Raw genomic sequence first — 55,177 nt, forward strand, 5'->3', positions numbered from 1 at the left:
TATTGAATTGTAGTAACATTGAGGCCCATTTATGTGACTCTTAGATCGAAATTCAAACTCATGTTTATAATATAACTTATATTATGTTTTCTATGATGCAAACAACTCAAATGTTGTCAAAATTACCTCTAAATTATCTAATATTGAATCTTGTCATTCAAGAAAAGATAAAAATCCCAATAGTATTGAACCTAAAAGAAGTATACCAATAAATCTAACTTGTGATCTTGGACTTGGATAGCTTTGAAGTTGAATTTCAATCACAAGTTGTACTTGATTGATAAATCTTCAAAATTTGAATCTTATACCATCAAATTTCTTGGACAAAGTAACTTTTAGTTCTCTAACACTTGAAAGATGTTCCACCATGGATAGAGGGATATGATTTGGTGCAGATGTTGAAGCAGCTTTAATCATCTCTATATCTTCACTTTCTGCCATTCTTATTGATCCTTGTAGTGGTAAGCTAAGTTGATGCATCGCAAGTATCAACTCCTTCAATTGCTCTTCTATTTGTACCATTGCACTCTTCATTTCAACAAGCTCTGCTATAATAACACTCAAAAAAATATCTAATACTACTCAAGATAAATAGAAGAAACGAGTTGAGGACAAAAAAAATATTCAAAACAATATCAATTTAGAAGAGAGTAATCCACAAATTCTAATATGCTTATGTCTTATGATGAAAAATAGATAATTCACTCTTAATTAAGATAAGACAAAGCTCTGATACTGTAAGTATACTCTTCTCAATTTGTTAAGGACATGAACTAAAAGATGATGTATAAATCAATGAAATTTGTAACAAAAAAAGAGTAAAGAAATAGAAATAAGAAAGTAAATATATTAAAAAGAAACTAAAATGGCTTATTGCCAAAAGACAAGAAAACTTGAGATTCTTGAAAGTAGATTAAAAGCAAGAAAAGAGTTGATATGAGTGAAGAGGGCTTCACTCTTGTCTCTATATATATTATATAATTAACCGCTACGTGGTAATATTCTATAGGACTTTCAATATGTGTTGACTTTATAGGACACATGCCTTGACTTTCAAGGTGAGTTTTTCTACGTGTGGGCTACATAGTTAGCTTGGTCTTCAAGCTAACAATATGTGTGGCACATGGTCAACTTGTTGACCACTTTTTTAATCCAAAAATTCAATTATAGACACCTATAAAATCAAAGCGACGACTATGAAGCTTTTAAGAAGCTTTTATAGAAGATATTATAGAATTAATTTACTTTTACATACTTCTATTTACTTCTATCTATTAATACAAGTAATTACTAGCTTACATGTGTATGTTCGTAACATAAATAAATATCACATGATTGAATAAATCTTTTTACAACCTTCGTCATTTGCAGCCACCAAATTTTTTTAGATATTACTTCTAAAATCTTCTTGTATCCAAAATGTCATGTTATTGGAAAGGCATGACATGCTTGAAAAATACATAAACTTGATTCTCTTTTTGAAATATATAGATATCCTTTGAAATAAAGTAGGTTATTTTTGAACTTGAACTTAGAAGAATCATAAGATTTAAAAAAAATATTCTTAATATCATGAATAAAAAGTTCAAAGGACATACTTAATTGAATTTGCTTGAGAAAAGTTGAAATGATAGTCCATGTTGATTTCAGTGCTTGGAGATGAAATTATTTTGGCTTCAATAAAATTATCCTTTATTGATCAAAAATTGCAACTCTTTCTTTTGATACAAGATAAGAATATCTAAAAAGAGCATGAAATATACCTTGTTGATTTTTAGCTGATAAGTGATATTGAACTTGAATCTTCATAAAGACATGCTCCAATAAGCCTAGCAATAATTCAAAACACGTGCTCATATGAAATACTCAAGCTTCTTATGATTTGTATATAGGACAATTGAACTGGAAGCACCTTCTAGATAATGATGTCATTCTTGAAAAGAATCCACAATTACAAAAAGTCCTTTGTTGTAGATCTCATAGTTAATCTTGGTTGAAAATTTTTTTTGCAATAGAAAGCTATTGGATGGAACTTGTCATTTTTTTTTTATTTTTGACAAAACAACATCTATAAAAAAATTTGATGCATCTGTTCCTATAAAAAATGCTTTGAAAATATAAATGTGATACAAGATTGGTAGAGAAATAAATGCTGACTTTAAGGCTTCAAAAGATGCTTTAGCTTCTTTGTTCCAATCAAGTTTGTCTTTACATGTAAGATATATAAAAAAAATTACAACTTAAAAAAATTATTGATGAAAATTTGATAGTAATTGGCAAAGCCCAAAAAGTATTGTAAATCTCTTATTATTCTTAGAATCTTTGAATCTATAATAGTTTAAACCTTCTTTGGATCTATCATAAGTCCTTTGTTGAAAATGATATATCCTAAGAAGTCAACTTGAATAGTATAGAAAATACACTTTTCTAACTTGGTGTACAATCTTACATCTCTAAATTTTTATAACACACAACAAATATGAAATTCATACTCTTTTGTATTTTTAGAATAAATTAATATATTGTCTAAGTAATAGATAATAAAATCATCTAAAAACTTATAAAAAAACATCATTCATAAGATGTTGAAAAGCAATTAGTGCATTTTTGAGTCTAAAAGACATGACATTATATTCAAAGTGTCCATATTTTGTTCAAAATGTAATCTTCTATTTATCTCTTTCTTTAATATAGATCAAGTTGTATGCTCTTTATAAATCTATTTTTATATAAATCTTAGTTTGATTTAATTGATTAAAAAGTCTAGATATGAAAGATAAAGGGAACCTATTTTTGATGGTAATCTTGTTGAGTCTTCAATAATCTATGTTTATTTACAATGATCTATCTTTTTTCTTCACAAATAAGATAGAAACTTCTATAAAAGTTTTCAAATGGCATATGAAATTCTTGATCAAATTCTTGTCAATGTATTTCTTCAATTTAGCTAATTCATTTTATGATAAACTATAGATTAGACCAAATGGTATTTGACTTCCTTCTTTAAGGTCAATTGAACAATCATATGGATAATACTTTGAGAAAATATTTATATTTTTTTTTTCTCAAAAACATCTTTAAATCTTGATATTCACTTGAAATACCATATGAAGTCTTTCTATCATTAAAAATGGTATGTAGTATGAATAAAAAAAGGCGATCCTTCTTTTGCAGCATGAAAGAAAGCTTTTGCATTAATAAGTATGGATTTGGCTACACTAGATTTATGGCTTTCCACAAAACTCTTAATAATGCTTTGAAAAAAGTCAAGTTTATAAGAAATTAAATCTATTAGAGAATTATACTTTTCTAACCATAATAAATCTAAAATAATGGAATTAAAAAGAGACCAAATTATATTAAAAATTAAGCAACTATTATGACTATTTATTGTTACATCTATAGGAAGTATTTCATGAATAATATCTCTAGAAGATAACGGACAATTATCTACAACTTTTACATGTATGAATTTAGTTTTTTTTGTATTAATGGTATTCTATAGTATTTAATAAATTCTTCATCTAAAAAACAAGTTGAAGCTATTGAATCTATCAAGGCAAAGGCTTTGTATTTATTAGGTCTTAAATGTACATCTATTATAAAACAAAGAGAAGGTTCTAAGAAGAAGATAGGACCTTCATTTGTATAAGATTCTAGCCACATGGTTCTTATTGTAGCTAGACAAATTTATTTTTCAATATTTGTCTTTGACAGTTCTACTCTTTATTTTATAGTTGCATCATTTCTTTGGAAAATGTTGAATACTATGCTTAGCTTCTCTACAATATAAACATAATCCTTTTTAATAACAACAAGTCTTTTCTTGTTTAGTAAGAGGTTTAAAACATATCGCATAAATTTCCATATCTTTTATTTTCAAATATTTAAATTGAAAGGTGGTCAATATTATCATTGAATTATAATAATGTAGAGGTTCTCTTACGTGATTCCCAAATTAAAATTCAAAAAGTTAATTGTCACATTTCATAGCAAAAACAATTTCTTAATTTAATGTCTAAAGATCAGGTAAGTTGAGCATCAATTTCTTTTTCTTATATTGTAATTCATAAAGAAATTGGTTGATAAGAGCAATATCATGTTATTTAAAATTAATCACTAATTGTTGAAATTGTGAAGTGTATAATATCACCAATTGATTGCCTTACTGCAAGATACAAATCTTATTAGTTGTAACACAAATTGCATCATATTTTTAATACATAGATTGAAACTCCACCAAAAAAGCCTCCAAATTATCCAACATTGGATCTTGTTATTAAAAAAAAAAATGAAAATTATGATAATGCCCGATCTGAAAGAAATATACTAATGAATCTAACTTATGATCTTAGTGTTGAATAGCTTTGGAATTGAAGTTCAATCACAAATTATACTTCATTGATAAATCCTCAGAACTTAGATCTTGTGCCATTAATTTTTTTGGGTAAGGTAATTTTAGATTTTGTAATATTAAAAGAATATTCTATTATAGGAAAAGAGATGTGATTTAGTATAGATGTTGAAGTGGCTCCAATCATATCTATATCTTCACTTTTTGTAATTTTTATTGTTCTTGATCACAATAAATTGAGTTGATGTATTGTAAGCATTAATTCCCTCAATTACTCTTGTATTTGTGCCATTGTGCTCTTCATTTTAAGAAGCTTTGCCATGATAATACTTAAAAAAATATCTAATATTACTCAAGACATGCAAAAAAGAAGACTTGAAAATAAAGAAAATACTAAGAATAATATTAGTTTAGAAGAAGATAATCCTTAATTTCTAATATGCTTATGTCTTATTAATAGAAAAGAATAATCTAATTTTAATTAAGAAAAGATAAAGCTCTAATATTGTAAGTATACTCTTGTCAATATGTTAAAGATATGAACTTAAAGAAGTTGCATAAACTTATAAAATCCCTGTCAAAAAAAAATTAACAACATAGAAATAAACAAGTAAGTATATTAAAAAGAAATTAGAATAGCTATTGCCAAAAGACTAGGAAACTAGAGACTCTTGAATCTAAATTAGAAGTAAGAAAGGACTTGACAAGAGTGAAGAAAGCTTCATTCTTGCCTCTATATATACTATCTACCTAGGATCTATGTAGTGACCTTCTATAGGACCTCCAAAAACATGTTGACTTTGTATGATACATATCTTGACTTATAAGGTAAGTTTTCTATACGAGTGCTATATAATTAGCTTGTTTTGCAAGCTACCACTACATGTGGCACATGGTTAGCTTGTTGACTAAATTTCTAATCTACTAATCAACTATAAACACATATAAAGTCAAAATAGCATCTACAAAGCTTTTAAGAAGCTTCTCTAGAAGGTATTATGAATTTAAACTATTTTTACCTACTTCTACTAATTCATATTAATTAAATAATAATTATAGTAGATATACATCCATGACACTTCATCATTTGTTATGATACAAAAAGATCTTGTGAATTTAGCTCAAAACTTACCTCATTTTTTGCATTGCTTCTTCTTGTAATATGAAATTATGTTGTCAATTACAAATTCTTTTTTATATGTTATTTATTTATTTATTTATATTTTAGTCTTCATTTTTTAGTCAATGGACCTTGTTGATATTCTTGTGGACATGAATTTAAATGTACTCATGATGTTGGAGAAGTCCATTCTGCCATACATATAAATTAATAAATTTGACTATTATTGACATTAGATTTATAGGTATGATGGACAGTCTAGATTTGCAACTATACAACATTTTGAAGGAAAAAAATCATGTGCTCAAGTATACACTCATGCAATAAGCAAAGTCAATTGTAGATGAAATTATATACCAATGTGCATCATAATTATAATTTCTCTTAATGGAAGAGCAAAGTGTTTGATTGAACGTCTTTGTCAAGTTATTCTATTGTAGATGGTATAACAACATAGTAATGTATTTGGTTTAAAGATAAATGGCCTATAAATCTATCATTGCATTACAAAATTTTCTTCTATTGACAATCAATATTTTAAGAAGAATATTGTGTTGCATCATTATAGAATTGGATCTTCTCCATGCTCAAAATCTTAATGTTGAGCAGCCAACCTTATTGAGGGTGGAATTGAAGAGGCTTGCCTTTGTATTTTCTTCTTTTGAGTATGCTAACAAATTGTCATAATAATAGAGCTTGTCACAATGTGATTAGTATCTCACAATCTTTCTATACATGAAATCTATGGATCATGCTACTAATATTATTACAATTAATTTATGTACACTCCAAATGTCGTTAAAGCACAAATCAAAATCATATATAGAATCAATAAGATGTATATATGAGTGAAGAGGTGTACATCACCTCCTTGATATTCTTCAATGGAAGGATCTTACTTTTTAAGTATTGATAGAAAGGTACTAGGATCCATTGGATTCTCTTGAGATGGAAAAATTGTTGAATTATAGAATAAAATTCAGATTTCATAAGTTTTGTTTGAGAGAGTAAATTTTTTAAACATTGGCTAAATGCATAGAAAGATTTTAGTGATATACATCAAATATATTTGCAAGAAAAATGAGTTACATATAATTCATCATGAAAGCACATGTCCGAGTTTTAGATCCTAAAACTATTGCTTGAATGTAGGAGCAAAATATGCTTGCCTGAGTTTATTGAACTATATTTTTAACTATAGAAAGAGAGGTTCATATTCATGTGAAGATCAACTGAATCAAATATATTTGTCTAATCTTAACACTCTCTCTATAAACACATATATAGTATATATGTTTATTTTGAGTCTTTTTGCTCTAAATTGCATAAACCTAAAGATTTTTGATAATAGTTGAAACAAGGAACAATAAGAGACTTTGTAAAGAAATCAATAATTATATCTCTATCTAGTAAGTATTTCACTTCTATCACCTCAAATAATTATACATGTTGAGCATAGTAAAAAAGAATAAATATATGCTTAGAATTTGAAAGAAAAATTGGATTGTGAACCAATTTAATGGCACTCTACTTATTGACATAAAATATAGTAGATGGTTGAGCAAAATCAATTTTTGATAGAAGCATGCAAAACCATATCATATTCTTGGTTCTAATTGAGAGAATACTATATTTAGTTTCTACTGAAGAATGCATGACAATAGATTGTTTCTTCGACAATCATGTTACAACTCCATCTGTAAGAAGATAATACAATCTAATAACTGATTTTACATTCTTGCAATTATTCCAACTAGCATTTATATAAGTTGTCAATACCAAAGGATCATTTGATGTAGTACTGTACATGATTCTAAGATTTTTAATATTACTCGAACATCAAAGAATCTATTTAGCTTTCAATCAATATTTTCTTGTATAAGAATAGTTGAATTGAGTTAAATACACTGTGACAAAATAAATATCAAGACAAGTGCACATAACTAAATACATTAGCACACTGACAAACTAAAGATATCAATAATCTTTACTTTTTTTTTCTCTTATTAATTCTACTATGCCACTTGTAAGAAAATCTATACTCCTTTTCAAAACTTCTATCAATGTAAGTAAAATTTTACACTCTATCAATCTAATTTTTTTTTAGCTTTTGTGTAATATATTTTCTTTGAGAGATGTCAAGAATTTTCTACTTTTTATTTCTAAAAATCTAAAATCTCAAGAAAAAATAAGCTTCTCTAAGATCTTTTATTTTAAACTATGATGCCAACTATTTCTTGACTATAATGATACCCTCCAATGAATTTCCCATTATCAACATATTGTCTATGTAAATAATAAAAATAACAATTTTGTTAAGATTTTTCTTGATATACATGCTTGTATTAGCCATAGAAGTAAAAAATTCTTCTTCCTTCATAGTTGTATCAAATTTTGTATTCTAGATTTGATTTGTCTACTTCAAATTATAAATTACATGATATAATTTACATATCAAATGTTCTATACCTGAAGTCATGTATCTCTTAGGTTGAGCCATAAAAATATCTTATTGCAATTTTCCATGAAAGAATGTTGTTTGAACATCCATTTAATGGATTTATCAATCTTTTATTATAGCTACAACAAGCAATGTCCAAATACTTTCCATCCAAATAATAAGCAAAAAAGTTTCATCATTATTGATACCAACCACTCGAGTGAATCCACAGGTAATAAGACGAGCTTTATAAAAATCCAAACTTCCATTTTATTGGTATATCTTGTGCAATATCCATTTACATTGAACCAATGAAGCTCCAAAGGATAATTTGATGAAGGACCTAATATAGGTGTCAGACATGGATTTTATTTCTACATCTACAGCTTCTTGCCAAAAATTTTCTTTTAATACAAAAAATATATTAGATAATATCAATAAATCAAGAAAAAATGCCATACTATAGAAATTAGATTATGTATTTTTAATGACTTCTTGAGATAGACTTTTTATTTGAGTTGATCATCATGATTCCAACTATTGAATCAACATTAAATTTTTAGAATCTTCTATAATTGCTTGCTCAAAATTGTCAAGCTCTTTTGAAAGAACAAGATTAGTGATGACTTCTATAGTTGGTCCTACATGTGTCTTTTATGAGGATGAACTTGACTCTCTTAGATGTGTTGTCTTTTTGGAATGAAGATAAAAAAGTTCCAGAAACCGATCATTGGATATATCAAGATTTTTAGTAAATAAATTCTTTTCAAAAATAAAATCTATATCAATATATTTTCAATTAGAAAAATTATCCACATGGAAAATGACATCCTCATAAGAGAGATGCAAATTTCTCGAGTATTAGGTAGATACACCTTGTTAGCTTGGTGTCTTGCATCATAGCCTACAAATCTATCCAAAATGCTTTTTGCATCAAACTTCATATGAAGTTTCTTTAGAACGTGTGCAAATGCCAAACAGCCAAAAATCCAAAGATGTTCAATATTTGATTTCTTATGCTTCCACAATTCTTTTAGTATAGTTCCTTCCTTAGCAGTACTTGATAGATGATTTTTTATATAAGCAACTATTACAAATGTTTTTTTTCTCAAATTTACATTTATAATTTGCTCTATTAAGAGTAAATCTTTATACAAATTTGATACTAACAAAGCTCTGAATATATTCTTAATTTTACCAGAGAGTAAGAAAAATTGAAATTTTTTAATTTCTATAATTGGAACCTCTATTGCAAAACCAGCCAAAGTGACTTTTTTGGAAGCGTGTTTTATATTAAGCAATGATTTGGAATTTTTCACAATCACAAACGTGCATCTAGAATCAATTATAAATATATAAGTAACTTTAGTCAAATGACAACCATCTATGCTCTCAAGAATTTGGATGGTTCTCGCCTTAATAACATTACTTTTTTCTACAAAATAGACTTCTCAAACTTCAACAAACTTCTTCTTACTCATGTTATATTTATTTTACAACAATCAACCACATAATGATCATATTTTTTATAGTAATAATACTTGTTCTTGACAATTCTCTTGCCATGCTTGACAAAAGATGAAGTACTAAATCTTGATGTTATAGAACCTTCTTCCTGACAGTACTTGTATGATATATACAACCCTTGCTCTACCTCAGTAAAACTTCTTTCTACTTCCATGAGATGTATCTAAAGGATGTTTTTTATCAAAAAATCTCAAGTGACATTACTACTATTTTCTATGAAATTATAGATAGTTGGAATCTAAGATTCAAGGAAACTCTTGAACAGTTTCAACTTCTTCATGTTATCTATTAATATATATTTTTTTTGCACATGCTACTAGATTGTTAAAATAATCTTACAGCTTATAAATATGCTATTGGAAATTTTTACCATTTCAATATCATAGAAGGTCAATTTGCATAAGTATGATTTTAGACAGGTACATACAAATACATGCTACTCCATCATTATCCTTCTCCATTCTTTCATCGTCTTCTTCTTGCTTTAGATGGAATAGTAGACAATATAAGAAAAGGTTCATTATTAGTAACAACCTCATAATAATCCTTTGCTTGTAGTTAAATTATTATTAACTTTCTCCATATTTTGTAACTCATACCCTCAAATACAAACAACCTCAGTGATGTACTAGTAGTGTTTATTATGATAAATTAATACAGCAACAGAGATAGCAATAATGAAAAAATTTAGAATTCCAACTTTGATATCATGTTAAATAGCAATTAAATATAGACAAAGGTTTCAATGTCATAAATAAAATATATTTGGAAAAAGAATAAATTATATATAATTCATCTTAAAGGCACAAGTCCAAAATCTAAGTCCTAAATGTGTTACATGAATGTAGGAGCAAAATAGGCTAGTCTGAGTTTACTAAACTATGTTTCTAACTAAGAAAAGTTTGTATGTGATAAGTTCATATTCACATGAAGATCACATGAAGCAAATGTGAATCTCTAATCTTAATAGTATCTACATTGGTATGAGGTTGCTCCAACTTATAAATAATTGTGTAGTCATAGGAATATATAAGCAAGGCTCAATACAAGAGGTGCCAAATGAATTTACAAGATGTCATTAGTGAGCAAAGTCATATGTGATTAGTCTCTATTATGAATTTTGAACTATATAAGTACAATCAAAAGTATTTCATTAAAAAATATCAAGGAAATGAATCTTGAAGAAAAAAAATCTTCACTACAATCTTATGTCACTAAAAAAAATTAGAAAGTCACTCAAAGATGATATAATATGATAGAAGAAGACAAGAACAAGAAGACTAAAAAGTCTTGAAATAAGACTAAAGTCTAGAAAGGCCTTGAAAAAAGTAAAGAAGGCTTCACTCTTGTCTCCGTATATACTCTTAACTAAGAACTATGTGGTGATATCCTATAAGACCTCCAAAATGTGTTGACTTTGGAAGACACATATCTTAACTTGCAAGACAATTTTTCTATATGTGCGCCACATAGTTAACTTATTCTGCAAGCTACCAATAAGTGGTTAAATTATTGACCAAGTTTTTAACCTATGAATCAATTACAAACACATATAAAGTTAGAGTAGCATCTATATAGCTTCTAAGAAGCTTTTCTAAAAGATATTATGAAATTAACCTATTTTTATTTATTTTTACTTATTTCTATCTAATCATATAGGTATTTATTACAATACATATGTATATCCATGATATTATTTTCCATTCTAGGGATAAATTCTACAAGGAGTAGCTATCATGTGTTGATGAAATTCAAGATGCGGCAAATTGTATTTGCCACATACTATGATGTTTATTTTCTTTAAAGATGGTTGATAGGTCCTCTCAGCCATCGATAGTATCCTATATTAGAGCAAAAAGACCACCCTACTACTTAATTATCATTGAGGCCTTTATAACTTCTTTCAAATAAAATATTTGGAATACTATCAAGAATTGTTCCTACTTCTAATAAAATTACCAAACATCAAGAGTCTCTTTGAAGGTTGTAATATCAAATATGTTGTATCTCGCCATTTATTCAAATTCTTGAGGAACTTCATCTTGATTACATAATTTTGAAGGTTGTAACAATTGTAATATTTCATTTGATAATTTAGCAAATGAAAGCTCTTGAGTTGAATCTATTGATTGTTGATTTCCATCTTTTAGCATAAAAAATACACAAAAGCTACAAAGAAGAATAGAAGATATAGTTTTATCTTCCTTTGATCTTATTTCTTTTATAGAAAAGATTTACTATTCTTTATCTTGGTTTTGATAGATGTCATTAAAGAAAAGCTTCAATATTCTTTGTTGTATTTGTAAGATTTTTTGCTGGCTTTAATGTATATTTACTAATATCATAACTATGCTAATGAACAAGTTATGTCAATCTATTTTGATGCCACTTTAAATCTAAGACTTCTTCTATCTCAAACTCTTCATTATTATCCACTTTTATAGGAAAAAATAACATTTGTCTTCTTCTCGAGATATTCACTATCTTATATGGCTCAAGAAGAGATACATGAAATATAAGATGGATCTTCATAGACTTTGATAGATATAATCAATAAGAAATAGAATTGACTTATTCATAAATAAAAAAAGGTAGAAGCCTATAATAGTCCAACTTGTCAAAAGGATAAGTAGTCTTGATATTGCAACAAAGTAACCATAGCTTGTCACCTACAATGAATTGTGGTTGTTCCTTGTTATAGGCATCTACATTAAACTTTTGTTGTTTTTGACCTTCCTTTAACTGTGCCTTTATTGTTGCATGTAGCTTTGATAATCAATTTGCCAAATCTTTTGTCATAAGATTATCAACTTTTGAAAAGTCAAAAGTATCTAGTTATAGATGATAATCATAATTGATAAAAAAAAGGTGTTTGTTGAAAAGAAAAATATACCAAATTATTGTACAAAAACTTTGCCAATTGTAAAAGAGTTGTTCAATCATCTTAATGATAGTTGATGGTATATCTCAAGTATTATTCTAAAACTTAATTCATTTATTCTATTTTTCCATCAATTTGAGGATGAAAAGTTGAAAAAAGTTTTATAGTGATTTTTAAAATCTTAAAAAAGGTTCTCCAAAATCTTCATATAAATTGAGTCTTCTTATCCAATATAATATCTTTATGCAATCCATGATAGCAATAGATATTGTTAAAAAAAAATTAGTCATTTCTTCACATGTGATAGATTTTATATATGGTATAATATATGCCATCTTGATAAAATATTCTACTACTAAAAATATAGAATCATATAAATCTAAAATTGAAAGATCTATGATAAAATCTATAGAAACAGAAGACCATAGTTGTACTAGAATAGACAATGGCTCAAGAAGTCCATAAGATCAATGGTGAGGAATTTTTGAACTTAAATAAATATCACATGATTGTACAAAGTCTTTCATTGCCTTCTACATTTGAAACCACTAAAAATATCTTCATATTACCTATAAAGACTTATTGTATCTAAAATGTCCAATTGTTCAAAAGTTATGATAAGTTTGAAGAAAACATAATTGTACCCTATCTTTTGGAATATATAATTATTTCTTGAAATAGAATAGATTGTTCTTAAACTTGAACTTGAAAGTATCATGAGATTTAGAAGAATTATTCTTTATATCATAGACAAGATGATTAAAAGTTATATTTGATTGAATTTTCTTGACAAAGGTTGAATCAACAATCAATATTGATTTTATTACTTAAAAGCTAAAATGCTTTGGCTTTAAGAGAATTTTTCTTTGTTAATTAAAAGATGCATCTCCTTCTTAAGGTGCAAGATAAGAAGGTCTAAAAAGAGTACTCTATAAATCTTATTTTTTTCCAGATCAATAAGTAATCTTAAAATCAAATCTTAATAAAGACATACTCTAATGACTTAGGCAATAATTCAAAATACATGTTAACATAAAATATTCAAGGTTCTTGTGATCTATATATATAGTGTCTAGACTCAAAGTGCCTTCCAAATAATGACACCATTCTTAAAATGAATCCATAATTGCAAAGAGTTCTTTTTTGTAAATCTCATAATTAATCTCGGTTGCTGAAATTTTTTTGAAATAGAAAGCTATTGCATGAAGTTTGTCATTTACTTCTATTTGTGACAATACTACACTCAAGATAAAGTCTGATACATTTGTTTCTATAAAAAATGCATTGAAGCAGTCAACATGATATAAGATTGGTGTAGAAATAAACTCTTTTTCTAAAGCATCAAATGATGCTTTGGCTTCTTTATTCCATTTGAATTTGTCTTTATAAGTCAAACGTATAAATGGAATTGAAATTTGAAAAAAATTCTTGATGAAGATCTGATAGTAATTGACAAACTCCAAAAAGCATTGTATATCGCTTACAATTCTTAGAATCTTCAAATCCATGATAGTTTAGACTTTCTTCAAATCCATCATTAGTCCTTTGTTAAAAATGATGTATCTTAGGAAGCCAACTTGAGTAGTGTGGAATATACACTTTTCTAACTTGGTATATAATCTTACATTTCTAAATTTTTGTAATACATGACGAACATGAATTTTATACTCTTTTGTGTTCTTAGAATAAATTAAGATGTTTTTCAAATAACAAATGACAAAATCATTAAGAAACTCATGAAAGACATCATTCATTAGATTTGAGAAGTAGTTGGTGTATTTGTCAGTCTAAAAGATATGACATTATATTCAAAATGCCCATACTTGGTTCAAACCGTAGTTTTCCATTCATCTCTTTTTTTAATGCATACAAGATTATATACTCTTTGAAGATCTATTTTTGTATAGATCTTTACTTGATTAAATTGATCAAAAAGTCTTGAAATTAAAGATAGAAGATAGTTATTTTTTGATGGTGATCTTATTGATAATTCACATACATCCATAGATCTCAATATTTTTTTTTCATAAATAAGATAAGAGTCTCAACTAGAAATTTAGAAAGATGTATGATATTTTTAGTCAAATTCTCATCAATATATTCTTTGAGTGCATCTAACTTGTTTTGTGATAGGTTATAGATTGGTCCAAATGGTGGTTGAGTTATTTTTTAAAGATCAATAGAACAATCATTAGGACAATGTTCTAGTAGAATATTTTTATTTTTCTTTTCAAAAACGTCTTAAAAATCTTGATACTCGCTAGAAATATTATTTGATGTCTTTTTATCATCAAAAATAGAAGAAATATATAAAGAAAAAAAAGATAACCCTTATTTTGTAGCATACATAAAAGCTCTTGTACCTATCCATAAGGATTTGGATATACTACACTTATGTATTTTTATTTAACTAATAGGATTTTGGATTAAACTATTAAAAAAATTAAGATTACAAAAAATCCAATCTATCTAAGAATTATACTTTTATAACGAAGTTAATTCTAAGATAATCAAATTTGATGGAGATCTTATTACATTAAATATTACTATGCTATTATGATCTTTAATTTCTATATCCAAAGAAACTGTGTCATATATAACATCTTCAAAAGATAACAAACGACCATCAATGACTTCTACATATACAAGTTAAGTTTTTTTATTAACAATATTCTATTGCAAAATAAGGTGAGGAATTTGAGAAGAGAGTAGGACCTTTACTAGAAGTTATACAAGATTCCAACTACATTGCCCCTATTGTAGCTAGAGAATCATGTTTTTTAACACATTGTTTTCTTTAGCAACCATGCTTCTCATTTTGTGGTTGTATTGGTTTTTTAGACAGTGTTGAATAGTGTGGTTAGCTTCTCTATAATATAAGCATAAGTCTTCTTGATGTCATTGAGTCTTTTTTTCTTATTCCATCAAACTTCTAATGCATACTAATCATTATTTCTATCATACTTATAGAAACAAAACTCCTTAGATTTGGTTGCTAGGTCAATCTATTTGCTTTCTTTAATTACACAACTTCTTACCACACATTTTGAACTTCTTTTATAGACTTAGGAATGATACTTCTATAATTCACATGAAAAATATATGAGATTTCTACTCTTAGAGTGTTGACAAGCTCATGAAGATGTATAATAGTTGCAAATCTATTCTTACTTTTGCTAAGAGTAGCATTCATAATCTTTTCTTCCATAGATAATTCAAATAAATTCAAAAGTTAAATTAGAGGAAGATAATCCGTCACCTTTAATATCAAATATGAATTTTTATAAATAAGAATAATCCATTTTTTTAAGAAAAAAATAAGTATTAGAAAATAAGATTGTTTGTTCAAAGGTGTGTAATTTATAACCTTCAAAGCACAATAATAGAAGTAAAATAATCCATTTAGTTCTAAAATAAGATAAAAATAATAAATTAGTATTCTTAATAAATTATCAAGTACATGAATCTTGAAAAAAGAAATCCTTAATACACTCTTGTATCACTGAAAAGAACTAAAAAGTCACTCAAAGATGATATGGTATTAAACTAGAATAGCTATTGCAAAAGACAAGAAGACTAAAAAATCTTGAAACAAGACTAAAGATTAGAAAGGCATTAATAAGAGTGAAGATGGCTTTACTTTTGCTTCTATATATACTTTTAACTAAGAGCTATATGGCAATATCCTATAGAACCTCCAAAACATGTTGACTTTGCAAGACAAATTTTCTATATGTATGCTACATAATTAGCTTATTCCATAAGCTACGAACACACGGTAAATTTATTGATCAATTTTTTAACCTAGCAATCAATTAAAAATACATATAAAGTTAAAATAATATCTATAAAGCTTCTAAGAAGCTTATTAGAAAATATTATGAAATAAATTTACTTTTATTTATTTCTACTTAATCATATAGGAAAATATTAGACTAAATATAAATATCCATGATATTGATTCACTAATGTGCTTTGATACAAAAAATATACTTATGGTACTTTAAATCATTAATTTAATAAGTTAGTATAAGAATTTTGAAATGAATAGCAAGAAGGAATCTCTAGTATATTATCTTTAATAAAAAATTTAAAATAAATATTTTTTTTAATTTAACTAATATAGATTTATAATTTTTTCTATTGTAATCTTATTGTAATAGGATATAGATAAGATATTTGTATTATTGATACATAAGAATAGATAGTTAGAACCATAGAAATTTTTAGAATTGGAATTAAATTAGTAGACTAAGTAGGATCCATTGTAGAACATTCTAGAAAGAATTTAGGATAGTTATTTAGGAAGGATCTACCATGGAACCTTCTAAAAAAGGCTTAGGGCGATTATCTAAGCGAGACCTACTATGAAACCTTCTAAAAGGAATTTAAGGTGGTTATCTAAGTCGAATCCATCATCTAAGAACATTCTAGAAAGTCTAGGGTGGTAGAACAAAGTATATATAGGACTAGCTAGGGCCCTTTCAGGCATCTCATCAAATATAGCTTTACATCTTTTCTCGTAATATAATTAAATTTTGTATCTTTCTATTTTTTTTTTTTTTTTGTTATAATTTTGGTAGCTCAATTTTATCTTTGGGATCCTATTCTATTTAATTTTGTTTAATTTAGTTTTAGTCTAATTTGTCCTACCTTATGATGAGAGTAATAAAAATATATATATATGAAGAGAAAAAAAAACCAAAAAATAATAGTAGAAAAGAAGAGAAAAAGAGAAGAATTTAGAAAAAAATAAAAATAGGAAGAAGAAAAAATTTAAAAAAATAAAAAAAATAAGAATACTAATAGTTTCTTCATCAATAGGAGTTTGGCTATCAAAATCCTTGCCTTCTTTTCTTTTCTTTTCTTTTTTTTTAGTTTTTGGATTTTTTGTATATTGTGGGATCCAACAGCTATGGAATTTGTTGGAGTTTTTTCATACATTTGCACTTACTCCTTCTTTAAGGGCATTCATTATATTAAAGTCTTTTTCTATTATTATTGAAAGTAGAATTGCTATTAATACTTGTACCTTTAGATTATGACTATTAACTTTTTGGAGTAGTGTAAGCTTCCAGTAGTTGTCTATGATACTAGTATAGTTGGTTTTTTTATATTTTCTCTCCTTTATGGTTTGAAGTCAAAGGTGTAGTACTATTAGTTGTATTGTAGTGAAGATGGCAGCTTGTAGTTGTGTAATTCTCTTCATTCAATAAGCGACTTGTATTAGTATTGCTATTGTACTATAGAGTTTCAGTGGCTCTTTCAAGTCTTGTATTGTTGCTAACACCTTAAAAAATTGAGGTGGAAGTTCTAGCCTTCTTATTGTGTTGGTGCCCTTCCAATATTCAACATACTCTAGATGTTGTAATGCACAATATTAGAAGAAGAATAGATGTTTTAGAAGTTGGCATTGGTAGCAGTATCACTAGGTCTATTTTGCTATAATATTAGTTGATTCCTCAATAGTAGCTGTGGTAGTTTTGTGTATTTTTTTTCATCTCTTTGAAATTAATCTTCAAATATGTTGTCTTCATATTGAATTGGTGTAGTTGATTTCATATCCCAGTTTTATTATTGTACAATATAATAGAAGTTTTGTCAGTCATGTAGAAATCTTGTTTGAATATTTCTCAAGTAGAGCTTTTGTCAATGAGTTGGATTACATGAGTTCTTGTGATAATACAACAAAGGATCATTTTTTCCTCTATGTTGTGTTACAATCGCCTTAGGACTAGGAATACTCATACTAAAGTAATCTCAATATTTTCTTAATTAAAAAAAGAGTATCGACTTCCTTGTGTATATTACTAGCATTTTTTTTGCTGTGCCAATCATCTCCTTGACTTAAAAAAAAAAAAAAAAAAAAACACTAGCATTGGTAGACATCTCTTATAAAAAAAATCTCAATCACCTTTGAGTGTTGTTTTCTAATGGAAGAAGGGTTCGAGCAATTAGTGAATGGCTATGGCCAAAAATTATATTAAAGTTATTTTTAATACCTTGATTGTATTATTATTGGTTACTTCATGAACTAAAGTCAATTAAGTATATATTTTTGATCACTTATATAGTAGTACTTAGATGTAGCAATGTTGCTGAAATTCCACTTTGTTCTAAGGTTGGTAGTCTAATAAAGTTATAGGAGAATTATTTATTGGCATTATAGCCTTGGTGATTGTTTCATTTGGATTTGCTTGCACTTAGCTGGCATAAGAGGTCTCACAATATAGATTTAGTAGGATCTAGAGGCACACTAGGTATTAAAGATATCAACCCTAAAAGATGCTTAAAGGTAATTTTGGAAAAAATCATCGTATTAGATTGTGAACATGATGAGGAAGCAAGTTTTGCAAGAATGAAAAGATTTTAAGTGAGCTTAAAGAGTTTTTAGTAAAGATTTGGAAGGTGCAATTGATGTTAAGGACATGAATCTTAAAGACCTAAAAGATCAAAACACTCTTATATCACTTGAAAAGATTAGATAATTATTCAAAGATGGTAATATATTAAATTAGAATGGCTATTGTTGAAGACAAGAAGATAAGCAAGTCTTGAAATAAGATCAAAAACTAAAAAAGCATTGATAAGAATAAAGAAGACTTCACTCTTTTCTCCATATATACTTTCTAACTAAAAACTATGTGGTAATATTTTATAGGACTTCCAACATATGTTGACTTTGCTAGATACAAGACTTAACTTGCAAGGTAAGTTATCTATATGTGTACTACATAGCAAGCTTGTTCTACAAGCTATTAATACATATATCACTTGGCTAAATTTTTGACTAAGTTTCTAGCCTATTAATTAACTACAAACATGTGTGAAGTCAAAGCAGCATCTATGAAGCTTCTAAAAAGCTACTTTAAAAGATATTATTAAATTTATTTGTTTTTTTCTACTTCTACTTAATCATATAGGTAATTATTGAAATAAATATATAAATCTGTGACAATTGGTGGTATTTTAGTCTAAGAGATCATGAAAATTTGCATTGCTAATAGTATTGGAGCAAGCAATAGGAATTAATCACTACAAAATGATTACATTAAGTTTGGCTTTGTAAGTCTTTCAAGTAGATGATTTGAATTGGATGAAAAATAAATTAAGATGAAATTAATTTCAATAAAATGATATTAGGTTAAAGTATAGATGATATTATATTAAATGAATAAATTTGAATTGGATGGCAAATCATAATAGATGAAATTAAGTTAGATGTGAATGATAATTTATAAATGAATGTTACTTAAAATTAGATAAATTTTTATTCATGGATAAAAAATTATTTGTAGATGATAATTTATATTTGAATGATTTTTTTATTACTGGATAATTTTTTCAAAATATTATTAATAATAAAATATAATAAAATATATATATAATAAAATATACTAAAATATATATATAATAAAATATAATAAAATATAATAAATAATTAATTAATTTAAAATTAAAATAAATAATTATTTTTGTATGTATTTTTAATAGAATTATCATTATAGGTATAAAATAATAGTAGAAGTTGGAGTTGATTACTTGGATGTCAGGAATATTAGAAAGTAATTTAATTAGGATTTAAATAAGAATTAAAACTTATAAAAGTTGTATAATTAATTCACTTGTTGTATATTAGAACAAACTTTGAATTAGTGGAGGTTTATTTTAGCTTATGTATTTTTAATTGAATAATAAAAATTTAGATTAAACTATAAAAAAAAGTCAAGGTTATAAAAATCCAATTTATTTAAGGATTATACTTTTCTAATCATAATAATCCTAAAATAACTAGATTAGAGAGAGATCTTATCAAATTAAATATTACTATGTTATTATGATCTTTATTTACTACATCTAAAAGAACAATCTCATGGATAACATCTCCAAATGACAACAAACAACCATCTATGACTTCTACGTGTATAGATTTAGCTTTCTTGTTTAAAGATATTTCTTGTTTTTTGATAAAATCTTTGTCTATAAAACAAGTTGAGGCTCTTGAATCTAATAAAGCAAAGACTTTGTCATTTTTAGGTCTTAAACATACATCTATTGTAAAACAAAATGAGGGATTTGAAGAGAGAAAATGACTTTTACTAGATACATATGATTCCAGCTCCATGGTCTCTATTATAGCTAATTTTTTTTTTTTTTTTGACACATTGTCTTCTCTAGCAATTGTGCTCCTTATTTTGTAATTGTATTATTTCTTTGAATAATATTGAGCAATGTGCTTAGCTTCTTCATATTATAGGCACAAACTCTCTTGACAACATTAAGTCTTTTTTTACTCAATGAAAGTTTTAAAATGTATGATATCAATTTGTATTGATTCTAGCCTTAATAAATAAGTTTTTGTAAACTTAGGAATTTTCATCATTACTTGACTTATTATTTTTCAATCAAAACTTTGTTCTTGACACCTTTCAAATAGTCGATTGTCAGATGCAATGGCTTAAACAATAAATTATTTTAATAATTTTTTTTTACATTATCAATAATAAATCTTTTATATTATTTTTTAATTTGTATAGAAATTTATTGATAAAGACTTTGTCATTCTAGTGGATGTTACAAGCGAGGTTTTGGAATTCAGTAGCATGTAAGGTGGTTGATTGTGATCTTTGTTGTAAAAATAAAAGCTTAATCTTTGCTACTCTTTTTCAATCACTTTTTCCAAATGTGGCCATAAACACTTCCAAAAATGAATTTAAATCATAAAAGAGCCGTAAATCCTTTTCCATCAAAGGTGCAAATCAAATAAGAGTACTTTTAGATACAAGTGTGCTTATAAACTTAAATAAATCCATTAGATTATTGGATAGGGTGCAACTTTAGATAGAACTTGGCTTACTACAAAAATCTTCAAAATTTTGATCTTGTTCCATCAAACTTCTCGAGTATACTAATCCTTGCCTCTCTCATGCTTGTAAAAGCAAAACTTCTTGGATTTTACTATCTACCATGTGTGTCCAATTTGTAAGACACATGTCTTAACTTGCAAGGCAAGTTTCCTATATATCGACCACATTGTTAGCTTGTACCACAAGCTATCAATATATGTGACATATTACTAATTTGTTTCTAACCTACCAATCACCTATAGACATGTATAAAGGTGAAACTTTATTTAGAAAGCTTCTAAAAAACTTCTCTAGAAGATATTCTCAAATTAACGTACTTTTACCTACTTCTACCTATATTTATTATGTAAGTAACTATAGATATATCCATAACAAATTATTGCTTGACATTAATCAAAAACTAATATCTCAGGCCTTCTATTCCGTGCAATGGAGGCACTCGGACTCCCCACTGAGTGCATCGCTCTAACTCAACTGCTGTTTCCAAACGCCACCGCCAACGTCAAAGTTAATGGGGCCCTCGCCTCGACCTTTACCATTGCGAGAGGTGTGCACCAGGGGTGCCCCTTGGTGTCGCACCTCTTCCTTATAGTTGCAAAGGCTTTCAACTCTGTGATCAAACTGAGCGTCACGGCCGGTCGAATCAAAGGAATTAGGCTACCTGAGGGAGATTGGTATTAGGTGATCGCCCAGTGTGCCGATGATACCTTCCTAACTATTGCGGGAAAAGAGGCACAGGCACGGGCTACCATCCAGACATTGGAGGAATTCTGCCTCAAGTCAAAGTTAATAATCAACTGGAGTAAATCTCACGACTATCGGAAAGCTGCTAACATCCCCGATCGTACTCTTTGGACCAATTTTCTTAGTGTGACCTAGGTCGATGGTTATGAAATAAGCAAGCTACTCGAGACACCATTTGGCCGTGCCCTCTTGGCACAAAAAATCTTCTTAAAAGAACAGATCAATATGAAGCTTCAATGCTGGTGTACGGAAAAAATTAACTCCACTGGCCGTAGGGTGATCGCTAACAAGGTGTTCTTATCTTCCACCTTTTTCTTTGCATCCATCTGGGGGTACAAAGGCCAAAATATCCAAGGCGCGAGCCAGTATTGAAAACTTTATGTGGTCCGATTCTCTACATTGGGTTCATAGTAAGGTTGCAATGTTGCTAATCAAAGGAACGGGGGGAGGGGGTTGTGATGACCTTGTCAACCCGATGGGTGCCCTCACGGTTCTCATGTCTAAATGGATTATTAAAGCCTGTAAGCCCAGTTCATCGAATTTACACATACTGATTTAGTTCCAACTCTCGCATTTTCAGCCTTACAGAGGAGGTTGGTGGGCTCCCAGTCTCAAATACTTTACTTCGCCCAAGTTCCAAGCCAAGCGTAGATCTAAGATCTAGAACCAAATTGGGCTAGCATGGCGGTCCTTTGCAAGCGACCTAGTCTCCGTGCTTGGTCGGCAGTATGTCGAACCACCATTTGTGCCGACAAAAAATTCATAAATAAATAAATAACTCTATTTATAATCCCTTGCGAAAAAGTAACAGCCACGCATTCGAAGCAGCTATACCACTATGTTGCGTAGGCCTGGGGTAGAGTGGATGCTGGTCATCGAATGCCGCTTTGAAAGAAATCACAGATGCCGCAGTTACTGCACATGTAGTCCGTTTTACCTTACCGAGAACTTTGAATCGAACACCCGAGACCACATTTTCTCACAATCTTCTTGGCCTTCAAAGCTGTTCCAGTGGATTGTATGTCTAGTTGTGGTCAGCACAAAGAGGTTGGTGGGTATTTTCTTTGGGAGGGAAGAAATTCTTAGGGGCGATGAGGAGGAATATATTTTGGCAAGGACGGCGAGCCCTTGGCGACAAACCTAACAAGATGCTGGGTGAGTCGCTGTGGCAATGGTGGGCGCGCAGGACGGAAGATAGACTTAGTCGTAATCAATTGTGGGACGTGGTGGAGCCTTATCAGCGGCCGAAGCCAATTGCGCCGCTGGCTGTGCTCAACATTGTTGCGTTTTACTCCGGCGTTGTGGCTGCAGCTGTCACGGAGCAGATGCATAAGGTGAGTGTATCGTTGTTCTGTTACCAGAAGTGTAGCCCTAAAATGAAGGTTTTGTTCATTGGTAACCCGGGTTTAAAATGCAATCCTTTGTGCTCTTGACAATTAGGCTACGTTTTTTACGCAGATCGACAGATTCGACTTCAGTGTGTTGCATGCTTTGCTCAAGCTGGTCTCAGTCGGAAGTTTACCTCGAATTTGATTGTATGTGAGGGTTTAGGGTTTAGGTTTTAGCAATCTTTTGTTTTTGTTTTCGCAACATTGAGGCATCAATTCCATTCCACAAACGAGCATGGCGCAGTGTGTGCGTTACTTTCAATCATCGAGATGCCTCGCTCATCCCTGAATGCTTGCGTAGGAACGGTACTGGGCGGAGAACCCAGGGCAGGCCGTGCCCATTATGAAGCCCATGCTTTACTTGGGGCCTTACAAAGTGCGCAGAGAAGATTTCGGTGAAGATGCCTCTGGGCAATAACAAAAAATTATTAACTGTAATTATCTAAGCATCAAGGTGTCGCGGTCTTGGTATGTAGGGAGGGAATGTCTCAGATAATAGCGAGAAAAAGTTCACTGTTGAGAAGATGATCTGACGACGCCTCAGCATGTGGTAGTCATGACATCATACAAGGTGACGCCCTTGCGTGGGTGCAAGATCTACTTTTTCCCAATCTCATGGGTATTGCCAGATGGAGGTTGTGGCAAACGCAGACATCGACCAGGTACCGAGCTCTGAGCTGTGTTTTGGAGGGGGCTCTACTTGACGGAAGAAGATACATGACTCAGCACCGACACCACCGGATCCGACAACTGAGGGACTGCAGGAAGGAGTAATTTCGCCAGTTAGTGAAGACCATTTGCAATACTTAGTCAATAAGGTCACAACCACGGTATTTGCCTGATTGTACTGTTCATCAGAACGATATACGTGAATGGATGAGCTCTTGTTCTGTGATTCGTTCATCGCATGGTTAATCTTCTATATTACCCACTTAGCAATTATTATACGTCACTGCTTCACACATTGTTCTTGAGAGGTAATGCATTATATGTCATCATTGAGATGGTGTAAGTTAACTGGTTTATAGATTACGATATGGGAATACACCATAAGTGATCCATTTCTGGAGGTAGAGCGTCAAAAGTATCAAGTTTCAATGAAGTAGACTAAAGTTGTATGTACACATATGTCTCATGGCGGATGCACTAACCATGTTAGCATTTTTTCCAAAGAATGCAGGGGATGCCCATTTAATGTTAGGGTTGAAGCTACTCGTTCGCAGGGACGTTAACGCATCAACGATAATTGACTACTGGATGCACGCATGATCCCTTGGGTCCTCTATATTTAATGTACTCTCTAATGACAACTTAAGTACACAGTGCTGCTAGAGGGCCCTAATCTTCATTCAAGAACTTGTTCCTTCGAAAGCCACATTTGCATGAGCTGCTTGCCAGATTGGCACTCGTTGATGGCTTTAACAGACTCCTCTCTTAACACAGATTGAATGGAATCAATTGACTGCGTCGCATCCACACTCTGAATCATGCACCTGTCACATTAGTTGTGGTTCAAACCCTGAACACGATCCTAACCCTACGCACACTTGAAATTTCTTCTGCAGGACGTCAGATAGCTTACCTGCCAGGTTGTGTCTTTCAGGGACTTGAATACTTTTTCAACTTTCTTCTGAATCTCGAGCTTTTCATATCTCTCGCCACCGTAACCTCCTCTTGCTGCAGCTACCTGAAAATTGAGCGACCATTACAACTCTTACATCAGACAACGACACACCGACGAGAGTAAAGCATTGCTAAGTAATCTCAATGTCGACACCTAGTCACTAAGTTGATACCTTTCTCACAGCTGAGTGCAAGCCATAACATCATCCGGTTCAGATGCAGCACATATTTTGGATGATTATTTCAACATAAAGGCCGACAGAGTGATTCACCGAATCAATTAGTAGCGATTTCCCAGAGTAAAGCGAAATTCATGCAGGTCATTTCCAGGGGTTTGTTGGTAAAGAGCACCTCGGCAGAAATATCGAGATAAAAGACAAGATCTGGAGCCGGAAGCCCTGCCTCTGGTCCCTGTCAAATTGGATTTCAAGTAAGACTTCATTCGAAACCAATCCACGAATGCAATTATCATGACAGAATGATGGATCAAAAGTATTTGCTACCCAAAACATTGCATAAAATGTGAATGGTCCATCAGAACCCTCTGATAGTCGCAAGAGGGTCATTCCAAAAAGATAAAGATTACCTTGCACCAATCTAAGTCGAGACCTTTAGCAACGGAGAATGCAACACCCGAGTAAGAGTACCGATCAATCACCAATGTAGTTCCCGCCTTCAGCTTGGACTCCATTAATGAGCTGCCACCGTTCTCTATTTCAGTATGAAATGAACATACAATATTCAACTCTCACAGGCTTGTCAGCATCTGTAGCAACTCATCACTCCAGTCTGACCTCAAAATTGCATTTTTCGGCATCATCAGGTGTGAGGGTAACAGAAAATTTCTACCAAGGCAAACCCCGATTCCCCAGGGAAAGTTTCCAAAACCTCAAAAAACCTAAATCCGGCCACCTCCCGCGAAACCATAATTCAAATTCAAATCCGATCACAAAGGAATAGGCAGTCATTTGCCTATTTCCAAAGTGCACGTTAGAAGACAACAGCAATACGCTATTGGGGGAGGAGTGCAGTACCATTTCTCCCAGCGATTGGCAGAAAACAGGAGATGGATGGCGGCAGCGTCAAGGTCGGTCTGGCAGGACAAGTAAGACGAGATCATTCGACCCATGGCGGTCGTGCGATCGGGGAACCTCCAGGCCTCCACGGCCACGCCCTGGGATTCCAAGTAGGACGCGAGCTGCGCACATTGGGAGCTCTTCCCACTGCGATCAAGCCCTTCCAACACAATCAACGCTCCGCGGCCAGTGTTCTCCCCGCTGCTGCTAGGGTTGATGGCGGCCATGGCTGGACGGAACCCCATGCTCCTCTCCCTCAGCCTCACAGTGGCTCTGCCTACTCCCAGCGCGGAGCTTCCCAATCGAATCGGCAGCGACAACACCATCGAGGAGGAGGACAATGTCGCCGACGCCCAACGCTCATTGTAACACCCCAACAACGTCACCCACGAAGACGATGGCGGGAATTCGAGTCTGGGCCGGGTGAGGGGCCGACATTACGGGTCACCCTGCGCACAGCTATGGGGCTTCTCGGACATGGGTCCAACACCTACCGAAGTCTTCATCCCTTGAAGATCCATTCTTTTTGCAATTGTATTCAAGATAAATTAGTATATAGGTTTTTATGATGTCTATGCTTATTTATTCATTTTTTTATTGATAAATTATCTTAATAAAATTTATCATTATATATATATTTAAAAATAATAATAATATAATTAATAATTATTTTTATTTATTTGGATTTGAAAAAAAATGAGATGAGTTTTGTAGATATTAATTTGTTTTTTTAATAGCATTTATATGATTAAACAAGATAATTTTTTTCTAACAATACACAAGTACTTTTAGAAAGCTTAATTTTTAGCTGAATTAAATATGTATATGTTGATTATTACTGAAGAGATCAAAGAGTGATAGTCTTACAATTGTAATATCAACATTTGTAAACTATTTGTGACAAATAAATAACAAGTTAGTTATTTGTACTTTAAATATATGAATATAGGGGAATGTTAAATAGACCTAGACTTTTGCTAAAATTGACCCACCTAAGCTAACCATCATGAAAAAAAAATGACATTGAGATCATTTATCCACTATTGAGATTATTACAAAATCAATAAAAATCAACCACATTCATCATGATTATCATATTCTTCATCATGGATAGGTTGATTTAGTAAAAATTTGGGTCTATTTAACATTCCTGTATAGGGTATTGCTAATGTCACTATAGTATTTGCTATTGGCTCCACAACTCCCATCCACCACATTTCACCTTTGTTCAATACCTCATCCACTAAATTCCATCTTTGTTCAATATCTTTCAAACCATTTTATTAAACAGAATCTTTTATTGGAATAAAAAACTTAGAAAAAATATAGGAAATGGGAATCATATTGTGGTGGCATTAACAATAAGTTACACGCACATACCTAACATCTTCATTTACAAATGTCCATATGCAATAAAGTCAATCTACACATTAACAAGAATGGCTACCAAATCGTTTTTCTGCAGTACAAAACCTGAATCAAACAACACATGAGAAGGAGTAGTCATTTACCGTTGTTGAGTGCCAAGCATTCCTTCCAGTATTTTGAGACACCATGAGATGACAAGGTTCCGAAACCTTTTCACAAAGGTTCAACACTCACAAACACCAAAACTCACACTTCTCCAACACACCCCACGAGCTCCGCAAATTCCGCCTCTTTCCTGAATAACCGGAGCATCAAAACTCGCACCATTACCAGCAGCATAGAAACCTGAAGGAAAAAGATGAATAAAAATACCGTAAAAAAGTGCAAAAGTAACGAGTTGTGGAGAAACTCACGAAACAGGACGCGCGTATGTTTGTGGGTTCACATAGAACTGTTTTTTATGTTTTATGTTTTTTGTTTTTCACAGCAGAGGATGGTGAGAATTCGGGGTTGCTTGAATTTCATATCATCGCATCCTCGGGACGCAGTTCCAGTGGCGTCGTGATCCGGCAATACCCGAGATATCGATGAACACAAGCCATCGATCATCGGGGTCCGCAGCTTTGTTCCGCCACAAGATCCGCGAAAGCTGTAGACAAAAACGGAGTCCCCCGTAAGGTTTGTGCGTTTAAAGTAAAAATCCGCGGTTAGACGAGTGAGCTCCGTCGGCCGTCATGAACAAGTCTGCTGGTACGATTCACCGAAGACTTCTAGAACCAGGAACCAAAGGATATGCCGCATCCGGGTACGATGGATTAGGTAGTCGTATATGGAAAGTGGAGTTGCGGAGCGCTACAGTTAAGTGGTGATTGTCGACAAATAAAAGCGGGCACCAGACCTCCGATGTCCTAAGTTGAGATCTTGTGGACACATCGCGGATCCGTCGTGTATCTGTTCACCTGGTCTAGGTCACCTGCCCGATCGTCGCCACTACGTCAGCTTTTGCGATTGAGGTGTCATCACTCCTCGTTTACTGCTGGAATCCTTGAACATGATTCAACAGGGCCGATTTAGCTTGTGGATTGTTTGAGAAGGTATTCGGTCCCTGACAGATGTAGCGGAAGCGCACGTCATGAGAAACATCCTTCCCGCATGGTCTCTACTTCTCACTCCTTTACGCCTTTCCCCTCTGAACATTACGCGACTCCATCCTTCTGATCCTTCTCACCCGTCTGATAACAGCTGCAGAATGTGTTTTCTACGTCACCGGATTGGTTCTAAAACGGACCGCAGTCTCTTTCGACCTACCACTCATCTGCTCTATCTAAGTCTAGCTCGTTTGGATCACTCTCGGAGTACTTTCTTGTGTGATCCTCGTGCTACTTCAGCTTGACCGCATTTGAAGGTGAATTTGTTTCTGCTTGATGTTGTGTTTCTATGAAGCTGACGATTCAGTTCGCTCTGAGCCCCCTCTAGTAGCTATTAGGTAGTACGGTTGCGTTTCACTGTGAAGAAATAGAACCTCGCCAAACCGTTGCAAAATTGAAAGCTCAATGATTGCTCCTTTATGTTTCTGTTTTACTAGGCGTTTTGCTTCTCTTCTACAGAAATATCCAGTTGATGGCAAAAATCAAGTGGTGCGAGTGTTGGCGCCCGGCCAAGACTCCAAACTCGAGTCCAACGTTCGCCACCCCTATCAAGACTGTGGTTATATTGTGCATGGAAAATCGGTCATTCGACCACATGCTGGGGTTTATGAAGCGCATTCAACCAAAGATTGATGGTCTCACCGGCACTGAAACCAATCCATTGTCTCTGACGGACGCCAATGCTGGCGTGGTCCAAGTTTCGGACCAAGCCCCCTACATTGACCCCGCCGACCCTGGCCACTCTTTCCAAGACATAACTCTACAAATCTTCGGCTCTCAAACCGAGACCACCGCGAATCCCCCTCCCATGAATGGATTTGCTGCGCAGGCCGAGACAGAAAAAGAAGGGCTGTCGAAAACAGTAATGGGCGGGTTTTCGCCGGACGATGTGCCCATCTTCAAGACTCTAGTCCAAGAATTTGCTGTGGTAGATCGGTGGTTTGCGTCGGTGCCTTCGAGTACGCAACCGAATCGGCAGTATCTTCACTCCGCCACTTCTCACGGCCTGATGAGCAATAATCAACAGCTCCTATTAGCGGGATTGCCTCAAAAGACCATCTTTGAATCCGTTGAAGAATGCGGGCTCTCCTTCGGGATTTACTACCAACAAGTGCCAAACACCCTGTTCTACAGAAACCTTCGAAAGTTGAAGTATGTCGACAATTTCCGCCCCTATGACTTGACTTTCAGAGATCATGCCAAGAAGGGGACACTTCCGAATTACACAGTAATTGAGCCCAGATATTTTGATTTGCCTGGATTCCCAGCAAATGATGATCACCCCGTTCATGATGTGGCACAGGGGCAGGCTCTCATTAAGGAGGTCTATGAAGCGTTACGGGGAAGCCCGCAGTGGAACGAGATTCTTTTCCTAATCACGTATGATGAGCATGGTGGGTTTTACGATCATGTGCCCACGCCTATTGGCGTTCCCAGTCCGGATGGATTGGTGGGCTCGGCGTCGCCCTATTCTTTCGACTTCACTAGACTTGGGGTTAGGGTGCCGACTCTCTTGATTTCTCCCTGGATCCAAGCGGGCGCTGGTATAGCCTCAATGTCTTAATCCCTTCCCAAAAGCAGACAAATTCTAATCCTACATACCTTTTGGTTTTGTGAATTTTGAAATACTATTTGTGATGATTAAGGAACTTGCTCTAAAGCACGACATGATTGATCAATTCCAGTGTTGCACAAACCAAAAGGACCTAAACCAACCTCCGAATTCGAGCATTCATCGATACCTGCGACGGTGAAGAAGCTCTTCAATTTGCCGGGATCATTTCTGACCAAGCGGGACGAATGGGCCGGCACATTCGAGACAGTTCTCACGCGAAAGACTCCCCGAACTGACTGTCCAGGTACACGAATTACTACTGTTTTTCACAATGAGATGTCAGTGGTCACCATAGGCTACGTTATGCTAGTTTACAGGTATAGTTTAGTAGTTCAAACTAGTATAACGTAGGATTCTTACTCCAAAATCTCATGATAATACTTCGATGATGATCAGTAAAACTCCCCGCACCTCCAACAACACTGCGGACTCGGAGCGCGCCGATGAACAACATAAGCGCACTCTCGGAGTTTCAGGAAGAGTTAGTGTGGCTCTCGTGTTCGATCACTGGGAAAGCCGAGGTGCCCGAGTACACCACCATCGCGGACGCGGCGGAGTTCGTAACTAGCGCCGTCGCGACGTTTGTCGACGCCGCCGCGGCGGCCAAGGCAGCGGGGGTAGATCCCGACCGCATTTTCAAGCCATGAGCAGTCCAGATTTAACAAACACCACACCAGTTTTTGCCCGATCCTTTCGTCGTTTGGGTGATGGAGCCGCAATGTCTAGCTCCATCCAAGCGACTGAGGGCGACGCGCGTGGCGACTCCCAGTGAAGCTCGCGGCCGACTCGACCACAATTGAAGCATTCTTTCAAGGAAATAGACACAAAATGAATGAATAAAAAAAAAATAAATAAATAAAAAACAGAAGGAATCACCTCTTTAGTTAAATCTGGACTGCTCATGGAAAAACAGTTTATTTTATTTTATTGGGTTCTTCTTATTTGAAGAAAGAGAAGTTTGTGGCATTTAGATTGATTTTGATGTATCTTCCATGTCTTGACAATAAATGTGATGAAACAGGTCTGTATACATTTGAGGTACTTCCATGCATATGAATACGTATGTTTTTGTAATTTCTTTTTATTTTTCTTTTCTGTTAATAGTAATAATACTGATTACATGATAGACAGCTAATTTATTTTTAGGTAAATTGAAGATGTTGTATTGAAGTCTTATAGCTTTAGAAACTTTTTTGCACACTAATTCAGAAAATAACTATGTCTTGATGTTTTGCAGTTATACAAACAAACTAAATTATGAATAATCCAAATTCTTTACTATGAAATTAGTAAAAATAATATCAACATGTTTTATTTAATAATAATAATAAATTAAATTAAATATTAATCTAAAAAAATCTTATATAATAATATTATAAGATTCTTTATTAAATTTGAATTAAATGTATATATGAATTGAATGTATCTTTTATATAGAATAACTTGGATATAAAATAAAGAAACATTTTGATTAGCTGTGAAGAAGGGAATTTAGAGAATTGGAAGAACATGGCAACACTTAAATGCAAATTGGTTGGAATTGTAAGGATTTCTAAAAACTAAGTAGTTGGAATACTAAAGCTTTATAATAATAGTTTTTTATCTAAGAACTTTTTTTTGCATAAGGTGCATTCTTCCTCCTCCTCCTCCTCCTCTTCATTTCTATCCAAGTGTTTTATCTTTTTGCCAAGAAGATTCTTCACTTTGCTATGTGATAGAACCAAGTTTTATAGACACTTCTCAACATCTTCTGACTATGCTATTAAGGAAAAAGATCACCTACTTAATCAATATTCTAAAATTGTTAATTTTATTGTTTAGAAATACATTATGATGTATTAAGAAGTTATCTTTGCTCAATATGTCCAATATCCTTCCACTTTATATTTTTAGTTCAAAACATACAAAAACACATGCACACAAAATATAATTTTTGGAATGCCTCTAAGGTCTTGCCCTTAGAATCATGTTTATTGCAAACCAAGTAGCTATACTCCTGATCAAATCATAGGAATATTGGAATTATTAGTAAATTAAAGTTAGTAAGTAGAAATGGCTCAAATAAGAGGCTTGAGGAAGGAAAGACAACAATCAAAGCAAAGAAGACCACAATCACAATTGACAAAGAAAAGGTCACAATCTAGGAAGAGAAGAACATAATTGGAAAAAACTAAGATATATCAAGAATTGATTAGGAGATTATCACCAAAAACCTAAAAGTATTTTATCTAATGTCAAGATCATTGTTTGATGACATTTGTATACAAGAATATTAAACACTAATAGAAAGATATTTTCTTCCAATTATTCTATAAGCTTTTTTATAATGTCTTCTTTCAATAATGCATTAAGTCTATCTCCAATTTGTGAACCATCATGTGTATCCAACTTTTCTTTATTTTTTTCTTCATCTTCCTTATGAATTGGAATATAATAATTAATCTTATAAAATATATAATAACTTATTCTTTTCATTTCCTCCTTAGTCCCTCAAGTGATAGAATGCAAAGACTCTTGATAAATACATTGTAATTTACTTCTTCTATAATATCCAAGGCCTTCAATCAATTAAAGATGGATACAATTTCCAAATCAAGGCTGAAATTATTCCAAGGTCCTAAAGAAATTGAAATCTCTTAATCAATATTACTTATGCTTTTTTTAATTTGTCTTTGGCTAATAGAATTGATAGAGTATATTATGCTTTATAATAGTATATCATATATTGGTTGCATGACACTTTTGGAGATGGCAAAGCCGATTGATTTTTTTTTTTTTTTTTTTTTTTTTTTTTTTGGGACTAAGAAAGTTTACAAAATTCTTATCATACAGTAGTTGAATGGATTTATCTTTGAGTATTTGTGGTAAAGAAATTTATTCATCCTAACCATAGTTGATGCCATAATCAATATGTAATCCATTAGAAATAATTACACTCAAAACAAACATAGAATTACATTGTAGTGCATTTAAAGTAAGTTGTCTACTATCATTTGAAAAAAAAATCTTCTATTCTAGGAAAGTTTTGGATTTCATATGGTATTCGATAACAATAGATAAATTTTGAATTTCTAAGTATTTCCAAATTCTCATTTCTTATTTTTTGGTCTTATATCTTTTTGTTTTAAAGATTGTAGAACTTGCACCATAAGATTGTCTTTTCTAATTATGCTACTATATTAATAAGTTTCTCAATTTTCATATACAAGGTATACCAATTATTGTATATTTATATAATATAATTATAACTATTTTCAGACGTAATTATAAATACAACTATTAGACGACAAATACTTGTATAATAGAATTATGCAATGTGTGTGTGTATATATATATATATATATATATATATATATTCTCTTTCTATAAATTTTGATTGTATGATTTGCATTACATTGATCAATTCTTTGATGATCCTTAGAATTACACTATCTAAATCTATTTTAGTGATTAATATGTAATTCCTATAGAATTTTGTTATTTAAATTATTCTTATATTAATATTTTTATTCAATATTTAAAATAATGTTTTACAATCAACATGAAAAAAATTCAATTTTTTGAATTTTTTTTGAAAATAACAACCTTACAATTACTATTTTATAAAATTGATTACATGTAATTATTAATCTCTTGCAAACTAATAATTTTTTTGAGAGAATTTCTTTATATTTTTGAAATGTAATCTTGAGCCAATTGTTAATATATATTTTAAATAATTATTTATAAATTATTTAAATTTTATTTTAAAAGAAATATAAATTTATATTTTAAAATATAATTTTCATTAGTTTTTGATGTCTATGGACTTATTCTCACCTTGTTGTAGTTGTCCACGAGATACTTATAGTATTTGATCAATTTTGCTAAGATCTTACTTAATACATTTGACAGTCAAATCACTCTAATTTTGTTTGTATCTTTGATTATGTTCTTCACTATCTACAACTTAAACAATGTAGTATAGGAGTTGGATATGTGTCACAGACATATATTTATTGTAATTGTTACATAAGTGATATGCATAGGTAGAAGTAGGTAAAATTAGATTAATTTCATAATATCTTCTAGAAGAGCTTCCTAGAAGCTTCATAGACGCTTTTTTGACTTTACATGTATTTATACTTGATTGATAGGTTAGAAACTTGGTCAACAAGTTAACCATGTGCCACATATGTTGGTAGCTTGCGGAACAAGCAAACTATATGGCCTCTACATAGAAAACTTGCCTTGCAAGTTAAGATATGTGTTATGTAAAGTCAACACATTTTTGGAGGTCCTATAGAACGTTTCTACGTAGCTCCTAGATAGATAGTGTATATAGAAGCAAGAGTGAAGACTTCTTCACTCTTATCAACTCCTTTCTTGTTTTTAGTTTAGTTTTAAGAGTCTCTAGTTTTCTTGTCTTTTGGCAATAGCCATTCTAATTTCTTTTTTAATTTACATATTTGGTTATTTCTATTTTATCATCTTTCTTTGAAAAAAGTCTCACTTCTTTATTTATTTTTATCAAGTTCTTGTTCTCAACAAATTGACAAGAATGCACTTAGAATATGAAAGTTTTGTCTAATCTTAATTGAGAATGGATTATTGCTTTCTCTTGATAAGACATAAGCCTATTGAAAGCTGTGGATTATCCTCTTCTAAACTGATATTGTTCTTAGTATTTTCTTTTTTTTTAAGTTCTCTCTTCTATTTGTCTTGAGCGATATTATACATCTTCTCTTTTCCAAGTCTTATTATGGCAAAACTTGTTGAAATGAAGAGTGGAATGGTACAAATGCAAGAACAATTGAAGAAGTTAATACTTGCGATACATCATCTCAATTTACCACCATAAGGAGCAACAAGATTGGCAGGAAGTGAAAATATAGAAATGATTGGAGCTACTTCAACATCTGTACCAAATCATATCTCTTTTCCTATGGTGGAACAGTCTTCCACTGTTAGAGAACCAATAATTGCCATACTTGAGAAGTTTGATGGTACTAAATCAAAATTTAGACGATTTATCAAACAAATACAATTTGTGATTGAACTTCAATTCCAAATTTATCTAATTCCAAGATCACAAGTTAGGTTCATTGATACGCTTCTTTTAGGTTTTGTATTATCATGGTTTTCATCTTTTCTTGAGAGAGAAGATCCAATATTAGACAATTTGGAGGCTTTTATGGCTGAGTTTTGATCCATGTATAAAAAACATGATGTAATTCGTGTTGCAACCAACAAGATTCCTACTTTGCGACAAGACAATTGATTAGTAATGTTGTATGCTTCATATTTTTGACAACTTGTAACTGATACCAAGTAAGATGATGCTGCACTTATTAGCCAATTTCTCTATGGATTATAATATGAGGTAGAAAAATTAATGCTCAACTTACTTGATCCTCAAATATTGAGTTAAGCAATTGACTTTACTGTGAAGTGCAATAATTATCTTTTTGAATTTTGATATGAGAACCGTACAAGTGGACCTCAACGTTACTATAATTCGATGGCAATACCAACTTCTTTTTAATACATACATTCAAAAGTAGAGGATATGTAAATTGATGTGATACATTTCAAACCTCTTACTAAGCAAGAAAAGACTCGTCATTGTCAAGAAGGATTGTGCTTATATTATAGACAACCTAAGCACACTGCTCAACATTGTCCAAAGAAGTGACACAACCATAAAATGAAGAGTACGGCTATCAAAGAAGATAGTATGTCAAAAAATGAGGTTCTCCAACTACAATAGGTACCTTGCGGTTAGAACCTTGTACAACACCTAGTAAATGTCCTATTCTCTCTTTAGAACCGTCTCCTTGTTTTATGATAAATCTTATTTTAGGACCTACACATCACAAAGCCTTTGCTTTGTTAGATTCAAGAGCCTTAGCATGTTTCTTAGATGAAAATTTTTTTAAAAGATATAGCATACTTTTAGTGAAGAAAACTAAACCTATTCATGTAGAAATCATAGATGGTCATCCATTGTCTTCAGGAGATATTACTCATGAAACCCTTCCTATAAAAGTAGCAACTAATGGTCATAGTAGCTTTATAATATTTAATATCATTAGATCTCCTTCTAATCTAGTTATTTTAGGTTTATCATGGCTAGAAAAATATAACTCTAAAATAGATTAGACTTCTCATAATCTTGATTTTTTTGAAAGTATAACTAAGAGCATAGTTAATTAAGTAAAAAGTCATAAGTCTAGTATAATTAAACATGTATTTGTAGGTGTAAGAGTTTTTTTACATGCTGCAAAAGAAGGATCATCTTGTGTCATTTATGCCACACCTGTTTCTACTAGTGGAAAGACTTCAAGTAGCATTCCAAGCCAATATCAAGATTTTTAAGATGTATTTGAGAAAAATAATGTAGATACTCTTCTAGAACATTGTTTCTATGAGTGCTCAATTGACCTTCAAGAAGGAGCACAATCGCCATTTGAACCAATCTACAATTTATCTCAAAATGAGTTAGCTAAACTCAAGGAATATATTGAAGAGAATTTGGCCAAGAACTTCATACACCATTCCAAATCTCTAGCATGAGCTTCAATTTTATTTGTGAAGAAAAAAGATGGATTATTACAGATGTGTGTCAATTATTGAGGACTCAACAAAACCACTATCAAAAATAGGTACCCGCTACCTTTGATATCTATACTTCTTGATCAATTGAATTAAGCTAAGATTTATACAAAAATAGATCTACGAGGAGCATACAATTTGATATGCATCAAAGAAGGAGATGAATAGAAGACTGCATTTCAAACAAGATATGGGTATTTTGAATACAACATCATGGCTTTTGGACTTACAAATGCACTAGTAGCATTCCAAAATCTAATGAATGATGTCTTTTAGGAGTTTTTAGATGATTTTATTGTCTATTATCTAAATAATATCTTAATCTATTTTAAAAATATAGAAGAACATGAACTTCATATTTGTCATGTATTACAAAAACTAAGAGATGCGGGACTCTATGCCAAGATAGAAAAGTGTATATTTTACACTACTTAAGTCAATTTCTTAAGATACATCATTTCAGATGATAGACTTATGATGATTCCTAAAAAAATTCAAGCTATTATGGATTGGAAGATCTCCAAAATCGTAAGAGATGTCCAATGTTTTTTGGATTTGCCAATTACTATCGGATCTTCATCAAAGACTTCTTTCAAGTTGCAGCTCCACTTACACGTTTGATTTGTAAAGACAAACTTCAATCGAATCAAGAAGTAAAAGTAGCATTTGAAGCTTTGAAGACAACCTTTGTTTTTGTACCAATCTTGTATCACATTAATTTTTCTAAGCCATATTTTATGGAAAAAGAAGCAACAGACTTTGCTTTGGGTGCCGTATTGTCACAAATGGGAATAGATAATAAACTTCACCAGTAGCTTTTCATTCCAAAAACTTTTTAGCAATCTAAATCAACTATGAGATCCATGACAAAGAACTTCTTGCAATCATGGATTTGTTTCAAGAATAGTGCCATTATCTAGAAGGTGCTTCTAGTCCAATCATCGTATATATGGAATACAAGAACCTTGAATATTTCATATCAGCACGTATTTTGAATCGTCGCCAAGCTTGTTGGAATATGTCTTTGTCAAGATTTGAATTCAAGATCACTTATCGATCGAGAAAACAACAAGGTTTGTCAGATGTAATTTCTAGACTATCTTACCTTGCATCAAAGGAAAGAGATGTTGCTTTTGATTAGCAATGGACAATTCTCTTGAAGCCAGAGCATCTTCATCTTCTAGCAATGAAATCAATATTAATTTTTTATTCAACTTTTATTAAGCAAGTTCAGTCAAATATGTCTTTTGAACTTTTTATTCATGATATTAAGAGAAATCCTTCAAAGTCTCATGATACTTTCAAGTTTGAATTCAAAAAGAATCTACTATATTTTGATGGATGCCTATATGTTCTAGAAGGTGAAGCTCGATTACATGTTCTTCAAGCTTGTCATAACTTTCTAACAGCAAGATACTTTGGATATAATAAAACTTTGGAACGAATATCCAGGGATTTTTTGTGGCCTCAAATGTAGAAGGCAAAGATTTTGTATAATCTTGTGATATTTGCTCAAGATCAAAAACTCCTTGTCATCGATCTTATGGACTTCTTCAGCCATTATCCATTCCAGAACAACCATGGTCTTCTGTTTCTATAGATTTCATCATGGATCTTCTAATTTCAAGTTCTTATGATTCTATGTTCATGATAGTAGATCGTTTTACTACGATGGCATATTTTATACCATGTACAAAATCTATCATATGTGAAAAAACAGCTAAGCTCTTTCTTAACAATATCTATTGCTATCATGGATTATTCAAGGATATTATATCAGATAAGAGAACTCAGTTTTTATGAAGATTTTGGTAGAGTCTTTTCAAGATTCTAAAAGTGGATATAAAATTATCTTCGATATTTCATCCTAAAATTGATGGACAAACACAGCGTGTTAATCAAGTTTTGGAGTAGTATTTAAGATGTACCATCAACTACCAATAAGATGATTGGACAATTCTTTTGCCAATGGCAGAGTTTGCTTATAATAACATAATACGTTCTTCTACAAAATAAACACCTTTCTTTATCAATTATGATTATCATCCACGACTTGATACTTTGACTTTTCAAAAGTTAATAATCCTACAGCGGAAGATTTGGCAAATTATTTATTATATCTACATGCAATAATGAAGGTATAGTTAAAAGAAGCTCAAGAACAACAAAAAATCAATGAGGATGTCTATCGAAAGGAACAACCACCATTCCACATGGGTGATAAGATATGGTTACTTTGTTGCAGTATCAAGACCACTTATCCTTGTGACAAGTTAGACTATTGAAGGCTTGGACCATTTTCTATTTCTGCACAAATCAATCTAATTGCATTTTGTTTACACCTATCAGAGTCAATAAAAATCTACCTAATATTTCACGTATCTCTTTTTGAATCATACAAGACAGTGGACATACTAAAAAAAAGACAAGCTCCACCTCCTCTTATAGAAGTAGATAATAATGAAGAGTTCGAAGTGGAAGAAGTCTTAGATTCAAGGTGGCACCAAAATAAATTAGAATATCTTGTCCATTGGCCTAGATATGATATTAGTGAATGCACATAGGAGCTAGTAAAGAATCTTGCAAATGCAAAAAAAGTGGTGGAGGCTTTTTATTGACAATATCCATCAAAATCAAGATGAAAACCTTCTTTATGAAAGAAACAAGATCTAAGCAAGATAACATTCTACTTTCAATCTTTATTTGCAGCTTCTTTATAGTTATGACGCTAAGAAGATAGAAAACCAACAACTAGTGGATGCAACTTAAGAGCCTTCATTTGTTGACTTGTCGGATGAAACATTATAATTATTACAACTTTTAAGATGGTGCAATTGAGATGAAGATCCTCAAGAACGACATATTATTCCTTGAATAGATGGCAAGATACAACGTATTTGGTATCATGACCTTGGAAGGGACTCCTGATGTTTGGTGATTTTATTAGAGGTAGGAACAACTCCTGATGGTATTCCAAATATTTTATCTAAAGGAAGTTATGAAGGCCTGAATAACGATAAAATAATTGGGTGGTCTTCTTGCCCTAGTATGAGGCACTATCGATGGTTGAGAGGTCCTATCAATCATCTTCAAAGAAAACAAAGATCACAGTATGTGGCAAATATAATTCGCTGTATCTTAGATTTCTTTGAAATGTGATCACCACTCCTCATGGAACTCGTCTCTAGAAGGGGGGATAATATTACAGACATATATTTACTATAATTATTATCTAAGTGATATGAATGGATAGAAATAGATAAAAATAGATTAATTTCATAATATCTTTTAGAGAAGCTTTTTAAAATCTTCATAGACATTGCTTTGACTTTACATCTGTTTGTACTTAATTGATAGGTTAGAAACTTGGTCAACAAGTTAACCACTTACCACACATGTTGGTAGCTTGCAAAACAAGCTAATTATGTGGCACCCACATAGAAAACTTGCCTTATAAGTTAAGATACATGTTATGCAAAGTCAACACGTTTTTGGAGGTCCTATAGAATGTGGCTAGATAGCTTCTAAGTAGATAGTGTATATAGAGGCAAGAATGAAGCCTTCTTCACTCTTGTCAACTCCTTTCTTGCTTCTAGTCTAATTTTAAGGGTCTTTAGTTTTCTTGTCTTTTGGCAATAGCTATTCTAATTTCTTTTTTAATTTATATATTTAATTATTTCTATTTTGTCATATTTCTTTGAGAAAAGTTTCAATTATTTATTTGTTAATATCAAGTTCTTGTCCTTGACAATATGTCACAATCTTGTCAAATCTCAAAATGATGGAGTATCCTTTATTACATGCTTGAAATAAGTCAATTAACACTTGTAGTTACCTTTAGAGATTGTAGTTCCTTCTAAAAGAAGGAGGAAGAAGTGCAATGGAAGAAAGAAAACCAATGGACACTTAAATAGGGCATTATCAAATTCTTTCTCTTTGCTAAATTATTTTTAACTTTTTTTTTTGGGATTTAATTTTGTCAAGTAATGAGTAAAATGATTTTGTTGATTTCAACTACTTTCATGTACTAATCTTTTGCAAATAACATATACAATTTAGGATTGACCTCTTGATGTTTTTATTCACTTTTACAATGATGTAGACATAATCAATAGAATATTCTAAAAATAGATTAATCTTTTTAAAATCTCCACAAAATTAATAAACTATGTTTTGCATATTAGTATGATTAAAGTTAATTTTGATTATATTGATGAAGTTCTTGATGGTAGTGGCTATGTATTGATTTGGTTGGTATAAAAATTAAACATATTAAGTGGGTATCATTAAAATGTTAGAATTGTTGGAGATATTATGTTGTTTACTATCCTAATTATAATAGTATTATTATTGTTAAAAACATTGGATTGTAAAATGGCTACAAGTATTTAAAGTTTGTTTATTGTTGTAATTTTTTTTAAAATTAATGTTATTGTTTTGAATTGTAGGTGTTATAAATATATTATTTAGTATTAAAATCTATAATATGAAAAAAATATTTTATATTAAATAAATAATTATATCAATCCAATTTTTTGATTATTTACAACCATATGCTACAAGTTGTTGATTTGATTGACGGATGTCAAAGGTCTACCAAGTACAATTACATTAATGATAATTTAAATTAATAAAGATATCAGTATTTCATATTTACTAGCTATTATATTTAATAAATTTTAATAGTATTTAAATTTTACAAAATCATTCAATTATATTTATATTTTTTGATATATATATATTAAAATAAAAAGTTAAAATTTCTAAAAATACTTTTAATTTCTTTTAATTTAAAAATCCTAAATTTTTATTTGTAACTTATATTCATCATTCTAAAAGAAGTAATAATCACTTCGTAGTAACTATATTATGTAATTTAGTAGTGATTCATTCATCATAAAATAATTTGAAATTAAATAAAATTTGAATCATAATTATTTTAATACAATTAAGAAATTTATAGAATTTATTACTAATATTATTTGAAAACGGTTAAAATATATAATTGGATAAACTTTTATTCTAAATAAAAATTAAAAATCTAATTCAATATTTATTGTGCATAATTTAAATTATTTTCATTTGTTTAGAATATATAAAGATATATTTTCCAATAATTTTTTGATGTTTGCATCAAAAAATCAAAAATAATTAAATATTTTTTTATTAGATTTAAAATCTTTTTAATTTTAATAAAAAAAACTAAAAATATTAATATCTAATTAATAAAATATTTTAGGAATATTAATTATTCCATAAATAAATATTAATTAATATATTATAATATTATTAATAAAAATTAAAATATGATAATAATTTTTTAATATAATTAATATTATAAAATATTAATCATTAATTATTATCAATAAGTATGGTGATTCTTCTAAAATATATAGGAGTAGGTCTAACATCAAATAATTTGATTCAAGTTGTTTATTCGGGATTGGATAAGGATGGGATACTTGAAGATGGATATTTCATCAATAGGTCTATTTTATTTGCATGAAATTATGATATTGCTGATCCAAATAAACGAGCTATACATAGATTTTTTAGAATTTCATATGTCTATTTGAGTGCAAATATAACAATTATGAAAGACAGTGCCAAGAATAGTGATTATTTATCAACTGAATATTTGAATAGCTTAAGTCCATCTAGATTGTTACCATTTAACCTGTAGTTAAATATTAAATGTTTTATTATATTATTGCAAAAGATTGCTTTGCATTAAAGATTTGCAATAGATCCCACTTGGTCATTACCCAACTGACTAATCAAATTGTAGAAGCAAGATTGTTATGTAGAGACTACAACAGACATTTGGCTTTGTTTTCAAAGATCACATCATACCTATCATCTGTAGAAATTATGTTCAAGTTGCAGTAAAGGTAATTTTAGTAAAAGTGGGATTTACAATGACTTTTAATAAATTTAAAGAAAAATCATTGAAGTACATAGGAATAGATCTTAGAATCCTTTATTTGCACATAGATAGTTGCATATTCTCCTTTCATAATGCACTTCTTCAAATATGATCAAGATTATATATCTTAAAAATAATGAAGATAAAAATACTAACATAAATGTGATTTATTTCAAATTTCTTTTATTTTAGTTATATAAGTTTTTGTAGTAAATAAAAATCATATTTGCTAATTACAATGGAGAAACATAAATGGTTCCATTGTTATGTATATACTCTTCTATTTTTTTATTTTTTTATTTTTTCCTTGGTCAACATTTCTTGAAGAGTGGTTAATTTTTGACTTAGCAACCACAAATTAAACTTTTACAACTTTTTTGTGGCCAATGGCACAAGTTTCCACTAGTATATACATATATATATATATATATATATAAATGCAACTCATATCTTTAGTGGTTACTTTGTTGTTTTTTTTTTATTTTATTTTTGAAGAGTTAAGTACAAACTAGTATTGTTGTGTATAGAATTGCTCTATACTGTCAAAGAAAGATTCGTGAAATCTCATATGAAACACTCCTTGTCTATTTGTCTTCGTTGTACAATGATGAAACATGCAACCAACCAAGAGGTGAAACCGTGGGATGCGGTTATAGGGTATGTCCACGTTTCTCATGGATGAATGTTGGAATTGTCAGAGAAACGAGCTCCTCGTGGATGTAAAGGTCGGGACAAGCGGCGCCGTGAAGGGGGGCGGGGCATTTGCAGAGGACGAGTTGCTACTTGTCCAGAGTCGTCGAAGAATTTGAAGATTTACGCCTCTAGTGTGCGCACCCGGGAGGAATTCGGAAACCATTTTCTCCAGTAATGCAATCACAAATCGCACAACATTTAAACTGTCGGTGAAGTCACGACTAATCTATCACTACAGACGTCTGTAGCTTGCGGCCTTGCGATAGAATTTCTCGCCGAACAAGAAAAGCTTATAAGGATTAGGTCTTCAAATGGCAGGACATCGCTTGTAGAACAATGTTGAATCTTATTACGGATTAGAGGAAAGTGGGAAGTGCGGGCAAAAGAACAACCCTTTCACTCCGTCACACTGATTCAACACACGGGTCATGGAGGCGTTTACTATGGTAGGACCTGATCTGCGCAGTCTATAATTCCCAAGCTGGACATTAAATTAATTTACAGGCAAGGAGCGGGTGGTGCAATCATAACGTATTAATTTAACGCACCTCAGCAACCTAAATTTTATCGCTCTTACTGTACGAGACCGATTTCTAATCTGGAATATTGACTTTCTAAGAGCGGGCGTGTGTATACACACGCCTCTGCTTCTTCGTACAGACACAATCCAAACTCATGTATTTTTACTGGTAAGTTAGAAAATCATTCTATCTGTGACCGCGACGCCACTCGTGACTCCGGTGCAAAGCATGATGAACGATATACGGTGGTCGTCGGTTCAATACTGGTAATGTGATTATGCCTGGCTTCCCTCAAACATTTGGCCGAAATGCCAGTTAGCTGGGGCAGCGTCCAAGGACTCCACTGTTGTGCCGTCGCTAAGGACAGCTCTGAAAGAGAGAGCTTGTCCCGGCATGTTGCTGTTTCCCGTCAGCTGCCACATCTGTCCCCAATTGCGTTTCATTTGGTACCAGCCCGAGTTTGAGCCCTTGATGGAGAGCTGTTGCACATCGCCTGCCCCGCCGACGTTGGTCACGAGAACCAGCAAAAACCAGGGGTTTCCATTCATTTGGAACCTCATGCCACCTTTCTTCGCGCAAGGGACTCTTCTGTAATTGACAGGGATAACACCGCCACGCTCCTCCGCGAGAGACACAAACATGGGATGTGCAAGGTCGAAATGCTGCTTGGGAGCGTCGCACCATCCGCCGTTGGAGTTCTGAGGGCAGTAGTTAGTGGCTGTCAGAATGATGGATGGATTTCCGGGAAGGCAGTACTTGGAGCCAGAGGTATCACAGGTGAGTTCATAGCATGCGCCGCAAGAGAGGCCACTGTTGAATAGCGCCGAACTAAGAGCGGCAGTGCTGGTTCCATATCCAGTCGAGTAGAGATTTCCATATCCACACGCACCACCTGCATTCGCAAAAAAGCTTTCGTTATTAGATAAACAGCTGTGTGTGGAGGCAACAGAAGCCATGTCCGCTGGGTTCAGATACAAGGTGAAAGAGCTCAAGTTCCATGCTAATGTCGCTGCATGAATCTTGGTTACTAAGACTCGACTTTCAATCGTGATTCAATTTGATGTTTCCTAAGGATCGAAGTCAATCTTGACAACTAATGAAGCATCTCAGTCTGTGACACTTTGATTTCAATTTCGGTTTGGAGCACAATGCAGGTTCTAATCAGGAAGCCAGGTTGGAGTCTATAGATTGAGGCTTGTTAACATTTAAGTTGGTGAAAATGCAATTAGGTAATTCCTCGACTTCACGCAGACGAGCACACTAATTCATCCTGCATCTAAAGCAAACACTTGGAAATCCCAAAGTTTCATGGTGACAGACATGATGCTTCGATCCACACCTTGAGTGCCAGAGGCATCAGCACCGCCGTAGAACGTGGCATGTGCCCTGCCGCTCACCCAGTTGGTTCCAAGATAACTGCTAGCCTGGACCAGCATCACGCGTGCGACCAGATCCAAAGCCACCACAAGCGTCAGAACGGCTGCAAAAGCATTGCCACGCACCATCGCCATCGCTGCTGCTGTTGCCGGGACTTTGATGGAGAAATATGTGACTGTGCAGGCAGACCGTCAGAGGTAGTACTACGGGAAAGGATCAGAATGCGACTGATGAAGATTGTGGTGGCAGAGAAGCGTATATATAAGCAGCGATCCCACGTTTGGTTGAAGAGCTCTAGAACCTACACATACCAACTGGTGAGGTCTACGTCGCAATCTTCATTGCTGCATCAAACGGTTGTCAGTCTTTGCCCCCTCCTTCCCAAGCGAGAATGTGTGGTTTGTTTCTTTCTCAATTCAGTAGTGAAATTATTTCTGGTCATTAGTGGATAATTTAGCTTGATAGATCACCAACCTACGAAACTAACCAAGGTAATTTCTACCAGCTAATTATAAAATTACCAGCTTGACAGAAAGGTTGACTTTAAGCAAAATCACATGTGCATCTATCAGTCTCATTTCATGTTATTTGTGAAGAAATTCGTAATTTTCTCACATCGATTTTATTGTGTTGCGAATGCAAATTGTAATGCCAAATTGAAGAAAAGAAGACATCGCTAATTCTCGGCAACCAATAACGAACCACTCCCAAACAATAATTTATTTATTTAGAGTTGTTATAAGGAAAGGAAGAAATAACGAAAGAAGAATGAAGGATACTGTAAATTCCCCTTGCTTCGTAAACAAATCACCTGAAAATAATAAATAAAAAGTCCGGAACGCGAAACTTATTGGGTTTTCCCCAATCAGTGCTGGCGGCACGAAATGGGTGCTCGGGTGGTGAAGCATTCAACAGTTGCTTAGGATATATTCAATAAATTATTAGCAGGTTCTAGGACTAGGATTATGTATCTTATTGCTTGAAAGAGATCACGCTGGATTTGTGTCAAAAAAAAAATCTTTTCTTCAGGTCGGCGCATTGCCAGTTCGGTGGTCACAGATTGAAATCCCTTTGATTTCGCTATTTGGTCAGCAAGAGGTGCCGATAGAAGCCTAGCAACAGTAATCTTCCTCATTGTAAGATTTCCTTCTTCAGTTGAGGCCAGCGATTGGTACTCTTCATCTGACGCACTTGCACGACAGAGGAGAATCGAATCGTCTGTAGGAAGGAGTTCTGTCACCCGCTGTTCCCGTAGACTTGCTTCAAGTTGGATTGGACATTAAGTGCTTTCCATTAATTTTTTCGTTGGAAGGTTTGACAATGCATCCCCATTGCGAGGCACCACAGCAACATTCCTTCAGAATTCTACGCATGTTTCAGCTTCAGACAAGTAAAGGTATGGTTATTTTCAACAGTCTTTTCTGACAACTGAAAAATTATGGTATTTTGCGAGCCGTGTGATTCGAAATAAACAGGTAATGGGCCTTGCTAGTCAGCGTGTCTTGGTGAACAAAACACGTCGTGTTCCTGCAACGGAGCAAGCCATAAACACATATCTGTCGATTAGGGTCTTCTGAGGTAGAATCAACACCTCGATCACAGTCATTCCGGTGCAATTGCATTCCAGGTTGTGTAGTGCGACACCAATCAGAAGGCACGACTATATAATAATGTCGAAAATCATCACAACTTGTAATTAACTACCCAAGTCCTCCGCCTTCTTCCTTGAGAAACGCGAAGTCTCCTACTGCTTCTTATTGCGTACATTGTCCGAAAATGGTGGCTTAGGTTCAATTCATCGAGTTCAAGTGCCGTGGTTCAAACTAGTAAAGCCTACTTGGCTTGTTTCTAGTTGGTTTCAACTGAGATTTGCGCAGAGGAAGTTGCGTGTCTTTATACAGATAAATTAGTATTTACAACTCCTTTCATTGTTGAACCTCATGTACTGGGCAATCCAGTTGATTGCCTTGACAATACAGTCCCTCCAATATACTCTCAAAGTGATATGGTCCGACGTCGGAGTGATCTGCCGTTCCGTATTACCGTCACCGGAAATACCGATGTCACAAAATTAAATAATCGTATGTTGCATTGTTTCAGTAAAATATATACAGACACGATCTGCAACTAGTGCACTTGTTGTGGGCGTATCGTTTGGAATTGAGTTGTCAACAAATATATGCGAATTGTTCCCCGGTCAATCAGCTGACACACTTCAAACAGTGTTTGGCGAAATGTTTCCGTTCACAGCGCGCTCCACTGCTCATGTTCGTCATCTATTTTGTCCTCCTCAAATCACACCCTTGTTCAGACAATTTTCCTGGTTACTATATGCCGCTCCTTCGTTGTAGTTAGGGTTAATTGCTTCGTTTCATTTTTCAGCGACGCAGCCTCATGGTCTAAAAGGCTCCGCCGAATATTTCACAGTTTCATTCGGCTAGATGATTCAAGGGTGGCTACAAGTGTTTTGTACTTGTCCCCTAGCCAGGTTTGTTTGTTACCATTCTGCATGCACGTTCCTGCTGCCAAAGTGGTGTCCGGCGATGTCAGAATGGAAGCTTGTCAGTGGTTTGGTCGACACCATGGGACCCAACCCACTTCATCATGCACTGTGTCGATGATGATGCGAGCTTGATCAGAGACTGTCAACCTCCGCACTTGATTAGAAATAGGTGGCTCACAACTGACCCATCCCTTGATATCGAATGTCTGTTTGATTGGAGAGGGAGGAATCCTTCTGATGAATTGATCATGTAACTCCAAGCTTGAATTACCGAATCTATTTGAACTCTAGCCCATTTCGATCGAGCGTGGCGTCGTCTGCTGCACTTCAAGCCGCGAGACGAATTAGCAGGGACATATAATGGAGCTGAAGTCGCGGTAATCCTTGTTTCAGACTTATTCCCATTAATAGTATACAAATCATGACGGTAATCTGGATGAACTCATGCAAGTGCACAATGGGCGGCCGCGGAGGATCCAAGCGCTCCCGACATAAACCCATGTGCACACTGTGATGGTGCCAGAGCGTAAAGCCTGTAGTCTCGTCTCGTGTTCTTTGGACTAACAAACCTCAAGTCCTCCAGCGATGGCCCCACTTCTTCATCGTGCTCGACCGCTGGGATGTTCCACATCGATGCTCGACAACGATAAGAATTGTGGCTAAACCCTAAAGTACGAATCTTCTGTCAGTGGAGGAGAACTTTCTGTTCTCTCTTGAATCAAAACTATCAAAGTGAGTTGCCACGGAATTGAAGTCATCATCAGGTCGCCCACTTGGATTTCCCTGGCGGTGGCCATTCGATAAAATCCGCATGGTTGACGACTTGTAGCGTGGTCACTGGCCACCACACACGGGTGCCTGAATCACAATTTCATCGCTGCAACATGATTGAACACAGGCCAGGGAGGTCGACTGTAGCATTCGCGACCGCCACATAGAACTTCCAGTCACAAGTTCAGAAACATCGAGACCTGCAGGGCGAATGCTCACTTCAACAACACTCGAGCTCCAAACCGCCACCCATCAACGTGAAAACTGTGCCCACAGAATCGACAAATCCAACTCTGAGCCATCAAGCATTCAGTCTGCACTCAGAATTCGTTCGTTCGATACGAGAATCGACACATCAGTCTGAGTGAGCGCGATACATGAACCGAAGGGGGGAGATCACCAGGAAATGGTACAATTCCTGCGCGGATCGGCTCCACAGGCTCACTGGTGCTTGCGCATTCTTTGTTGCGACTCTGGCGGCGGCGGCGGCGGCGGCGGCGGCGGCGGCGTCAGAACGCGTCAGTGGGCGGCAGCCACGATGCCATCTTCGCAGTGCATTTGATTAGAGCCCATAATTCTAATGTTGGGGAGGGGCCTCGTTGTGTAATCAGCAAGTTATTGATTAGATTCGTGGGATTTTTTTCATGTTAATATTGTTTTCTGGATAAGATAATATCGAATCTGCATTGAATTGTATATCTTCTTAAAGCTCTCAAAAGTTTATAGTTTTTATTTTTAAAAATAAAAAATAAAAAAACCCTCCTTTTTGGTTTTTTATAAGGTGTTATTTTAAGTAATTTTATTTTTTCTCTTTTTTGTTTTTCTTGCTATGCAATTTTTTTTTTTGGAGTATATTTTGAGACACTCAAAGTTGAAAAAGATTCCCAACTAAAGAATGATACCAAGATGTTTGTCATATTGGTAGTTAATACATTATTTAAATGACATTCAAATTATGCATAGATGACATTGCCAATACATGTATTATTATTTTGCGTTGACTGTAAAGATTTTTATTAGTATTTTAGAAATAATGGTGAAAGAAAAAAATATATAATCATTAAATATAAATATAGATATGTATGTATTAAAAAAATATTATAATTATAATTTTATTAAATTTTAATTAATTTAGTTTTATTTTTTTTTATATTTGTATACTTAAAATTTTTAACTTTTAAATAAAAATTATCTTAACATATTTGTAGATAGTGTATTTTTTCTATAAAAAATTCAAGCATGATTGTTTTTAAAGATATTATATTTTTGTGTTGGCTAAGATACCAAATTTTTTTTATAGTATTATACATGCATCTTTCAAAAGACATTATGAATCACATCACAATCATTTTATAAAATAATTGTCAAAAACATGAATTTGGACAAAAGTCTAAAAAGATATTATACTCTTATGTCATTAAAAGAGAAAAAAATAGAAAAAAAGAGAAATATAAGTTAAGAAGAAACTAAAATAGCTATTTCCAATTATATAGAATTTAAAGAGCCTTGGAATAAGATTGGAATATATGAAAGGTGTTGACAAGATTAAAGATAGTCTTATACTTTTTTCTATATATACTAGCTACAAAGAAGGTCTTGTGGCTCAAATATTAAGTTGTAGATTACTTTTGATATAATTTTTTAAAAGTATAAAACTTATAGAATAAACTTGAATATCTATGTGGCATATCTATAAAAGTCTAAATATTTATTATACAACTTAGAAGCTTCTTAAATGCTTCTTAAAGAAGATATTATCTATCTAACATGTTTCTATCCACTTTTACTTACTTCTATTTACTTAAGTAGTATATGCATCCAATACAAAAAGAATGAATTCCATGAAGAGCAATAATGTATATAGAGTCATTTCTAAAAAGAAGAAATAATGTCATAGATAAAATTACTATTAATAATTACTAAGATTAAAATAATTAAATAAAATTAGATATATAATATAATATCTCAAGGACAAAGTTCTTTAAAGCTTTATAGATAGAAATTTGACTTTATATGTGTTTGTAAGTAATTAATAAGTTAAAAACTTGGCCAATATGTTGGTCATGTATTATTCATGTTGGCTTTTTGAGATAGAAGTTGGTCATGTGGTACACATATAGGAAACTTGTCTTGCAAGTTAGATACATGGCTTGTAAGTTAGACATGTGTTTTAGAATTTGGAGACATATTAGAGGTCCTATAGAATGTTGCCACATAACTCTTAATTAGATAGTATATATAGAAGTAAGATTAAGGCCCTCCTCACTCTTGTTTATTTATTTATTATATTTATTTATGATTTTTAGTTTAGTTTTAAGAGTCTTTAATCTTCTAATTTTTAGAAATATCCATTCCAATCTTTTCATAAAATTACATACTTTTTTATTTATCTTTTTTATCTTTTTTTCATAAATACCTCACTTGTTTATTTAAATTCTTGTCCTTCATACCTACCTTCTGCAATTTTAATGGTAAGATCTTAAATTTCAATATATCTCTTATGAACCATCAATTTTTTCTTTCAATTTGAGTATTTACATCAATTATTAATCTATTAATTTTTACTTTAGTTCAACTAGAATTTTTTTGCAAATTTTAAAAAACTTTACTAACTCTAAAATCTCTAATTTTGAATATCTTAGCCCACTTGAATTCTAATAAATTTTAGCCTAATGATTTAGTTGAGCTTAAATTTTCAAAACACATCTAATATATCTATGCTCATAAATCTATAAAAAATTATTTTTAAATTTGCTGTGAAATTTTTTAAAAAATCTATAATATATATTCCATTTTATTTCTTAAAAAATAAAGTCACTTAAATCTAATTTCATGGTTTTTACAAATCAATTCAAAACCCTCCAAACTAACATGTATAGAAAAAAATTAAAGTTATTTTTCTTAATCTACATATTTTTTCTTGTTTATGGTTCTATAAAGTAGATAATATTTTATTTAACAAAAAAGACAACATAGATAATATCTTTTTAATCTCTCCTATCTTTTATTTATATTTCAAAAATAAGTTTTAGATTTATTTATTTTAAAATTCTTTTATCTAATAGTTATATTAAAAGACAATAATGTATTAGGAAGACATCCTTTGATATATTGTTTGATAGGACCATTCAAAGCTCAAAATCTTTAAGATGTAAGTTCCATCAAAAATAATCGTATTGCTAATTGTTGATTTGAATCAAAGAATGGAAACACTTTGTTAAGTGATTTGAAAACTAGAAAAATATATGGAATTTGTTATTAAAAGATGTAATATGATAGAAGAGCTAAGGATGATGATTAAAGTACTACTATATATGAAATTCATTCACATCCAAAACACCATTCATTCCAAGTCTTTTACAAAGTTAGTACTTGCATGGCAATCCAAGGATTGTTTACACTGTCTAATAAAAATTACATCATTATAATATATATAAAAAGATAAAAATGTTATAGATGAAAAAGTTATAGAAGATATTTTGTATACACTTCTTCAATACCACATAGTTATCTTCTATTTTTAAGATAATAAAGGTATTGGAAGGACTACATAGTGATAAAATATTCCTTCAAAGGAATCAAAATTTATGATATGTAGTTAATAGCTATTTGGTAATTATATATTATTTTTAAAGCTTTTTTTCATTACATTTTAAAACCTCAAATATGTTGCTTGTAATAGCAGTATTCAAATGATGAATGAAGATCATTCAATCATTTGAAGAAAAAAATAAAGAATAAAAAATAAAAATCTTGTTTGCAATATTAAAGGTTATTTTATTTAATACCCATATACAAAAAAGGTTTGCAATTACAATAAAAGCCTTCATACAATGGCTATAAGTAGAAGTTCTTTATTAATTATAATAGTTTGTAGAATATAATTATTTATAAATAACTTTTCAATCTTTTCTAATATCCAAATATAATCATCTTTTTTCTTCTCTTTTAAAAATCACAAAGCATAATGAAAGGATTAATGTGATTAACATTATTTTATTATGTAAAACTAACTTAAGAATGTACTAGATATTTGGTTGGAGAAGGTAAATTGTATTTGCAACAAACAAAGAACCTACAAAATCATAACAAAATTCTAAAAAAATATTAATTAGACCTTAAAAATCATAATTAAATCTCAAAAAAATTCTGAATTATCTTAAAGAAACTCTAAAAAAATCATTAGATAATTTATATAAAATATTAAAGTTTTTTTGTCATATATATATATATCAAAAAAAATCTTAAAAAGAATCTTAAGAATTCACTAAAAAAATCATAAAAACATATCTTAAAAGGAATCCTAAAAAAATCATAAATATACATTTTTAAAATCCAAAAAAATAAATATCTAATAAAATTATAAATAAATATTAAAGAAATTATAAAAAAACCTAAAGTAATTATAAAAAATCCTAAAGAAGTTACAAAAAATCCTAAAGAATCTCTAAGTAAATCTTAGATATATTCCAATAAAATCCTAAGAAAATTATAACAAAATCCTTAATAAATCTTAATAGCCCTAAAAAATTTATAAAAAAATCATTAAAAATGTTGAATAAATCCTAAACCAGATCCTAATGAAATCCTAAAAAAATCCTATAAAACTTGATAAAAATCTAGTCAAAATCCTACAAAAGGCTAATAAAACTCTAATCAATACCTAATCAATTTTAATCAATCATAGAAGAATTTTAAAACCTTGATAATTATTGATTAAACTATTATCAAATTACATATATTTTTATTTGAGAATGCACCATGTACCTAGCTATAAAAGGTAAATAGAAATATAATAATAAAATCCTATCAAGACTAAATAAGTTTTAAAGAAATAAAAATATTTTTTAAAAAAACTAAAAATATAAAATTTTTAAAAAATAATAATAAATATTTTAAAAATAATAAAAATAGAAATATTAAATAAATCCTAAGTAAATCCTAACAAATCTTAATCAAATTCTAATAAAATCCTAACCAAATCTTAATGAAATTTTTAAATTTTAATCAAATCTTAATTTAATCTTAATCAAATCCTAAACCAAATACTAATCAAATACTAAATCTTAATTAAACTTTTAACAAATATTATATAAGATTTAAATCTCAATAATTAATGATTGAATAGTTGATTTCAATTCAAAAAATTTAAAATTCTTAATAATTAAGTTGGAACAAGCACAAACAATTTGAAGAAGATCAAACATATCAAATAGAAGATAATTCCTAAAATCTACTTAGATATTAGCTAGGCTCTTTCTTGAACCTTGATGTTGATATTCTAATGCCAAAATCTTTTAATTTCATTGTTCAATAGGTTTCAAACTTTCTACAATTGTTAAAAGTTAAATTTACTACTTATGTGCAAAATTTATTTTAATTCAACTAGTGGATTGATGAATATCTTAGAAATCCTCACTAATCCTTTAAATCCTAATTTTTGAGATTTCAATATGTTTGAGCTTCAATAAACTTTAAACAAACTCTTAGATCAAGCTCAAATATATATGATAATTTATGCACAATAATGACCACTTAATCACAAAATTTTAACCATAGATCATTTATAAATCTCACAAAATGGTCCAAAGTACAAACTCTTTGAATTTCTCAGAATTCAAAATTAATCAAAAACAATCCTAACTTTGCAAAGCCTTTACAAAGTTGTTATACACTCAAATCACTTGAAATTAATGCTTAAAGAACCTCTCCTATTTATTCTCAAATCTCACTCTCTTGTCAACCAAAGAACCTCAAAGTCGAATTAGGTCCATGGTTTTGTGTCTTGAGATTTGATTTTGACCTTGGTTTACAACTAGTCCTTTCTAAGTATCAATTCTTTATATTTTTTAGGTAACTTTTACTAAAACCTATTTTTAATCTTCTCTTAAACATGCCTATATTAATTACTTATCTTATTTACTTTGATTTGGTTCATTTGTGGTCCTACAAAGTAAATAGAATCTCTTCTATAAAAAGATAATATTAAGACTAAAGTTTTTATTACTTCCTATTTATTATTCTTATTTTTTTACTATATCTTTCTACTAGCTTCTTCTATAATAACATCCATATTTGTATTTTTTATCATATAGTTGTGTTACCACATAACATCGTTCATCTTATTTCAAAGCTTACATGCATTGTAACTAAATAATTAGAAATAAGTACAATACTGAAAAGAGAAACCAACTTACGGATTGGAAGAAAAAACTTCTTAATTGCTTAGATATTGATTGTATTCATTTTCCAACCTTGAAGTTGATCTTCTGGTATCAATAAATATTTATTAAACTATTCACTTATACTTGAAATAAGTCTACAATCCACTTACAAAAATTTGCTTCAATCAAATACGCAAATATCTCAAAATAAAAAAAAATCCTTTTTAATCCTTGAAATCCAAAATTTTAGGATCCTAACCTACTTGAACTTTAATAATCTTTGATCTAATTATTAGATTAAGTTTAAATTCAAATAAAAATTTGTATTTAATGGCCAAAGAATGGTTATAGATATAGATGCTAGTAATGAGGATACCAAGGTTTTGCTAACAAAGTGCACTACAAAACTACTCTAAGCTTAGATTCTACTATGAGAAGTTGGTAGACTATCTATTGCAATTCAACAAGTTGCTTAGC

The 55,177-nt window shown here is 31.6% G+C and overlaps 4 protein-coding genes and 1 long non-coding RNA gene across 7 annotated transcripts; 2 read left to right on the forward strand and 3 right to left on the reverse strand.

Moving 5' to 3' along the window:
* Nucleotides 1–21,369: 21,369 nt before the first annotated feature.
* On the forward strand, nt 21,370–24,216 carry LOC112290831 (uncharacterized protein At4g29660). 2 transcript variants are annotated; one of them, XM_024537571.3, is made up of 4 exons: nt 21,370–22,224; nt 22,514–23,267; nt 23,392–23,468; nt 23,623–24,216. In XM_024537571.3, the coding sequence occupies exons 2-3, from the start codon at nt 23,025–23,027 to the stop codon at nt 23,464–23,466; spliced, it is 318 nt and encodes a 105-aa protein (XP_024393339.1). In that variant the 5' UTR covers nt 21,370–22,224; nt 22,514–23,024; the 3' UTR covers nt 23,467–23,468; nt 23,623–24,216. The 2 variants fall into 2 exon arrangements, with proteins under 2 accessions (XP_024393339.1, XP_024393338.1); XM_024537570.3 differs by lacking the exon at nt 23,392–23,468 and having other exon boundaries at nt 21,469–22,224.
* A 176-nt stretch (nt 24,217–24,392) lies between these two features.
* On the reverse strand, nt 24,393–26,436 carry LOC112290830 (thymidylate kinase). Of its 2 annotated transcripts, none has more exons than XM_024537568.3 (5): nt 25,979–26,436; nt 25,531–25,642; nt 25,296–25,355; nt 24,904–25,008; nt 24,393–24,814 (listed from the first exon to the last, which is right to left on the reverse strand). In XM_024537568.3, exons 1-5 carry the CDS (start codon nt 26,344–26,346, stop codon nt 24,776–24,778), a joined length of 684 nt encoding a protein of 227 aa, XP_024393336.1. In that variant the 5' UTR covers nt 26,347–26,436; the 3' UTR covers nt 24,393–24,775. The 2 variants fall into 2 exon arrangements, with proteins under 2 accessions (XP_024393336.1, XP_024393337.1); XM_024537569.3 differs by having other exon boundaries at nt 24,393–24,801; nt 25,979–26,430.
* Nucleotides 26,437–27,298: 862 nt separating this feature from the next.
* On the reverse strand, nt 27,299–28,323 carry LOC149987974 (uncharacterized). The gene is made up of 2 exons (XR_016506139.1): nt 27,802–28,323; nt 27,299–27,683 (listed from the first exon to the last, which is right to left on the reverse strand). It is a non-coding gene; the product is annotated as an uncharacterized LOC149987974 (long non-coding RNA).
* A 685-nt stretch (nt 28,324–29,008) lies between these two features.
* Nucleotides 29,009–31,181, forward strand: LOC112290337 (non-specific phospholipase C3). Its single transcript, XM_024536504.3, has 3 exons — nt 29,009–30,080; nt 30,222–30,395; nt 30,548–31,181. Exons 1-3 carry the CDS (start codon nt 29,009–29,011, stop codon nt 30,796–30,798), a joined length of 1,497 nt encoding a protein of 498 aa, XP_024392272.1. The 3' UTR covers nt 30,799–31,181.
* A 12,509-nt stretch (nt 31,182–43,690) lies between these two features.
* Nucleotides 43,691–45,506, reverse strand: LOC112290281 (expansin-A10). Its single transcript, XM_024536409.3, has 2 exons — nt 45,225–45,506; nt 43,691–44,777 (listed from the first exon to the last, which is right to left on the reverse strand). The coding sequence occupies exons 1-2, from the start codon at nt 45,394–45,396 to the stop codon at nt 44,161–44,163; spliced, it is 789 nt and encodes a 262-aa protein (XP_024392177.1). The 5' UTR covers nt 45,397–45,506; the 3' UTR covers nt 43,691–44,160.
* Between the last annotated feature and the right edge of the window lie 9,671 nt (nt 45,507–55,177).

This window comes from Physcomitrium patens, chromosome 13 (genome assembly GCF_059467195.1).
Source record: "Physcomitrium patens ecotype Gransden chromosome 13, ASM5946719v1, whole genome shotgun sequence".
In the NCBI taxonomy this organism is placed as follows: Eukaryota; Viridiplantae; Streptophyta; class Bryopsida; order Funariales; family Funariaceae; genus Physcomitrium; species Physcomitrium patens.

Excerpts from the sequence above, each read along its gene's own strand:
- LOC112290831 (XM_024537570.3), top strand. The coding sequence starts at position 23,025 with ATGAGGAGGAATATATTTTGGCAAGGACGGCGAGCCCTTGGCGACAAA. Across the intron at positions 23,268-23,622 it reads TCACGGAGCAGATGCATAAG|GAACGGTACTGGGCGGAGAA; the intron begins GTGAGTGTATCG and ends ATGCTTGCGTAG.
- LOC112290337 (XM_024536504.3), top strand. The coding sequence starts at position 29,009 with ATGGCAAAAATCAAGTGGTGCGAGTGTTGGCGCCCGGCCAAGACTCCA. Across the intron at positions 30,081-30,221 it reads CTGGATCCAAGCGGGCGCTG|TGTTGCACAAACCAAAAGGA; the intron begins GTATAGCCTCAA and ends GATCAATTCCAG. Across the intron at positions 30,396-30,547 it reads TCCCCGAACTGACTGTCCAG|TAAAACTCCCCGCACCTCCA; the intron begins GTACACGAATTA and ends GATGATGATCAG.
- LOC112290281 (XM_024536409.3), bottom strand. The coding sequence starts at position 45,396 with ATGGCGATGGTGCGTGGCAATGCTTTTGCAGCCGTTCTGACGCTTGTG. Across the intron at positions 44,778-45,224 it reads TGATGCCTCTGGCACTCAAG|GTGGTGCGTGTGGATATGGA; the intron begins GTGTGGATCGAA and ends TTGCGAATGCAG.
- LOC112290830 (XM_024537569.3), bottom strand. The coding sequence starts at position 26,346 with ATGGTGTTGTCGCTGCCGATTCGATTGGGAAGCTCCGCGCTGGGAGTA. Across the intron at positions 25,356-25,530 it reads TCGACTTAGATTGGTGCAAG|GGACCAGAGGCAGGGCTTCC; the intron begins GTAATCTTTATC and ends CCAATTTGACAG. Across the intron at positions 25,009-25,295 it reads ATCTCGATATTTCTGCCGAG|GTAGCTGCAGCAAGAGGAGG; the intron begins GTGCTCTTTACC and ends CTCAATTTTCAG.